General features: G+C 31.2%; 2 protein-coding genes across 2 annotated transcripts in view; both read right to left on the bottom strand.

The window, feature by feature from the left end:
* LOC132936320 (proton-coupled amino acid transporter-like protein CG1139) overlaps positions 1–13291 on the bottom strand; it is a 16014-nt gene extending 2723 nt beyond the window's left edge. The window contains exons 1-6 of the mRNA XM_061003022.1: positions 12505–13291; positions 10989–11139; positions 8551–8789; positions 6656–6740; positions 5298–5621; positions 847–1028 (exon numbers count right to left, since the gene is read on the bottom strand). Coding sequence (XP_060859005.1) covers positions 847–1028; positions 5298–5621; positions 6656–6740; positions 8551–8789; positions 10989–11139; positions 12505–12707 — 1184 coding nt within the window. The 5' untranslated portion in view covers positions 12708–13291. The remainder of the gene's footprint in view (positions 1–846; positions 1029–5297; positions 5622–6655; positions 6741–8550; positions 8790–10988; positions 11140–12504) is intronic.
* A 15939-nt stretch (positions 13292–29230) lies between these two features.
* On the bottom strand, positions 29231–71593 carry LOC132933965 (proton-coupled amino acid transporter-like protein pathetic). Its single transcript, XM_061000239.1, has 10 exons — positions 70990–71593; positions 48992–49814; positions 45779–45994; positions 45069–45219; positions 43012–43133; positions 35361–35445; positions 34506–34832; positions 33627–33808; positions 31800–32140; positions 29231–30805 (listed from the first exon to the last, which is right to left on the bottom strand). Exons 2-10 carry the CDS (start codon positions 49309–49311, stop codon positions 30279–30281), a joined length of 2271 nt encoding a protein of 756 aa, XP_060856222.1. The 5' UTR covers positions 49312–49814; positions 70990–71593; the 3' UTR covers positions 29231–30278.
* Positions 71594–72089: the final 496 nt, after the last annotated feature.

Genomic DNA, 72089 nt, shown 5'->3' with positions numbered 1-72089 from the left:
CACTTATAAATGAACATATTATTAACTATAAAAAAGATATTTAGTTCAACATGCAAAATATATTCTCACTTATAAGTTATAAGTAATAAAAATATTATTTTTTTTTTTTATATAAGTTTTATTAATATGTTCGAGTTATTTATTTTATAAAGTATAAATGTCAAATAATAGGTACAGTGAAACGTAAGTAGAGTTACACTCCAATATAAATCTAAATGATCCCCGAGTCTGAAATATGAATAATAGAGTTCTGTAGCACAGGTTTTAAAATTCATACATAACATTTTATGCATCATCATTCATTAGACAGGTATGTATATTAAATACTGAAAAATTAATATTAATTAAAAAGTAGTAAAAAATCGATTTTTTGCGTTAATTAGCCTAACGTTTTTTAATAAAGAAAAAAATATTCTACAGAAATTGATTAAGAAATAACCAATAAGTGTAGCCAGTTAAATAGATGACCCTGTATAACCTACCTAACCAGCTATAACTGCGTAGATGCCTAAGACCATGAGTAGGTGCAGCTCACCAGGTAGCCCAAATGCAGGAAATATAATACGACTGCATGTTCACATTCTTCTATCACGTGGCAACCACACGGGGAACAATTTCGTATATAGTTTTGGAAAGTTATTTTTTAAGAAATGTCGTCGTAGAGAAACGCGTTTCTTATCGGACCATTATAATATATTATTATGTCTTAGATTAGTATTAGGTTTTTAATTTATTATTATTATTATTTATTTTTTTTTTTTAATGCACCTTGTGTAATAGCACACGACGCACATATTTTATTATTCCTACCAAAAAAGTAAAACGCATAATATCATAGGTACTAACATGTTGTGCTGTGGCAGGTTGAGCGATATGCTGCCCGCGCACCGGTCGCCGTATCTCAGATATCCAAACAGGCCCAGCACGCTGTTCATCACGACGATGACCACCATGGACCGGTGCAGCGTGTAAGCAGGTGGTCCAGCGAGTTCCAGCGGTCTGCTCATAGCATTCTCAATATGCAACAGCTTTTTGTGGATTTGACCGGACGATGACACGGGCACATGCAAATAACACATTACAGGTTACACTATATCAAAATATGTTATAGGCTTACAAAAATTATGTAAACGCATAATGTGCCGCGTATAATATTAAACGTTTCAATATTATATTATTATGTTCCATATTAACTGCACACAGCTGGGCAAACTATTGATTTTTTTTTTTATAAATCGGTTAGGTGAAGATAATAATATTATAAATTGATCAGGAAAAGTCAAAAGTAAAAAAAAATCTGTATTTACTTCTAACGTAACTAAAAACTATAAATAAACATTTTTTTAAACTTTTTGTTAGGTAAGTAAAAAAAAATAATGTTTTTCTTTTTGTTTATAACACTAGCTTAGGTACATTATTGTTTACGTTTTAAACGGAATAAAGGTATTGTTATCTTATGGTATTACATAATATGTTTGATTATCGAAAGCGTTTAATGATAAACGTCTGGTTCGAAATCATAGTAGGTTATTGCCTATTGGTATAGGTTAAGTATATTTTTCATTGCACTGAACATGGTCGTACAAGTACATAGTAGATATATAATGCAGGGACTGGAACCAAACCGAAAAAAACCAGTTGTAGAACCGAAATCTTTAAAATATTAAGAACCAGAACTAGAACCGAAACCTTTATTATAATAAATAAAGTATCAAAACCGAACCGGAATTTATTTAAATAGGTTCAAAAATAAAATTATTTTATTTATCATAATTTAACGATAGATATTACTGTTTTGTGTATAAACTGTATGATCATAATAATATATGAGCTTTCGAATATTTCTTATAGGTACTAAATTAAACCTGCATTCCGGATAGGTATTTTGTATTTAAAATGATTATACTTTTCGGTACCTAAATTATCTGGAACCGGTACCGAAATTATATGGAACCGATACCTTTTTGTATATATTCCGAACATTACCTAGTTCAAGTATTTTTTTTATACCTGCTAGTATAAATGTAATTAATGTTTAAGTGTTTAATTATATTTTAAATACATAAATCCAAATGAAATGTGTCAACAATTTTACGATGCATTAAAATATGATTTATTAAAAATAAACTTGAGGATAATAAATCATTTAGAAGAAATCAAAAGAAGTGAACTTAGTTAAGGAAAACTTTAGGAAGAAAATGGAGTAGAAAAGTGCAAAGGATTATAATATATGTGTACAGACGCATCCATAAATAAAAGCACTAAAACTCAATAGGAAAGAATGACTCATTAAATCTATAAGCAACAATTTAGAAAGTGTACATTAGTACTATGCATTAAATGATTTGTATCAAACGAGCGCATGGTTCATGAATTAAAGACAAATTTATTATTGTAATATTACCAAGGAAACTATTATAATCTATTTAAGTCTAATTATTATCTTTAGGCACTGTGAAAAAAAATCATTAAATCTAAACCAATATCTCATAATGCATTCAACACACGAGGCCAATTTGACCTTATTGATATGCTAAGTCCAAGTTTTAATGAATTTAAATTTATTATAAATTATCAGGACCATTAAACTTGTACTACTCAGACCATTAAAATCAAAACGTGCTGAAGAAATAGGATTTAATTTGTGTGCTTATTTTCATGAAGGGTAAAGACACAGCCATAACCTAGGGTCGGTAGAACGAGCGAATGACAATGTCAAAGATATTTTGGCAACATGGATGGCTGAAAAATATTCTAATGAAAGGCCATCTGGAATAAAATGTGTTAAATTTAGAAAAAATCGGGCTTTTTATTAAGGTTTGGGAAGTAGATTTTTTAAAAATGTAAGCTTAATGTTACACGAAAATAATTGAGAATTACGAAAGTTGCGGGTATTAATTATTTTTTAAAAAATTGATAGTATTTCATTGACTAAATTTCCATTGATCACGCATAGTCTTAATCAATAACGACAATCACTGACCAATCATAAAAACTATGTATTAATATTAAACTGTTTCTACCATTACCTGTCTTAGTTAGGTTTTAAAATTACTAGGTAGCCAATAATATCAATGTCTATGAACAGTCAGATTCAACATAGACTAGCCGTTTTTAATAATGCCTAATTATCATAATATATATTTATACATGTGTAGGTATATTATTATAGCCGCGATGTGTAGTATTCCATCATAGTCAAGGCTTTTAAGAACTATGAATCAATTATTATCATGATATAGTAAAAAATATTTTATATAATATATCAATTATCGCAGTATATATATAAGTTATAAACCACTATAAACCAATCACAGTCCAGTATCGGAAAAATACTACCAACCACGGCTATAGAAATTAACTCATTCAATTTACAACTACATATTAACTTTATAATGGGCAAGAAAATCGATAAAGCCATAAAAATAGATAGGTAGGTAATAGATATATTTTATAATTGTATTTACTATTTTATATTGATATAATGTTATTCAATCACGTTTATAGCTCAGTTGAAAAAGTATTTAATTAGAGATTAAACTAGTGTAGTATATTACTACTGCAAATAAGATTTATCGTTAAGACTTTTATGGAGACAAAACATAATTCTTTAATTTGTCTATTTCGCAAGGAAAAACATTATATAGGTATGCCTGTATAATATTGAATATTAGGTACCATCTAATATTTAACGTGATATTTTATACTTTTTCATAATACTAATACGTGATAATTAATCCTCAACACATCAACTATAGGGTCGTAAAACATATATTTAAAATATTGGAGTCCGTTATTAAACAAATTAATCTATATAACCAAAATAAATAAAATGACAATGACGTCAATATATTTAAAATTAAAAATTAATTGTATGTGTTTAAGAAATATATTTAGATATTATTAATGCATGTCATGTTTATTTCTATTAGATTTTTCAAAACATTTGTATATTATCACTAATACTAAATTGGTAAATTGGTGGTCTGTAATAAATTGAATAACTTAATCTATTTATATCCACAGTTGCATTAAAATTTGTATTTGGTAGGTGAAGTATAGTATTATTCTTAATTAATATAATAATAAATGTTGTAGGTACTGACTGACCTATTAAAATAATTATAATTATACAACATAGGTACAAACGTAGAAAAGGATTATCCGTTTGTCCACGATCGACGATCTCAATAATAAGGGGTGCATACAAATTGCATACCAAAACAGGTAAACGAACCTTTTTTAAGTCCGACCCGGACGCAAATTCATGTTGTTCTTTCACATACATATTTTTGTAGTGGTTCCCAGTGATTTCAAAATTTATTTTTAATTTATTATTTTTAACAAAAATAATAATTATAAATTAAAAGTTTATCAATAACATAATAATATTAAAAACTTTTTTTTAGTGGTTTGTAGATATTTTAAATAAAAATACCGTGGACTTTCCAATCGATAAGTAGCTATAAATTACAGGTGAGACATTATATTAGAAAAAATTGTATAGAGAAGGATGTAATCATGTTAACATCGTAATGATTAGGTGAGTAGGTGACCGATTATTATAGATAATTCACTTTTCAGACATAACCAATAAAATTAGTGAAAACTGGAATTTTCCATCTTTCGGTACCTACGAGTACTTCAGATACTTGTGATCTGGTCATATTTACTATTTAATATTCTACTATTAAAGTAATTTAGTTGATACATATATAGATGAAAAATAAATATTTCCTCTACAGTTATGGACAACAAAAAGTTCAAGCTCACGAGGAATCACTGACTCTTGCGAATCTTTTCATTCGAAATCTTATAGTTTTTTAATTCTTCACGCCAAACATATACAAATGTTTAGGAGCTTTTAAAAATATGGAAATTTATAAATATGTGATTATGATTTATCAGTTGTATAACGATATTATATTTTGCCTGACCTATTTATGGCAATATCACAATAAAAACTTATAATAATTAACTGTACGTGAAAAAGTATCATGAATTGCGTCCGGGACATATTAATAAGGTATGTTACTTTCAAATATGTATTGTATGTTGTTAAACAAAGCGTATATTTTTAAACGGTGATATTATTATTTTATAATGCTCCGCCCCTCATTATTTTTTTTCAATAATTAATGTGTAAATATTTTCATCAATTATTTATAAAAACACTGAAACTAAATTTATGAAAATAATATTTAGTTTTTTGAACGTTTTGATCGTATTCTTATAGTATACCTCCCACTATAATTTAACTAATATATAATATGTGTGATATAGCTTTTAATAATTACCATTCCTACGCCTTCTAACGAGCAAAGGGCGCTGCCAGCGAACAGGGTCCATCGGGTGGCAGGCCACACCACCCACTTGGCTTGTTCCTCGGGTGTGATTGGGTTCTTGCTGTCGTCGCCAAATAAAATGAAGTAGAACACGGCCGCGGTACCTCCAAGCATGCACGCGTTGGCGGCCACCGAGAACGGGACTAAATACTTAATCAGCCGTATCATCCCCATAGGGACAATCAGCACTGAGCACATGATCGGGTACCACCGAATGGACAGTCCGTGGAACAAATGAGTCCATGAGTTCACGTCGTTGCTAAACTGGTCGATAACCTGAAACAGGATCGAGCGTGGGGTGCCCATGGTGTAAATTTTGTTTTAACAATACCATTATAGGTATTGAAGTATTGTACGTTATCATAAGTGTAGAGGTTCAAAGTATGTTAGTGAATTGGCATTTAATGTTAATAGTAACGAGTAACCTTGTAACACTGGTCCCTAATTCAATATTGAATAGTGTGAATATTTTAGTACAGTTTTATTCAATGTTATCAATTTCATAGCATTTCGTATTTTCAATGATACAAGAAATTGTTTACAATTTATTAGAAAGCTAGATAGTGTATATCCAAAGACAAATACACTAATATTTTATATTTGTTCTTATGATTTATCTAAAAAGTCCGGTATGAACATTGAACTTATTATCATATCCATAACACCCGTTAATTTAAATTACATTTAAATTGAATAGCAGTCAAAATCAAACTAAGTCTTATCTGAGAAAATTTTAAATACATCATATTTAAATTATAATTAGCAATATACATAGGCACCTAAATAATAATACTAATAAAAATATCAATTATACTCTGTGAGCGTCAATAATACCTATCATAGTTTTAACGTTCTAACGATACATAATGTAAGAACCTAAATGTGTTTAAATATTAACTTCATTTGACATAAAATTCAATTCTAATTTTGTTTCTTTATTAAAATGAAATGTACTATTTGGGAGTACGTATAAATTGCACCAACTAATAAAATTTAAAATATTTAAAGAATTAAAAATATAAGAAAAACGACAAATTTTAAAATTTGGTTTGTTTATTATAAATTATTTTCATTAATTCAAAACGTAATAAATTTAAAAATTATTTTTTTTCAATATTATCAAGAGTTACTGTATTAAATAGCTTTTCTCGAATGTAAATTAGTATCAATTTTAGATATACATTACATTAAAAAATATAGCACTAAAATATTCGCACTACATCTTGAACTAAGTATATTCAGACTTTTCCAATTAAAACATAATGTATACATCCGGTAACCCGAATAAGGTCGTGAACCTTGGTACCTACCTGCTTCAACGTACTAGCTATTATACACACGTATATTATGTTCACTCCATAATAGGTGGCAACTAGCGAGGCACTTGTAAAGTTTCTGTTATCAATGGTATCATAGTTGTTGTTGCGACGTGGTTGGGATTGACGAAACATAAAAACAAATATTTTACCATTAATATATTGGTGTTCATATATTTTATTGATTTTTCTCACATAGCATATACTATTAAACTTAAATAATAATAATAATAATAATAATAACAACTGTTTATTAACACCACTATAGCAGTATCACATGGGTTAACACAATGTGTCATAAATATAATTACTTTCCTGAGTTGCCATAATGAATAAATACACGAAAGCAATATGAATTTCAATGAATTAAAGTAATAAACCTTGCAGAGTATCCTATCTAACTCACACATTTAGGTACCTACTAAAAACAATTTTTTTTTATTTTTTTTTTATTTTTTTTTGGGGGGGGGGGGGGTTTGAGGCTTTAGCTACTGAAGTTATTAGCCTATGAAACCATGGTTTTGTGTGAACACGTGTGTGGTTGGTTTGACAGATTTTTTAGTGGGCACCCTTAGATATCTGCCATGCCCGAGTGGGGGATGGCGGCACTTCTCTCCGGATACCTTGACTTGCCCGATGAAAAATGCCGATCGCGGCCGGGTTTGAACCGGCGTCGGTGTAAGTCACAACCGACGCCTTAAACCGCTCGGCCACCACTTCCCCTAATTTATTATTATTATAGTCATTTTATACACATTGATGTTTTTTTCAATGTTTTAATTATTTTTTGTATTTATTTATAAGTTTTTGTTGACGTTTCTAGTAATATATTAACCAATTTATTTATTATTGTGATATGGTATATTGTGTACTGGGGGGGGGGGGGGGGGGGTGCGGCCTCTCTCTCCGGACACTACCTGAAGAAAAATTCCACCAGTGGCCGGAATCAAACCGGCGTCGGTGCGTGTCGTAACCGACACCTTAGTCCGCTCGGTTACTCCGTCTCCCATTTTACTCTTTTATTTTTAAAATTATAGTGAATTAATCTGAAAAGGTAAGATTATAATGTAGTATATATTGGAAGCTTTTATTGATATTTTAATTTTGAAGAAAGGTATGGACAATTATTTACAAAAACGTACAGTTTTAAGATACTCATAATTTGCATTTATAATTAAAAACACAACAAAAGTCTCTAAGATACCTTTGAAAATAATCTTACTTTCAAATTTTCTCTCTAAATTCAATAATAACAGAAATTTGATTATTATGTAAAATACGTAAAATTTGGTATGTTATACGTCTGTGAGTATGTGAGAACACATGTGGGTGTATCATTTTAATTTTAAACATAATTTCGCAAAATATTAAAGTAAACAAATAATATGGTAATTGGCAAAACTTTTAAAAGTGTATTAGGTTAATTGTATCAAATTCAAATTCATGAGTAAATTAAATGGTATTCATAACGTGGGTCTTTTGCTTAAAATAGTGATAGAAATTAATGTAGCAAATACATTTGGAGGCGATCACGCGTATCGCTCTAAACAGTATATGGCGTACACCCTACATCAATGTCGTGTATAGGGTTGTGAAAAATGGACGGTCACGTGATTCATTAAGCATAATAGCTATGTAAAATAATATTTTAAAAAACATAAATACTTTTTGAGATAATGAGTGTTTTACGCTTAATGACTCACCCTGTATAGAGAACCACCATACATTTTCATTCAAACGCTAAATTTGTTACTTTGTTATAATACCCTATACGACGACGTAAGGTTTCCGGGATGTTGGCATAGATAAGAACCCCATTACTAAACCCTTATCACAGCACCGTGGACGGTGCAGATTATAATTAATTATTTATTGAACGATCCACTTACCTGGCAAATGGTGCGAATCTGGCAAACCGGCCATTGGCGCGATACTTAAAGACAGCGGCCACGGTGTCAGGGTAGTCCATTGGTGGCAGCACCAACTCATTGCTGTGCCGCGGTTTCGATGGCTGTTTACTGTCATCGTTACCATCACCTTCTCCATTGGCCACGGGTTTATTACCGTTTTGTTCAGCCAAGATTATGTCAACGTATTTGCCAGACCGCAGTATCTGCGAGAACCGGACCTAAATTATAAAATCACGCGTCAAAACAAATTATATTATAAAAATAATATAATATTTGTTTAATATAATAATATATTGTCCATATAGTATAGGAGGTACAATCTTAGGCTAAAACCCCCTTAATTGACCAATTTTTCCGTTATAAAGAAGTTTTCATTTTTATTTACTAATTTAAATATATTTCCATATTATAAGTGGTCCGTTGTAAGGAGGTTTTACTGTACTTTTATAACTTAAACTTAAAATTGTGATCATTGTTTTTTCACAAAATGCTATGGTGTTTGTATAGTGTCAAAATATAATTTAATAATATTATAAATATAATCTACAAAATGTAATTTCATATAGTTATTAGTTATATTGTAGGACCGGATGATCAAAGTGCAATTTTAAACAAATAGTGTTATTAAGTGTGACTGTTCCAATAACGTATTAAAAAAAATAAACAACAGAACTTGCATTACTATATGGATAATATTATAATATAGTAGGTATCTGAATTGATATTTAAATAAAAGATAACGGTTTTAGTGATTTTATTGTAATTAAAAATTATATTTGTAGAGGGACTACTAAAATATTGAATATGATTTTAACACATTCTTTACATTGGCAAGGTCAATAACAATAGGTACTACAGCTAATATACAGTAGGCAGTGTTTCCCGAATTCTTAAATTTATTCAGGTGTGGCATTTTTGTTTAGGTACAAATTCTTGACTAATGTAAAGACATTACCTTACATTTAATTTCCTAATGGTTTTTTAAGTTTATCTTTATTTTTCTGTCTATGGTATTTTGGCCATTAGTAAAACAATAATAAATAATTATCAGTGAACATACCTATCTATTTACATCAATTAAAAGTATGTTACTTATTAACACAAAATTGAAAACAGAATAAAAATTACTGACTCACATTTTGAAAATATAATGCCCTTATTATGTAATAAAAACTATTAAAAAAAATCTGTGGTCGCTCTGCTGATGTAAAACAGGTCGTAGGTGTTGTGTGTACCTACTGTAATAGATGTATTACTCATTGCACACGAAAAAAACCTCAGCGGAGACGTTCTGTTGGCATATATTACTAAGTATACTTTATTATATTATATTGATACTGAAATATTAGTTATTTACTTTACTATTAGTAATATGGTAGATTGAATTAATTTTTGCAAAAAAACTGCATATTTTATTATAGTGTTAATTATTATAATAGTACTTACTGTATTTAAATTAAATAAATTTTTTATTTTTTATTAACATTCGAGCCAATACCAACTTATTATAATAAGATGTGAGTAATGGGCGTTTTATAGTATAATAGACAATGCCTTAAAATTAGTCTAAATATTTTAAAAACGTAGGAGTAGTAGAATAAATAATATAGCCATATAGGTACGCAAAAGTTTCAAATAATATTTTTGATGGATAAAAAAAATACCCAAAACTGTTATTCTTCGTTTAAATATAAAATCTCGTAAACATCTTAAATGTTTATTAAAAAAAAAATGTGCTTGAATATTTTTTAGACTTTTTCAAGAATCAGATTTAAAAATTGATAATTTTTAATGAACATATAGTACAAAGTTTCTCATAAGTTATTATAAGTATATTGTAAAATATACTTATTAATTAGTATTAAACAAAGTTCACTCGGAATCATTATTTGTAATTGAATTCAAACTCAACACATCCGCGGTTTTAGCGACCTACTCAATGACGATGTACACTAAAAACGAAAGCAGCGAGCAAGTTCTCTAGTGTTTTAACATGCGTTTAAAAAGCTAGGGGTAGAGTTGTCCCCTTCTACCCCTCGTTACAAGTTCATTTGACAGATTTATTATAATATAATATTCAGAATGTTCAGAATGTGCCAACAGGTCAAATTCCTTGGTAGGGAGGCTGCAAACTTAAAACTTAAACTTAAAAAACGACTGCGTTCTCTCCTCAACCGTACACACTGCCACTCAGTCCCAAAAGGGAGAATATCGAGGTTAATATTATGATAAGATCGCAGTGGCTCACTAATACGCGTCCGGCAGTCTGGGCACGTGAGTCACGGGTTCAAATCCAGTATTTTTTTCATTTAACCCTCGATATATCTCCCAAGACCGGTCACAGTATTTAAAACCGACTTCTATACTTATTCTGGTTGGGTTTTATCGGCCCAAATACGTTCCCCGCGTATACTCACTATGCACGACATCATGTTCAACACGGAAAGGCCTAGAATTGCAGTGCCCACGATGCCCATCACTATACCGATGTTGTGAAAGGCCTCAGGCATGGCCAGAAAACCTCCGCCGATGGTGGCTTTTACCATGTGCATAAGTGCTGCGTTGTTGCTGTGTGGAGATACAGAGAAAAAAAAACACGATGAAATTAGATTTTTGTACTGCAAATATTTTGCGTTACATTTTCATTTTCATTTCATTTTTTCGCGTTACAATAAACACTGACCGATACGGTAGTGCTTTGTGCAGTAATCTTTGGAGCGATATCTTTACTTGGAGCACTGTTTTCCATTCAGTTTGCGTAGAGTGCTGTTCCCGGCAGGGCTGTAGGCCAAGAGAAGGTTAATGAAGACATTTCCTCCTCTAGACCCAATAATTGCCCCCCCCCCCCCACCCCAGGTACCTAATGATACAGGTTCCTGTATATGGCTACATTAAAATATAACCACCTTAAAATGGCGATTTTCAACCCTGGCAATGCGGTCGGTTCCCTTTTTCGCCAAAATCGTACCTTTCCCTTTTCCACAAAAAAAAAATTAATCTAGTATTTGAAAAATATTTTAATATTTTATATGCATGTCAGTCATATCATAATTTACATATAAAATTAAAATTATTTTGTAAATAAAATACATAATTCATAATAATAGTTTTTCTTACCACTATTAAAAAGTGTTATACCAACTATTTATAAATCAAATTAAAATTATATTTTTACTTTTATTTCACATACATGTCAGTCATATTATATAATTTACGTATACAATTTTAATTATTTTGTAAATTAAATACATGATTCATAATAATAGTTTTTCTTACCACTAGGCACTATTAAAAAGTGCTATACCAACTATTTATAAATCAAATTAAAATTATATTTTTATTTGAAATTATTTTGTAAATTATGTCACACTACCTGTGAAGATCTCCATTTATACTCAGTTATAAACTGTTCATTTCGATTTTGTCTGTCTCGAACTTTAATCATATATATTATTACATTTACATTTGACGAATTTCGTACTTACAACTTTTTTCATTCGGCGGAAAAGTGAATTGAGGGAAAAGGAAAAGGTACACTTTTGGCGGAACGGATAACTCCCTGTGGTCTGGCTACGGCCCTGCAGGTGTACGCTGAAAAAGCCTAAAAACTGACGTTGTACCCGCATGTTTTGTCTACGCCTCAATACCAACGCATAACACAATACATTTTACGCTCAGAGTAATTCGTTTTCCTCTTTAATGTTTAATATTTATATAGAATTGACCTATTTTTGACTGAACTATTCTCAGATTTTAAGGAGATAATTATTAATAATCCTGCAGGGACCGTCTCGTCGGATATTTTTGATATTTAATTTTGTACCAAGTTATGATCATTATAAAATTCTGAATTTAATAACGTTCTTTCAACACGCGAAATATTAAAACCCATTACGCTTTACAGCATTATTATGATATAGGTAGCATACTCACGATATCTTATGTTTTTCGGAGGCCGGGATGCCGGCGGCTGCGGCCGACACCACTGACGAGGCATTTGACATGAGACGAGAGCGCCGTCGCCGGCGACGCGTCATCTCCGACGCCGTGGGTGACCCGATGGCCATTGGCACTTCCGTGCACCTCCTAATGACCATTGGCTTGGGACTCCCGGTCTGCGACTGTACTTCCACCATGGTTCAGCGATTTATCGTCGTCACGGTCGTAAGACGTATAATATCCACCAATCGTTACCACCAAACCGATGAGACTCAGGTCACGAACCTTTGGGTGCGCTGACGGAAACGATTGTCGTATACACTATAGTAATAACAATATTATCGCGGGCAGTGCAGGTGATGATGCTGGTGAGACGAAACTGCCACCGGTTACGCAGACAGTGGCCTGATTGAAACTCGCGATCGACAATGAAAATGTTTCGAAAATGTCACGATAACGTATAGTTATGTATTGTTACGACTCGGTTGGTACAACGGTTACCGGCTGGTACTAACAATGTGTTCTATACATGATATTATATGTACACACCGTATGGACGCCACGAGAAAACAACACCATAAATTATATTATAATTTCGATGAAAATAAAAATGATAGTTCAGTCGGCCCGGCCGTGAAAACCTAGGTGGATCCTGCCGTGTATAGTGCGTAGGGTCGAATGCGATGTGAGAACAGCAGTCGCGGTCGATATAATATGCGCGTGTATTATCGCTGATCCGAAAAGGTTATCGCCAAAAATCCCGGCCGACAGGTTTATTGTACTGCAGGTTTTATCACATAGGTACGATGAACATTGGTTTGTTTGTTTGTTTGTTTAATACGGTGATAGGATTTACGGCGGCGTCGTCGGTGGAGGTACGAGCGGGGAGATAAAAAATGAAAAAAACAAAAACCAACGAATCGATCGTATCCGGGAGACTTACCGGTTAATCGTTTTATCTCGGAGATTAACAGTAACAATATCAAACGTCGCCACTGTTAACCACGCCGAGTATGCCATAAATAATAATCCCGTGAAGGCAAATGTGATTTATTCTAATGCTGCTATGATGTTATGAAACACAGTTATTCGCTATATTTTAATATCAGCAGTGACCAAACTTAATTTGATTAAGATCCACTGAGAATATTATATTAAATATTTTTCCTTTAAAGATCAATGTTTATTATTATAAAGAAAAATTAAAAAATAAGAAAACATTTTTTTTTTACATGAGTTGATCTTTAAAGGAAAAATATTTAATATAATATTCTCAGTGGATCTTAATCAAATTAAGTTTGGTCACTGCTGATATTAAAATATATATATTATATATATTAAAATGTAAAATTATAAAAAATTAGTGTTTAATATTGTATTGCAGTTGACGTAAAAAAGCGTCATCGCATATCATCGGCCTGCAGTTGATTGTAATCTGAGGAATAGTTACTGGCCGCTAAACCAAGATGCTACTCTAAATTATCATTAAAATGTTTAGCTCGGTATTCAAATTTCATCATTTTCGTGTGAAAAAAATCCATTTTACAAGTTTAATCTAAAATATTGATGTACCTAACTTATCTACTACCCCAAAAAAAGAATTTATAAGTTTTAACAATAGGACTTGGAGATTGCCAAAGATCGATTGTTTGGCCTGCACCTCTGCTATACCTATACATATACATAGTATACGTCTTATTCGATGATATCATATTATAATGTACTTCAACGATCGACGGTAAGCCTACACGCGTGTCTGGCTGCAATGACGAATGCGTCTAACTTACTATACCATTAGGTGCAGACGTTACCGGCCGACACCGTACAATCAGTGACCACGAGGGCGTCTCGTTTTTTATTTAAGCCCCGAAATTCTCATCCGGAATGTCCTGCCACGTAGTCTACAGATAGTCAGCGTTACGTAATGGCTACAGTTGTTCGTCGGCGTAATAATAATGATAGGTATATATTATACCTGGTAACTAACACGCGGACTAACGTGTTTTTTACGACGCTCGAGTACCTCTACTATCGACAGAGGCGACGGCGGCAGTGACCGTCGAGTGCGTGTTCCTACGATATATTTTTGAGCCACATTCCTCCCAATAATAATAAATTATACATTTTTTATAACATATTTTAAGTGCATACTTGTTGTTTGTTTAGTGCATATGAATGCATATACATATTTTCGGGTTAATAAATATTAGAAGTCCTAATAATAATGATATAAAAATCGAGTGTCCGTTTGCTTTACTCTTATGGAGTGATTTTACTCTAATATTACACAAAAACAAAAAAATAAAACATTTTGCGTGAATGTGTTTCGTCCAGAGCTTACATTTGAAAATAAATTTGTATTGTTATTTACAATTAAAACGTTACACAATTTTTGCGTTTATCGTTATTTAGAAGTGAAACAATGTACAAGTTTTGCGTTTATCGTTATTCAAAATTGAAACGTTATTTTAATAACAATTAATAGGTACCTATTAAATTTAAAAATAATAACTAATGCTGGGAATAGCCCGGATACCGAATATAATATTATAATAAATCACATGAAATAAATATTTCTACGACACCAATATTATAACTTATAAATTATTTCGTTTTGCATTATTTTTAGTTTGATGATATTCTATAAATTACGTTTTGTATTATACTTTGTTTTGTGGTATTTCACTATTTTTATTTATCGTATTCCGTTATAGTTACGTTTACAAATTTCAACCGTTTTTTGTCAAATATAACGTTATAATCAGATAATCTTCTTGTTTTTTAAGTTTGATAATTTCACTTTTAATGTTGAACTGGGTAGCAATACAAAGTGTGTTCGGTTGAAAGCAAGTTTTTCATTATGTTGTACGTTTGAAAGACAATCTATCACAATTGGTGCAGTGCCATAATCCTCTTACATAATTATCTTAAGTTTTATAGAAAGAAAAATAAATCGATCGACCGGTCCCAAGGTTTTTTGTGTGTGTTATATATTTTATGAATACACTTATCTCAAAATATTCGAATACTTACAAAGTAAAAGTTCATACATATTCTTAGTTGGTACTATTTTAATGCATCGGTTCGGTTGGTACTTATCCATGTAGTTGGTTTTATTCCTTTAACATTTTAATATACATATATTATATTTAAAAAAAAAACTTGCAAAATACTACAATAGCTACGTAAGTCTGATGAAATTAATTACCGTATTTCATTAGTTGTTAATCAAAGATTGTACGTAGGTCAATATACAGTATTGTTTTTTTTTCCATACGTCTGAAATTTTATCTCTATTCTGTCGAAGGATTAGGTACTTGTATGTACATTTGATTTTATTTGTAATCGAATAATGAATGGTTTTTATTTCCTAAAAACACTGATAAAGTTATTTTCTTTCTAAATCGAAAATATATAAGTATTGATCTAAATGTTTTGACGAAATACGAAAACATGTTTTTGAACACATTTCTTGATGATGCGACAGTCATAAGTAGTATAGTACGTACAATATACTGCTATTATATAAAACAGAGCCACTTGTAAATTTGTATACAAAAGTATTCATACATCTTTTAATTCTTCTTTTTTATTTATCTAAATATTTCGTAAACATTTTGCAAACTTAACCTCAAACAGTACTTAAAAACAAAAAACCGTTCATATAATATTACACCATCTTAATAATCTTATTTTCGAACAATCGTATGGTAAACTAAGAAGTTGTACCTACATATTATTACGTTATATACATTTATAATAGATAAATGTAAACTACTAACGCTTTACAATTCTGGTGAAAAACACCCGACAATTTTTTCGGACACTGACGAGCGTACCTATGTAATAATATAATATTGTGAAACAACAGTCAGTTATAATGACGTCTCGAAACGGATACCCAATATAGGTAACCACGCTTGGAATTGCATAGCTTCAAGTCGAATCTTAAAATCTACAAAAGCGGTTGCGCTCGCCTAATGGGTAAATTGGAAAAGTGAAACTTTGGGCCCCCTAATAATGCAAGTGGCTGCTCGGGGGAGTGTGGACAAACAATAAAAAATGGTTTTTTGTTTATTTTCAAATTTTCAAATTATTATTAAAATGTACCTATATTTTATTATAAGCATTACGTATAGGAGTATAGCTATTAAAATGAGATAGTTATACTATAATTATACTGTTACTGTTAATATAAAGTATATTACACCACGATTATAAGGCTGTTGAAAGCAAACCATAAGGGGTCGGATTTAGGCAATATCCTAGGTGTAGTTAATTTACATCAAAATTGACCCTAAATATACATACAACATAAAAAATGTGCACCTAAATTCTTATCGATTATTCTTTCGATAGTACCTACATACAAGTGTTGATAGTATAGTATGATATATTGAAATAAGAGAAGCTAAAGACAGAGTATTCCGTTTAGAGATTCCTAGTCGTTATTTCACTAAGGTACCAAATTGAGTATCATCGTTCTTCAAAAATTCAAAAACCATTAAGACACTTAATCTTTTGACAACATAATATAGCATACTTAAAAAAAAATAATAACAACAATTTATCTGTCATTATTACACTAAGGATAATATTATAACTATATAAAGAAAAATTATATATTTAACTAATATAAAAATGTATGAAAGTAATGAAGTAAATCAATCAAATAATGTAGACTTAATGTAGACTTAGTGTTTTGTAATGAAAATTACAAAACACTATTTTCAACCTATGGTAATGCAAATTACAGGCCCTTATTTTGATTCAAGCTACAAACACTGTTTTTGGCTTTCCGCAGTGGTTCAAATTACCCATCTTTAGTTTGGTGCAAATTACAAACTACCAATATTCTACATCCATCGTCATTCATTTGAGCGAATGACCCAGATTTTACCTAAGTAGAGCATAGTATAATCTGGGTGAGATATTAAGCGATCATTTGGGTGAATATATATTTATGTTTGTTGTATATAGTGTATATAGGTACCTATATTAGCATGTCTTGAGCTTAGTAATTAAGTAGGTACTTACTGTATAGGTATACAATATACAAAGTAGTATATTATAATTATAATATGTAAGAAAGTATAATATACTCGTATTATACAGATATAACAACTTTTATAATAATCACAAGGTACATTATAGTTTCCGCCGATAATCATTAATTTAAAGTGCTCAAAACTGAGACGTGTGTGAAGTTGGCCCACCCACATAATAGGATTTACTTCATAGTAGCAACAATATTTTGCAAGTAATTTGCAAGAATTTGCAAGCACATTTTTGAGTCTCTAAAAATGGAAAAGAAAATGTATTGAACATATATTATTAGGTGTCCATGTACGTTTTTCCTAAACTATATACAGGGTGTAACAGTAATAACTGACTAAGGCAATAACTTTTGTTATAATTTTTAGACCTTATACTACATTATTACTAGACAAGAACTTTGTATATAACAACTGTATTACGAGCGGCGTAACAACGTTTCACAGTGATTTTGTCTTGACGACAAAATACAATAATCTATATATATCCAGTAAATACCACTTAATGTGATCACATTGGTTCTGGTCATTTTGATTCTATTAACCAGTTGATTCCATAAAGCATCTTTTTTTCAATATAATATTTGGTTTGGGATTTTCATTTTTGATTCCAATAAACGGTTGATTCTATAAAGCAGTGATCACATTATACGGAATTCACTGTATTATATTACCCTACTATCCCGCACTACCATCATATTGAGTAATCGAGTAATCAAAAATCGCCCTCTATGTTGTTACAAGTTCCATACACGCAATGTTTGCCTAGTAGTATAAGGTATATGGTTAAAATCAATATTTTAAAATTGTTTTCATTTTTATTTGTTGTAACTGAAAGTTAAAATTAAAATTTATCAAAATAGCCAATTTGTTAATGTGATTATAAGAAAAATGTTCACTGTTAAAATATTTATCCAAAATAAGTAGTTTATTTTTTAGAATTTTTTAATTTATTTAAATCGTAATAAATTTTTTCAATATATTATTTTTGGAGATTTCCTGACATAAGTATATTTCTTAAATTAATTATTATCCATATCATTTTCACAATTTTTGTCATACGTTTAACTAGCATTAATTATTTTTTCGTTAGATCATCTGCTATATCCTGTATATAAGATCGCCCAAACGATGTAACTATTAGATATATTAGAGGCCCAAGTAAATTTCGTCCAAATAATATGTATCAATATTCGCCCAAACAATATAACATTTTGAGTTATTCGCCCAAATGAAAGCCACCCATCGTGAGTGATGTTTAGTCTGTGTGTGTAGTGACTGACATTAGTGTGCGTGAGTTACCCGAACGTTTTATGTAATTAAAGATTTTTGGAAATCGGTAACGTACATACACGCAGTCACAAGTCACTATATTTTGAGATCAAAAAAGTTTCAACATAAGTGTCCCAAAAATCGGATAAAAATTCAAACAGTATCGAAAACCCGGTTTTAATTTTGAAAACATTTTAATTCCTTATTTTTTTTCTAGGTTATCTAGGAAATGGATTTTTTTTAATGTTTAATTACCTATAGAATAGTACCAAATTAATTTTCTTTGTTGTTTTCAAAATTCACCTTTAGTTTAGTATTATAGTATTATAGTTATTACAAAAATAAAACAGAAAACCAATTTTCTAACCTAGAAAAACGAATAAGGAATTTGAATATTTTTTACAAAATTAAAATCAGGCTTTCGGAAGTGGGTTTATTTTTTTCTTCCACTTATATTGGTCTAAATGCACGAAAAACGACCAGCTTTTAACAGCATGGAAATGATTTTGATTACCCTATGGGAAGCGAGGAAGCGGTGTACAGAGTAGGTACTTTGGATTGTATAAGACTGTAAGATTATTTACAGTTTTGGGTAGGGGTCCTATTTTATATTTGACTTTTGGGCCTGTAAGTGTCTAGTGCGCCACTGGTTTTGCTGGTAGCTAGTTGTATAGGACAACTAGTATAGAAGCTGTTATTTTAGTATCCCGGGTGAACGGCCACACAACGAGTAAGTATGACTAAATATAAATTCATAAAAGTCCACGTGCCGACTACCAAGGTATAATAACACACGTGCAGGAGGTATACGTGCAGGAGGCATCGTTGATGGGTGCGGTTTCCACCACCGACCTTTACCTCAACCCGCGAGTCTATTTTGACCGTGACCCCGGGTCAGCTATTAATTATTATAGTTATAGGCAGAGGAGGCGTCCGCGTATACTACTTTATCATTATTATTTTTGCGTTGTTTTCATGATCTATTGAAATATATTATAATGATTCAAAATCACGGGGACTAAAATAATATGTTATATAGTTTAATCAATGATGTTTTTTAACATGTATTGTTGCAGTAATGTGGGTATCGTGGTTGTTGAAAGTGACTTTCAACTTGAAACTAGTATTAACAGAGTGATTCACGACTCCGATGGACTAAAATCTTCGATGAAGAGTAAATTTAAAATTACTATATAACAGTTGAAATGTAAATAAAAATAATAATTGTAATAATATTTATCCAGAGCATACTTATGATTATTGGTATTACAATATATGCGGTGATTCATTGTTTGTCCGTCTATATAACACATAGTAAATTAATAAATAACAATTAATTGGCGGGACGTAACGTATAGATCGTATTTTTCCCATTCATATCATACATTACATGATCTGTAAACTTCAACGTGTGCTCGAACTTAACACGGTACCTACATTTTGTTCAAATACATTTTACATTAGTAAAATCGTAATAGTATTATTTCACACAAACATCTGAGTATCTATAAAATAAATAAAATAATAATGTGTCCGTGTAATAACGATTCTGGTTTTTGGAATTTTTAAGTATATGTACCATTTAATAAGGACCATTTTTTCAAATACTTAGATTTTATATGACATTTCAGGAGTGAATCTATGGTAGGTAGTACAATCGGTGCTAGTACAATCTGGCACGAGGACGGTGGCGTGAAGAAATAAAACCAGATGAGGTTCTCCATATTTCGATATCATTAACACATATATTATGAGCAAACGAACAACAATTGTGATAAAACATTTGAAACATATATTACGTTAATAGTTGTTTAAATCTAAATATTCTGCTAGAGACTTTTTATAACAAAAAGTACCTAAATATTTATTAATTAATATTAAAAACCTGAAACGCACGCCGCAATTAGTAAGTTAACGGGCTACACCACTGATGATCCCCATACACCACCGCTGTGCCGATTGTACCTACAAACTTATTTTTTTTAGATGAAAACCAACTTTATATAGGTTAGGTACCGTAATTTGTCATTTAAAATTTAATATTAGAAAATATGGTCCTTAACCTTATATATCGTTAAAAATACCAAAAATCAGAATTTGGATAAATTCATTAATACATTTAAGAATGGTGGCGAGCTTGCTAGTTGAACCGCTCTGTATATTATTCGAAATTCATCTCCATCAGTTAATTTAATAATGTAATATTAAATAATATAGTTTAATCGGTTAATAACCTCGTATTTGAAGCCGTTAATATTTAAGAAAAATATATAACAAATAACCTTTAAATTTTCTCTGAGGTCATTAGTACAAAATTTATGTTTTAAAAAGTACATTTCACAAATTAAAACACAGTAAGTTGAGGTAAAGTAAATGTATGGTACACTAAGATAATTATTAAATACAATTATTTATTTTAAATTATAGCAATTTTGATATTTTCTGAAACGACCAAAAAAAGAACTTTGATTTACCTTTCAATTATTATATGAACTATAATTATATATATGTAGTTAAAAGTATTGTTTCGTAAAATATTAACACGATTGTTTAAAATTAGTTTAAGTGGTAAAACGAAATAATCATTTTAAATAAGTAGAAATTAATTTGTGAAAGCAATACTGCAGCAAACTATAATTTTAACTTTTTGACTCAATAACGAACATTATATTAAATAATGATTAAAATTACGTATATTAAAAGTGATGGTTATAAATAAATAAAGTTTAGTTACTAGTGAAGTCAGAAAAATAAAAATGATTTTCGAGTACCTACATATTAACAACAGACTAATATCTATTGTTATCTTTGAATTTGGAATTGACACACTATTTTATTCATTTGGGTCAAATAATAATAATGCAACATAGTGTGCGTTTATAGTAATATTAAATAATTCAAGGATGGCAGAGATTATTATTTTTACTAGAAATATAATTAATACATTATTTGCTTTTAATTTATTTGATACCGTTCATGGTTTATTTGTTAACTTGTCATTATAATTTCGTGTCGGAAAAGTAAATAGTCGCCAATTTTATTTGTCTATACTACAATAATATAAATACTATATTATATTATATACATTTGATATTTAATATGATTAATAAATAATATATGAATATTAAAAAGCGTTGCATTTCGTAAAAAAAAATAAAAACTTAACTAAAGAACAAACATTTTTTAAAAAACGCGTGTTCTATATTTTTTTTTTTTTTTTTTGGCAAATCAATGTAGTTATGTTTGATTTTTATTTTAATAAAATATAGGAATGGCTTATGCATATTTATATTATTATAAATCATAACATAAAATACCAATGGTGATATAATTACAATCATGTGACTTTATAGAAGCACATTTAAATCATGCAATACGTAATGTTAATTAATAATTGCATATAATTATACTTAGGTAATATAATATTATGGTTATTACTTATATTGACTTGGGCAATCATTTATCATCTTGACACATTTTCAGTGTGTATTTAATTGTATTAGTTATTTTGATGAAATTCCCAGCATCTCAAACTAATATAATGTTATTTTAAAATGCATTCAGCGTGAAGGAGTCTCTTTAGTGCTTAGATATAATGCTGCGGGTGATTGACTTAAAAATTGTTGTAACGTAGAGACCTTAAACCTTGTTTATTATAATACCAATGGCTTTTATCCATGTAGGCACGTCTTGCGTCATAATTCATAAGTTTTTTTTTTTATACGATAGGTAGGTACTAGATTTATTTTTTGTATTTCCAATTAATATATTTTGACAGGAAGTACCAGTTGGCTTTCATCATCTATTTTTTTTAAATTATCTTATCTATATGTGTAAAAGTAATGGAAAAAACAGATAATTTTTTTCTATATTAAATATATCAATATACTTTTATTATATAACTAATTAGGTACTACAATGATTTTGTTCTTAATAATTCCAATATCATATTAATTATAATGAATAACAGTTAAAATCATTAAACTGACGTAAGTAGGTATCTATCTAGTGTAAATATTACTTTGTCCAATTTAAAATAGTATAATGCATTTATTTTACTTACAAATTAATTAAAGAATTAATTATAACATTAAAAATTGTTTTTAAATTAAAAAGTACCAACTGTAATTATTTAAACAAATATAATTAATAAATTGTTCATAGTCATTGACTCGTTATTCATTAACATACCTAAACAATCAACACATATTATACCATTGTACCATTTATGAATTGTACTTATTTAGTGCACATTAATTTTTCAATTCAAATACATTAGAAAAAATTACTTTATCTAAACGCACATACAAATTAAATATATTTTGTTAATTTACCAATACTTAACTTCACTTCCATTCACCAGCATTGTAATATTATTATACGATTCCTAAATAAATATTGGAATACATTTATATGATCACTTAACATTAACGACCGTCATACAATACGATGTAGGTAAATGGCACAAATGAAAAATATAAAGCCTTTAGAGGTATTGCTATTTTTTTTTTAAACGTTTGAACAACGATTACACAAAAATACAATGCTATCTGCAGTTTAATGCACTGACGCCAATTATTTATGTGCAACAATATTCAATTATTTCTTACTGTCATCAGTTTACCGACCCACATAGCATAATATCAACCCATATTTCATGAGCCCACCATTTGATATTCACAGTAGTACCTTGTCCCTCGTCAGTCCGATAATGTGGCCCACTCAACACACTTCACCTCCTTTAGAGATGTAACTTTATTAAGTTCCATCGCCTATAACTAAGGATTATCTAGAAGTTTCTGATCTCACAGCAGAAACAAATAAGAACCATCGATTATTAGGAAGCTAGCCTGCTCATCATACTTGTTAACAAGCTAGCGACATGCTCTGCCCGTACATATATTATGTCGTTTTGACACACATCCTGCGCATGATAACGGCATAATTAAATGTCATAAACTATGAATTAATAACATTAATAGGAATATCAAAAAACATGTATAATATGCCCAATAAAACAGAAATATGCATAAATATGCCAAATTGGCAAAAAACCTCTAAATATGCAATAATATGCAAAGTAAGACTTCACATATTTTTCACCGTGGTACGTTTAAATGGATTTCTATGTCATCTAGCATTAAATACAATTTAGCAAGATTTATATGCGAATGCATGAACTCACGAGCCCTGGTCATAATTAATTTTAACAGAACTTAAGCTGTGGTGCGTGGATTATTAAATTCAACTAATGAGTTACAATTTTACCAATCAACACATGACTAATTAATTACGGAGAATAACAATCTTATAATGTATTATATGGTTCATGAAAAGTGGTAATTATGAGCGATAACAGTTATACAGATTACAGGGTGGAAAAAAACAGTCTCATACTCGCATCGAGTACTCAGTATAGGTATTATTATAAATTAGTAGCTCGTTTAAAAAAGGATATTAATTTTTTTTCTTCAAAATTTACGATTTTTGATTTTATTGACCATCTAACTAAAGTCTAAACACTTTTTGTTAGTGGGCAGACATCAATGCGATTATGTCTTAAAATTATATACACAATTTTAAAATATATTATATACACGCACTGACTTTGTTTTATACATACTTGAAGTTCGAATTTTAACAAAATAGGATAAAACGAAAAATAACGATTTAATGTAGACTTGAAACGTATACGTATTTTATTATATTTTACTATACGCAATGGCATTTTTGAAACATATAAATTAATTTCAATCTATTGCCTATTTATACTATGAACCTATTTACATCGTTCTGTACACAACTTAGTACGAAGTACACTCAACACCTACTATACAGCATAGCGAGTTCATCGATTTTTTTAAATTAATTTGGGTGTGAACTTTTTGGCTACAAATTCCTGAACAATTTAAAAACATTAAACTTATATTTAAATTCCAATTACTTTTGGAAATTACGTTTATCATTACTTTTGCTTCTACGATTTGGACATTATAGCTTAACATGTTAAGTATAGTTAATATTTTAATTCAAAGCTAATACCGAGCTAGTGAGCTAATCATTTGCACCGATTAAATGTATGTTCGTTGTGGAAGATGTTATACATTAACAATAAACTAAGAACAGAATACAAATTCACTGAATCTCACTTTGAATTAAAATGATCTTAAAATGTTATAAAATTATTTTTACAACCGAGAATATCAGTCTGCTGATGTATAGGTGTGAATTTCCAAATACCAGCTCTTCATTGAGTATTAAATCGGTTATGGATTTGTTAGATTTGATAATTATAGCCTATAGGTCATTGCATGCGATAAACGATTCTGAGCGGAAATGGTCTGTTAGTCTATATCACTAATATAATATATTAGTAATAGAGGCTAACAGATATAATATATTTTATAGGTATGTATATTACTAAATATTATTTAGTAATATATAATATAATATTGTTACATATTATATAATATTATATTATTACATATTATATAATATTATATATTATTACATATTATACAGCCATATAGGTGTTTATATGTATATATTTTATACCGCTGTAATAGTAATTTATTTTGTCGTTAATAACACCGTAGATTGAATTAATTTTTGTAAAAACATCGCATTTTTTATATTATTGTGATTAATACTTTTGAGTCAATACCAACTTACCGTAAAATTATGTGAATAAGACATAATAAGTGGTATATTTAGGCAATACCTTAAAATGAATCTAAATATATTGGAAATGTTATTGTGTATACAATATAATAATATACGTAACAGTTTCAAGTCTCCACTACTAACATTTTTTAACCACAACAAAAGAACTAAAATGTCATCCATCGTTTATAGATATAGGTACAATTTCGTCAAAATAAAATTAATTTCAAAAGTCTATAAAGAAAAAACTGTGCTTATTTTATTTTTAGATATCAGTAAGAGCTACTAATGAGGAAACTTTTATAAAACTGTCAAGTCCTAGCTATAAAAATTAATTGCAGTAAAATAGATCATATCCATAACCACGACCCACTCCACACCTACTGTATACCTACAGCAGAGCGTATCCACTTGCCTACCTTTTGTTCTTAATTATTTTCAAAAATATAGCGAATTTCTTACTTTTGAATTGTTGATCTCCACCCCTCAAAAAATACTTGATCCAATTTCCCACCAGCGCCCACCTTAAAAGTTGAAAATTGAAGCAATTCAAGGTATCATTAAAAAGTTTTGGCAATAAAAATAAAAGCATCGTTGCAAAACCAACACCTACACAAAAATAACTTTTCACATTTTTTTTTTTTGGTTATTTTTGAACTAGGTAAACACATTACACAAGTATACAGCGATTTAAACACTTTCTAGCTCGCTATTCGATTGGTTATTCTAAAGACTTTTTAAAAGCATTTTTTTTTTTTTTTTTTCAAGACTATATTATTATAGCTAATGCCCGACAATATAATGCGTACATCGAAGACCGAACAAATCGACAAACTAATAATATAGAGAATACTACGCAACCAATCGGACTGTTGATGTGTGGGTCACCCCGTCAATATATTATGTCCGAAATAAACCGTATATAGGCAAGTGAGGTAGGTAAACGTTTGAAACGATCGAAATCGGAAATCCGGCACGTCGTACATACTACCCAAATCACACCGATCTGTCGGACAAAGTCGCGGTGGGTACATAATATAATATAGACATATAATAGAAGGCATTACTGTTACTGCGTGCGTCAGTGGTTCTTTGCGGAAATTGCCGAACATCGGTGGACACGGCGCTGACCTGACCGACCAAATGTATTAGGTACTATTTACTTTTGTATAGCTTATTGTCCTTAGTTTTGCGGCGCGTGCATCGGGACGGCGCAATGTTTCAGTATATTATTAATGTGGGATAAAATCGACGTTAGGTTACCGATCGATCTCTGACTAGTCCGTATAGTAGGCACCATAATGAAACAACCAGCTCCTTATTATAATATTATTATTATTATTATTATTATACAATGGCTGTTTTTGCGTGGTAATTATTTTACTAGCGGGCGAAAATCAAAACAATAACATGATCGATGTAATATTGTTCGCGAGCAGTAATAATATTAAAATAATTATTGGGTCTAGGATTTTGTAGAAAATTAAATCGTCAAACGAGTATTTAAATTTGCCAGTAAAAATAAACATTAATTCAATTTAAGTTCAAAATTAACATAATACTATAACATTGTTGCCGTAGCAAAGACAGCCGATAGGTACAAAACAAATAATGTATTTTTTTTCTACATCAACTGGTGCCACGCGAGGGGACATTTTCGCGTAAATATTACATTGGTTTGGTTTTTTAAAAAATGTATTTTTTTTTCTCTTGATTTAAAGTATAAACAATTCAGAACTCAGCTCATCCGCATACAAGTGAATAGTATAAGCATTACTATTGCTGAATAACAAGATCGCGACTGTTTTATTTAAATATTGTTTTTTTTCCTTTGCAATTAACTATTATGATAAAATAATTGTTATTAATTGAAAGAATTTTCATTGAATTTAAATTATATTATAGTTCCTTCAAAAGCTATTTGTACTGTGCACTTATCAGGTCGATTCTAATGTTTGTTGTTGCTATCCTGGTTCCATGCATGCAGAGACCAATAGAAACCATATTGAAAGGGTTTAAGCTTTGCTGCTTATTTGTTGAAAATTGATCACAAGATTGATCAATACCATACTTATATGAATATGTGGTATTGGATATACAAGGTTTTGTAAACCTTAGCCGATAGTCAAGTAATTTCGAACCAGTTGTTCCTGCGGAAGCTTATCGATGTACCTGTCGACTGTTCTGTGGTACTTAGCCAAGTTAGTTTTAAAATCCCTTATTTCCATTCCCTATCTTTTCTACTTATATTGAACATTTAAACACCGCACCACTAACTATTCGCCAAACGAAGATCTGTAATTTTCATTTAATTACTAAGTATTTTGTGTACCTACGTATATTTAAACTTGCGTATATTTTGTTAATTGTATATTATATTTAATTTGGAAGTTATCTGTACATAGGCCGCGGTCTGTTTCGAAATTGAAATAAATCATCTAAACTGCACTGTTCTATATTATCCGTTTGATGCATGAATGCTATTAATGTGTTTTGAAGTATACTCCCATTCATATTCTTTGAAAAAAGATAATTTAGTAACTGATTGTCACGAATAGGTATTATGCAAAAATGAGCTAAAAGGACATTATGGGAAAAAAAGAAATATTCACGTTCAATGGAAAAAATCAAAATAAAGTTAATTTCGTTGAGATCTGAACGATGACACGCGTGAAACGCATTTAACATGTTTAATAATCTTCTCGGCAGGCGAAAGAGCACATTATTTTGCTCCAAAATCAGAGCCCCATAATAATAATACCTATTGTATTATATGCATATTATTAATTATTGATACTATTATAATATTAACACGTCAGCACACGATGAGGATAAACTTGGGCGGCGACGTTTCCGCGTTTACACTACAGCTATAGCGACAATGTACTACCTATACATAATATTATGATAATTGCCATTAATATTATTATTACACTGTGTCACTATTCCGTGCGCGTTTATGCAACACGCGAGGCATGTTACAGGTTGTAACCAAATAAATTATGTTGAAACGATATCATAATAATAATAATATATATATAATACAACAACGTCTGCTGCAACTGTAGCTGTTTGTTGTTGTTGTTATAAATATTATTATAATATATTTAAATAAATTAATACAGAATATTATGCGTTTACCGCATACACGACGGCTTGCTAATGTGTGTGTGCGTGTACGCAATTCTATGTTGTTGTGAAATATGCGTATTTACGCATATACCAGATACCAATATACCTAATATAGGAATAAGATACCTAACTATAAACAGTCATCGACAAAGACGTCGTCGTCGTTACATCGCAGAACAGAACACGCGCGTCTGTGCGAGATAACGATACAGCACATTATTGCTACCTCAGAACTATTACTTTTACAATAATTTATAATATTTATTTGATATTATACTGTACACTGCAATAACTACAAATGGGCATATTATTATGATTTACTGCTTCTCGCGCGACGTTTGGACGCGATGACCGTAACGGCGAGGACGGCCGACGAGGCGATGTATTATTATATACATAAATATTATATAAAGATTATATATATATATATATGGATGTACAATGTACTTAACCACACAATTATGTATATAATAACCGTGCGATGACTGTATATTATTATATTATTTATATAATTGTATAATAATGGTGAGATTACGGTAGTGAGAAAACGTGTAATGATAATAATTAGTACAAGAATAAGAATATATTATACGCAACGATCAATGTGATAATAAATGATATAATAATAATAAACCGATTTTTTTTTAATTGACAGTTATAAATTTATAATATATGATTCGTATAGTATATAGTATTATGAGTACCTTACAAAATGTATTTTATGATTTTCTGTTGAATACTTGCGTTCTTAAGAATCAACAGTGAAATAAATAATAAATTATAATGTGCGAATAGCAAAAGTAGTATAATATTTTGAATTTTAATGATAATTATAATAATAATGTATACTAATGTAATTTATTTATTTCATATTACAAAATAATAATATGTTCTCGTGAACTTGCACGCGTATGTTATATTAAGCCCGACAACGTTAAAAAAAATCAATAATATTAAAACTAAAGATAAATAATAATGAAATTGTCATGATTTTAATGTAAATAATAATAATATAATATAGAGAGAAGCTTAAAAGCGGAAAACAATGTGGAAAAAAATGTTTGCGCTCGCGTAAGACTACACACTAGCTTATCAACTAACAATAATAATAATTAATAATAATAATAATAATAAACTGGAATTATAATATATATAATATCTTACACACGATTAGTTAATAAATAAAAGAAAAAAAAAATGTAAAAAACAAAAGGCAATACAGCAATAATAAGATAATATACATGGGCAGCGGTGTCGATATTGTTATTGCCAAATAATTACATCGACAGTTTAAAAAAATACATCAAAAATGTAGGGACGTCTATAAGTATAAGTATACATGGGGAGGGAGTGGGGGAGGGGGAGAGGGGCAGAAATGTTTTCGAGAATGAATATTAATCGTCGTTGTGACTCGGACAAAAATGCGCACAGGTGATTGAAAAATAAGACAGGAAAGGTGCGTATTACAACAGTGATGAAAAATATAAAGGTATATATAGGTAACCATTATAGCCATGCCGGGCTGTCTGGCTGGCGGGCGGGGGCGGGCGACGACGACTTCAGGTGCAGTGGTCGGTGTATATTATAATATTATTATCTTATTGTATATCGTTTTGTTTTCCCGTCCTCCGAATTCTGTCCGCCGCTCTATAATTGTGGTACCACGTTCGCCGCTACCAGGAACGCTGATTCCGGGCCCGGGCCGATGGTGGTGGTGCCGACAGTGACGGCGGTGCCGTTGCCTTTGGCCGCGTGATGGCCGCCCTCGCCGCTGGCCCCGTAGAACGCCACGATGTCCACGAGCGACGCGTACGTGCCGGACACCAGAGCGATTAGCGCGATCAACACGATGGCCACGTCCTTGGCCACGGTCCAACGGCTCATGCCCTTACGACGGCGCCGCGTGGACCGGCCGCTGCTTCTCCTCCGCTGTGGCTGTCGCTGCACCGCCTCCAGGTCAGTGTCGTCGTCCACCGCGTAGTAGTCGCCGTCAAAGTCCAAGTCGTCCTCCGAGTCGGTCGCGTCGTCCGTGTCCTCTCCGTCCTCGTCGCCGTGGTTCCAGAACGCGGCCAGGTGGATGACGGCCGGACACATCAGGCCCAGTATTGAGAAGAACACCGCGCCGATGAGCGAAATGAACGGCGCCAGGTCGGGCACCAGGGCGGCGATGAACACTGCGAACATAATAATATTATATTGTTAAATGTAAAATGTATTTGCATGCAAAATGTAAAACTGCAGTTGCAGGTTGCACGCATAACGTCATTAGTTCGTGAGTATAATATTATGTAATAATATTCGATTGATACGCGAGTATCAGTTGTATCAGAAATACAATTTTTCGGCAGATACAAGACAAAAATGTCATTGAATATTATTTTTTTTAATTTTGTCGAACTATTATAATATTACTTTCTTTGTGGACCTCGGAAAAATGAATATGATTAATAATTTATTAGATAGAATAGTTTTTGATTGATTAGGAAGTTGCATTTTGTATACGACCATGCAAAAAAAATTATAGCAAGCCTACAGGCTATATTACACAAACATTTTATCTATTTGGGCTACACATGTAGGTAACCACGATGTGTTATGCCAACATATCATTATGTAGAGTCAATTAAACTATTTTTTAATAAAATTATGAAAGAAAACGTATGACATTACTTTACAGAAACAGGTTTTCTTGTTACTTGTGGGCATACAAAAAAATTTGTGAAAATATCAAGTTTTTAGTTTTGGTATTTGATAAGACACAGGTACGCAGCCTATTGCATATTTTGCATAATTTCGTGTCTTCGTACGATATGGGTCGTATATTATATTTCGTCACATGAATCGAATAATAAATAAAATAATATACACTCGAATACTTTATGCGGATGTCAGCGATAACAACTATGTCTACTAATTGGCATATCGAACAGCATACAGTGATACTACAATACGATATAATATAACATAGATAATAATAATTATTAATTATTATTGTCAGGTGATGTTGTATCCTGGAGCTTTTGACAATCGGTCGTTCGAGTATAATCGTAATCGTATAAAATCCGTCGAATCGTCCAGAGTCACATAACCACGTTGGAAAATACATTTAATAACACCTACGCCTACAACTGATATCGCAATAAAATTATGTTTATAACATTATCTCACCGGTTCCCAGGATCATGCAGGCCCTCATCACGTAGTACGCCCCTTCCATGGGCTTGTCCTGCAGGTTGGATTCGAATTCGAGCTGCTTTTTCTCGTCCACGGACGTGGCGCTGGTCGTGGTAACCGCTGTGGCCGTAGACATGGTGCTACCGGCGATGGTGTTGACGGGCGCGCCGCAGGACGTCGCCGTCTTGCTGTCCGCGGAATACTTGCCGTTTTGCCGACGCTTGCGCAGCCACGGCTCCAGGCGGGTCCACACTATCTCGCTGGGCACGCAGAACTGCAGACCGTACGAGAACAGTATGGACAGCGCCACCATGATTTTCACCGACTCGGCGAACCTGCAGCATGATAATATTGATTATGTCGTTTGTTGAGTGGAATATTGTACGCGTTTTAGGTTCGCGCCAAGTCTCTATACTACATTGGTACCTACCTCGTATATTTTATATTAACTATAATATTATATAGATGTGTCCTTCCTAATTATCACTGAACACACGCTTTTTGGTCATAATATATTATTATTATAATTGAGAGTAAACGATGATGATTTTTTGTCGCACAGAAGCTTTTCTGAGCCAGCGATAAAGAAACTAACGACAAAACGATAGTGAAAAGAGGTACAATCATGTTAACGTTAACAATGATGGTGTCAGCAATGGGCTAACAAATTTTTATACGAATCGCACATACGCACCCATAATAGTTTAACACCAACGACTGTTATACTGTATTACGTCACTTATTTTTACAGACAAATATTTATTAACATTATTTTTTGGATTTTAGAAAATTTGAAATTAAAACTTTAAACTAGTTTCCTCAAAAGTTGAAATAAATTATATATGATATCAATACTGATGCCATACTGAGTTGTTTAAATCATTTTTACAAAAGAAAAAATATATTTTGAAAATTGAATTTTTATTTATTTGCACAAGATGTATAATTTCTATTTTCGTTTCTGTCAGCTTTTACTAACACAATTTATACATTCAAGGATGTAGTTTCTAGTAAAATCCCGATTATTATTAAGTTTTTCAACTTTTACAGAGTAACTTACTCCTAGTAAATGAACTAGTAAAATCTAGCTTTACTTAGTGATCGAGCATTGATGGTAACATAAATAACATGCATATAATATATAGGTAGTAATGAAATATACACCTCGTAATATATTATATTACGTACGCGAATCAGACTGAAAATTATGTATTGGCCAAATGCAACAGTAAAACGGATGTAAAAAATAAAATAAAACCACCACTCTCAGAGATTTTAAAAACATAAAAAAATATTTATTGAGCTCTTAAAAACACTAGCTACACTAATATCCTATATATTTTCAAGATACGTCAATGGCCAAGTGTTGATTTTTCATTATTGAAAAATATTCGTTAAAAAATTTTAATTTTCTTTGGTTATATCATAGAAAATGTCGTCGTGAAAATCTATGACTTTTGACGTTAAGTCTGCAAATGCTTTATCAACTGTGACGAGTGACTAGGTAAAGTTTATCATTAAAGTTAATTTCGCAGCATAAATATTTCTTTAGAAACACCATTTTCTTTTTTATAACATATATATTTATTTACAGCTTTGATATTTTAGTATTTTACGCATACTATTTATTACCTTCAAGCCATATAGATACAAAGTCGACTGTATTTAATTAATGTTGTAAAATGTAGATTAGCAATTTTGCATAATTTGAACGTTTTAGTACCTATAATATCTACATATTTCCCTTTTTTTTTTCCTACATAAGTGCATGCATTTATAGATATTATGGTATTTTGGCGCTGCAATTCCATTTATACGTACAGATCGTTGGGTAGATTGAGCGTGATCGAGCCGTCAGTGGCGTCACCGAAACGCAAATATCCAAGAAATCCGGCGACCGAATATAAGCACACGACCAGCACCATGGCGGCGTTCAGAACTCCACAAGGACGAGCCTTGAGGAATCGCTGTGGATGGCGCATCGAGTTCTCGATCGGGAGTACCTGAAAAAAGTCGTGTTGTGTGTCAGCTATTTTAAAAGTTATACGGTTGTGGTTTCACGCGATGATTGGAATGCATTTCACCGTAAGATGCGGTTCTATTAATGTTCTAATACAGTTGGTTTCGTGAATTTGATTTCTCATCATTATATATTATATATAACCATAAAGGTATTTTTTTACGAAATCGGAATAAAAAAGTATTGAATTTGAATATTTTGATTCGCAGTACAGCACGCGCGAGTTCTATAAGCTGTACCTACCTACGAAACACTACAGAATTTCCCTCTACCATGTACATAAAGAGGGTGCTGAAAATGAATCTTACATAATATGAAACTATATAGTCATTATAATAGTCTACTTATAATATTCGTCTGGTCGTTATAAGTGTGTAGTTTGATACTTTGATAGTATTCACAGCTAGGTACGTCGTGTGCAGTATTGTGCGAGGGCTTAGTTATAATGTTTACAACTACTGGTAACCAATATGGTTTAAAAGTTGAGCTGTATTCAATTCTAGTATACTCGGTTGCAAATGGGTTAATACTTGTTACATGATTCCAAAAAAATAACGTCCAATCAGAATATGATTTGATCGACACGACACACGACGTAGTGCTGTGAATCCGGCTTTAATATCATAGGTATTAATCTATATATAATATGTACCCGAACCGGGGTAGATGTAGGTACTCACGGTGCCAATGCCCTCCATGGCGAACAGGACGGTGGCGAAGAACAGAGGCATGTGGCCTACGGGGGCGATCCACGGACGGGATCCTATGTCCGGCAGTGGTACGGCCGCCGTCAGGGCACTCTCGTCGGCGAACAGGCTGACGCCGGTCACCACCCACGACATGGTACATCCCAAGCCGACCAGTATGAACGCGGTGGCTATGGCTGAGAACGGGACCAGCAGTCGGAGCGAACGGACGATGCCGAGTGGCACCAGTGGAATGGCCAGGCCGAGGATCCAGGCGCGGACGGGCATGTGCCATTCCGGCGGAGTGTGCGTGTCAGCCACCTGTGTGTGGACAAAAAAAAAATTAAAAATTACATTTTTTTCTAACATAATATTTTCCGCGTGTGTACAGAATGTACAAGTAGAAAAAGTCAGAGGTTAAATCGTATATATGTCGTGTGCTGTGAGGCTGTATGCATTTGCGCGCGCGCATGAGTATTTAATATATAACCTATATGTAAGTGGGTAGTATAATGTCATAACCATGGTCCTCAATCGTGGTCCTGGGGAGGAAAGCATCGAAACAATAATACAGACTATTATAATAAGAGCTGCAATATTGTTTTCAAGAAATATTCACAGCAGGCTTATAGTATTAGCCAATGAAAATTAAGAAGACGGCACTACAGGAGAAAATATTATGATAAGTGACGGTTAGAAAAAAATTCGTTGGGATAATAGGTGAGACAGCTTCGACTCAAGACGTGATGATTTGGCGAATTTAACACTCCCAAAAATAAATGTCTTACAATTTTCTATAGGACCTTTTGTGCGTGTGTTAGACGTGTAGTTGTTGCCCTATAATATTACCTGCTTGAAGGAAGCGGCGACGAGCACTACGTATACGGTGTTACCAAAATAATATGTGCAGAACAAGGCGGCGTTGACAAACTCTCTGCGTGTGGTGGTGAATTCAGTTCAAAAATATAGTTTGCAATTCGTTGTGTTGAACGGGGTGCATCAAAATGTAAACAAAAAGGAAAAAACACATTAGAAAATTAGTTTTATTTGGTGCCTGCACTATATGATATATGATATTTTCTTAAGCCACCGCAATGTTGAAAACCATTCGTGCTATCCTACATTATGCTGTAATCGCATTTATTGAGGTAAAAACAAAATTTATTGGTAGATAATTGATAATAAATTACCAACTAATATTATACTCGGAATGAGAAAAACGAGTTAAACAAGTCTTAATATTAAAATCAAACATTTAACTGTCAGTGAATAATGACTCTCTCTCTCTCTCTCTCTCTCACTATATTATACTAATATACTATATTGGCAAAAAACGTCTTTAAACGTATTAGATATATAGTATATTCATTCTGGAAGTTTGGACAAATATACAAGTCCATATTAAATAGTCCCATGTCGTTACATTCTGCCACCATGTGTACATTTCGCGAGTGTGCAATATGAGTGTATAATGTATAGTAATATATTATATACTATATATATATGTACGGTAATACCTATGTATATTACTATATTAGGTACCTATAACATATATTTTACGAGAAAACAGTGTTTGGAATTTGCAAACATATGAATATTACTTGGTATAAAAATATTATGTTCAAAGCTACAGCGATTGAATGTTGTTTACATACATTTTTATTTTATTTCAGTTAATGCTAAAGTTGCAATAAAGTATTTATAAAATATCAACTTACGTTCAAATTAAGAATATACTTATTATTTATTTTAATATTTACTTAACTAATTATAATTCGGCATTAATTGTACCTACATATTATTATGGTACAGACATTTCGTCAAACTCGACTTTCTTTTAAAATACCTACTTATTCCTCTGCGGTTTATCAAGGCGGCACCTCTGCCAAGACCAGATTTCCTAATGACAATATTATTATTGTATCTGGCAGGCGGCAATATACAATAAACTATTACTATACCAATTATAGAATATATACAATCTATGTAATATGTATACATTGACTATAACGTGACTTATATCGTTGCACAACATGGTAGGAAATTGTATATTTGATCGTTCGTAAAAGGTCATGCTTCATGATATTTTGGATATAGTTATATCTTCATAAAAGGTTATGACATTTTGTTATTGACTGATGTTGTTTAAAAAATAAAATGTTTACAGATTAATAATATTAATCAGTAATCACCAAATAGTATGTGCAAACATAATGGACAATCCATAATATCATTCCAATCACTGAATTACATATTATAACATATTATTATTATACTATCCGTACTTTGACACGTATTTCGAGAGGGTAATAAACTAATGGGACTCAACTAACTTATTACAATAAGTATTGAATAAAGAATTAAAATATATTTGTAAATAATATTAAGTTTAGCTTAATGAAACTCTATAGTAGGTATTGATAAACGTGCCTATATCGAGGTTTGTATTTTATCATACTGCAAATTCATATATATATATATTACCATTTACCATTGATTATAATTACTAGTATTTATGATCAATGATATTACCTACCTATACGAAGGAAAATAATAAACAAAATATATTTTTAATAGATTAAGAAAAATACTGTTTTTTAAAATAATATTTTAATATATTAATGTACCTCATCAGTTAGCGTCAGTCGTAACTATATCTATTTTTTTTTTAAATCATTAAATTCAATTAAATGTTTAATAAATATTTGCAATAAGTGAAATATTACTATTATTATATACATATGAGTATATAGTGTGAGAAACTTATAGTTCTCACGTTTTTGGAAATCATTAAATCATATATTTAGTTGCCTATATCTACCTATGTTTGAGGTGATTTAATAGTAATTAGAATAAAGTATAATAGTATTAATAGCCCTAAGTATGTTTATTACCCTTTAATATATTGCCCTAATACAAATTCACAAGTACTAGCATAATTAATATTAAAATGGAAAACTTGATAAGGCAATTAGTTAGAGATAAAAGTAAAAAACATTTTGTATTAAGCTTGAAAATTGTCAAAATGTTTCACAATGTCGTTTCTATGTTAATTTAATAATAAAATACTATTCTATAAATGCAATAAACCAATACGATTATAATTTTTTGAACTACCTACGGGTGTGATTTAAATTTTAAAATTTTTCACGGTTTTTAAACAATGTTTTGAAAAATTATGGATAACTATTTAAAATTTTAAGAATGACCTCTAAATAATCAATTATAGGTATTCAATTTAAAATGTATAGATATGACTACATCTTCATTAAGAGGAGTTATATGAGATTTTATCAATTTCTAACATTTCTAAATGGATAGGCATGGGTATACATATAAGTTATAACTAGAACTATAAGAAAAACACTTATTTAAAATTTGTAATTTGTATAGATTCTGAGCGAGACATTGAACAAATTCATGACATTGATTTAAAAAATTATTATTTCATTGTCATACATTAAAGCAATCATTTTTAAATTAAATGTTTGATACTTAGTAAATATTATTGATATTATAACATGTTTTCATTTAAATCTCACATTCATTAATTCTTATAAGGTCGCTAAACAAAATTCCGTATGTGTCTTAATCTTGTTGATAACTACTATATTAATAAACAAATTAAAATGTATTGAAATAATTCAGTGACGTCTGACAATTTTAATAAATTAACATTATATAATATTGTATGCATTTTGCATAATATAGGTACTGCCAACGTATTAGCATACAGCTTTTAATTATAGATTAAAATGTTAAAAACCTGTAATAAATTAATTTTTATTTTAAGATTTACTTGTAAATTATAATTACAAACTTTGCATGTTCTTACATAAGTATGTACGATGAATTCATCCGTATGATTGTGTTTATATATGAGTTCGTATATTTATTTATTTAAGTAGGTGTAGGTGTATCGTTTGCATAAATATATGATTATATAATTATAATTAATTATGGAAACTATTAGAATAATAGAGTTACCAATACTCTATTGATAATTTATTATAATTGTTTACCTACAAGTTTATTATAATAATCAAATAATAGAGAGTTATTGAATATATTTTAATAATTTATTTCATTATAAAAATCATACTTATACATTGCAAATAAATAATTAATATAATGTATCTGAAATAGTATAGGTACCTATATTGTGTTATGAAAGTTAAAATTTAACTTTCCTTCAACTCATTTTGGTATTTTTTTTTATTTAAACAATACAGACATATTATACATAGCTACAGCGATGTAAATATTATATTTTTCTAATGTATTGGTAGAGTTGTATATATTTACTAAGGATAAGTATTAACATAATATCTTTAGTTTTTAATTTCCGGAGGTTTAATACTCTCGCTTCATATATTATTTAACTGTAATAAAAAATTCAGTAAGGTACTATATGAATGTTCCACAAATTTAAAATTTAAATAATGTGCCTAATTTAAAAATAAGTAGACACATAATAATGTAATATCATTACATTCAACAGCAAAATAAGAATGAAGATTTTAAATGTAGGTATGTAATTATAGCTTGCTGTTATATATATTATATTTAAAAAAATTAATTATAAAAACGTGAACTTGAATACCTTTTAGAACTCGTAAAAAATAATAGTCTTCGATAAAAACTATTAAAATCTAGAATGGAATAATTAGAAAAACTAACTGTAGTAATTGTACACTGTACAGCTATATTAAAATACGAATAAAAAAATGTCTACAGACGATTTTTCTCAGTCTTCATCTTTATTTTCTCAAAAAATAATTGTTTGGGTGTAGGTATTATTTTATTATACTTTAAATTAAATTAAATATATCGTAATTTAACCTATGTATATAATTCTCACTATAAATACTGTAATCGCTAATGTTGGTACAATTATTTATATACCTACGTATTTAGCATATTTAAATTATTTATTTAGAATCGTTATATTCGTTAACATTAAATTATAAACTAGTATGTACTTAATGTTCTTATCATGAAATTTCAGTCGTTTACTACACAAAAATGAAAATTATTCATTATACAAATATCTTAACACAAAGCGAAATACATTTTAAAAAATATTGCTCAAACTCTCAAAGCCACTAAAACTTGACACGGGCAATAAATATAAGTCAACAATTAGATAATTCAATATAACATTATTTCATTCAAAAGAATGTGAACAAATTGTTTGTAGGTATACTTCCATAATCATAAATATACCTAGCTCATCGTAATTACATGTATAGAAATTGTATTAAATACATAATACATATTAAGATTAATTTTATTTTGTTCCTTTTGATTAATGTACATACTTGTTATTAATGCACAGATAAAAATATATTGGACAATTTTTGTTTTGTATTAAAATAAATTAGTAAGTTAAGTATTATTATAACTTATCAAATCAAAGAAAATACGGTTACAGCAATAATACCTACAGACTATACAGAGTATGACGTATGGTAGCAAAACAATCGAGTCAGTGTTCTATAACTCGTACCAAAATTTTAAATCAATTTGATTTATCTATAAGTATGATATTAATGTTATAACTGTATTATTCAATTATTATTTAATATATCTGGAAAAAAATAAGTTTTTAACAAAAATAACTAAGTTAAAATAAAAGAGCTGTCAAGCAGTCAAAATTTAAGAAATAATATGTTTTTGAAATTTTTTGAAACCTTTTACGAATACTATCGTCATTAAAATATTTTTTAAAGGTTTCTGAAATACATCATGATAATTGATAATATTATAATGTTGTAACTTAAATGTGTGATGTGTGTGCATGTTATTTTTTTTCTACATATAGGACCTCGTAATTTTTACATAGATTTGGAGTATCGCATTTAAAAATTTTATCGACATTTATCGAAAAAAACTTAAAATTGATAAAATGTTTATAAATACTTCAAAAAGAGTTAAAATATTTTAAAAATTATACTATATGTATGGAAAATGATAAAATAATCATTTGGTGAACATTTCGGGTACCTATACGGTTAAGCATTTTTAAATAAGAACAAATTAAAAAAGTCGTTCCATGAGAAATCAGGTGCATAATATTATCCAATGTCGAAACAATTTGAACTAAAAACGCTTATATAAAATTGATTTTACTTGCCGGTAAAATTATATTCTTTTGTTATAAAGGTGTAAAAACGATGGGAAATCTTGTATTCAATTTTCAAAACTTAGATATAAAAATAATAATTTTTAAGAATTTCTAACTCGTAATAATTTGAATTATTAGTGAAAATAATATACCAGCCGCTATGGCTTTTTCAGCGTAATTCAAATAATCAACTTCTATACCGAAAGATAGACAATTCTTTTCTTGATGTTCGTGGACTTTGATTTAATTAATATGAACAGAAAAAAAGTTGGTAGTTATTTTAAAGACACTTGTAAACAGAAATGTATGATAGGCTTCGCAATTAATTTTGTCCCGACTCCTGGGCCTCACAAACCCTTGAAACTAGCCCTGTTACTATGCAAATATAATCTATTAGGATATTTTATTTATATATTATTTCCACAAATGTGTAAATTTTTTAATATCAAATAGTTATACTTATTGCTTATACACAATTTGACATGTTCAAAAAAATTGTGCCAATCGATTTACTTGCAAACTAGTTCATGTATTTTGTCATTAGACATTGGTAATCATGATTCATTACTCGCTATTGTATTATAACGTTTGGATAAGAGTATACGATATAATTATACAATTTTATACATAATAATATGATTTTGATATTTTGAAAGGACTGAAGGACAGCGGTGATTTTGATAAGATTTAATTTATGTAATATTGTTAAAACGAGAGTGTGTTTAACAAAACTTACCAGCTTATTTTGTTAGTGTTTGTTGTCAGTTGTTGATGGTTGTATGAATTAAACTACTATTCTGCCATTGCGAGCAATTATGATTCTGATCTGCTGGTCGATCACACAAAGATGTTTACCCAAAATAACAACTAACTATAGTGTGTAACTACGCTAACAACTACGCTGTGAAATATATAACAACATTTTGAATCACCGAAATCTATGTTATTAAATTTTGCTCTACTCAAATAATTATAACCGATGAAAGTACATTCATCAGCTTCTGTCAACCAAACCAAAAACAACCTTCACACTTCACACACGAAATATCCAGAATATGCCTGGAAAAAAATCCGAAAACCTACTACACAGTACACATCACGACAACACGCTATGGTCCGGAAGTCGTTAGCGTATCGCTATTGTTCATTTTGACTTTTTTTCATCATATATTTTTGCTTATCATTTTATTTTTCATTCATATTATAAGACGAATACCTTGATTACAATTTATTGAAACCAAACGCGCAAAGCCTTTACGGTAAATGTATTTTTAATTGAATTCAAAAACCTTGACGCTATGATTTGAATGTGCTCAAAAAGTAAACTTTTATGCCTCAATAAAAACAATTAAAATATTAATGCGATACTCAATCCATTTTTGATTTTTATACATATAATTTTTAAGACCAATGAACAACAAATAATTATTGAAATTAACATAATATAGTTAATAGTTCATAATATAAGTTTCTAAACATACGTACTTAAAAAAGCACAAAAAAAATATTCTAAAAATCCATATTTAAATTTATAATTTTTGAAATTTTTAAATATACTTACTCAAAGAAAATTTTTTCATGTAAACATTTTCAGAAAAATGATCGGCTAAATAATATTTAGTAGAAAATTATGGTTCTCATTTAAAAAACAGAAGTTTGTCTCCACAAGACAGTCTTAATAGTAGTACAAAAAATCTCAAGAATTTTAAAATATGGTTATCAGTATATTATTTAAAATTCAAAAATCAGATTTTGAGTAACTAAATTATTGAAGAAAAAAAAGCGGGTGAGCATGCTTGGCAAATCATTCTGTATGCCTGGATCCCTACGTTTTAAAAAATCACTTAAAAAATGTATTTTAAAATCTCCTGTATTTACGATATCAAAAAAAAAAAATGCGATTGTACCAACAAAAAAAGGTTAGGTACTAAAAAAAGATACCGCTATTATATGTAAGTTACCTATAATAACAATATTACAAAAGCATCGTCGACTACTACTGTGTACCTATTGTAGCTGTCATCGCGACTCGCCTGTAATAATAAATTATAATATCGTTGCGGTGCGGCGACCGTAGCGATCGGTCACTATACATATGCACTTATATAGTTTATTATTATTACTATACTATAACGTTTGCCGCCCACCTGCCAAAAAGAGCATGTGGGGACGTCAATAAAATTAAATCGCTGGTTTTCAGTCTCGCGGGCGGCGACCACAGTTGTAATGATAGATTATTATACAAATATACCATTATAGGTATGCTGCTTATCTATTACGAGTATAAATCCGATTTCGAGGGTCACAAAAATGAAAACAAATAAAATAATTAAGCCGGAAACCGCTAAATAAAATATGTAAACATAACATTACCTGGCGAACGGGGCCCAGGCACGGAATCGGCGCGGACCAGTGCTGAACGCGGCTGCGGCGGTGTCGGCAAAGCCGAGGGCCGGGCGGCGAGTGCGGCGGGCTAGCGCTTGCGAACACAGCACCTGAAAAACAATATCAGTGTCAAGAAGTTAGTTTAGTTAGGCATGTGATTGCGAGACGTTAACGTAATAATCATAATATTACTAAACCGCAAAAGAACCATAATATATATTATAATATTACATTGCACTATGCTGGTATTATTTAGGACATATATAGGTACATGAAATAATATTGTCGGATAATTGTAATTATAATACGCAGCGGGAAAAAATTACCAGATAGGTGTATCATTATCATTAAAATATATTGGATGAACAGACTCAAGGTTGTGATTTTTTTTACAAAACTTTTTACAAAATATTTCCGGACTATATTTTTATTTTTTATTTTTTATCTACCTATCTCTATTTCCATTATTTATATTCTATATATTATTTTAACAGAACATTAAAATATATTATACTCACACATTTACGTTTCACACGCATGTTCAACATAATATTATATTAGATTTACGTTCGCATTTCCGTTACGGTTAGTATAGTTGCCTTATTCTAAGTAGAGAAAATGTACCAATTGCCAAACATATAAAGATGATAACATATACATTATGTCGATGGTTTTTTTCTAAATGTTAAGCGTATTATAAGTATAGATAAAATATAAAAATTTAAATATACTGTTTTTTATGTTTTTAAATTAAATTTAAATATGATGCGAGGTAAATTTACTCTAATATCAAAAACAACAAAACTGCATTGTTGGAGGAACGTAAGAACGTGCGAGAAAACGAATGCATTCTCAATCTCTACAGTGAAATATTTGAATCGTCATTTAATATTTGCCTTAGCTATAAATTATATTTTATATAAAATTAATTTGTATTTCAATGATTGGTGTATATACGCATATAGATACTTGAAATGTTCTATTTTTAAAAAATATATTTTTGGTTTATGACGATGAATTAAAAAATGTTTATTTTTTAGTCAAAAGCTTTAAATGTCAATACAAATAAGTTTTTCTAAAACAATTAAGAAATATAAAAAATACATAGTCGCATTTTTTTATTAGCGTTCGAAGTTAAAATGTTGATTAAAATTCGTCAAAATCACGAACATTGTTTTTTTGTTTGTTATTGTGATTCGAAAAAAATTAACTGTAAAAAATTGAAAAATTCCATTATTGCCTAACTACTTAAATAATATTACATTTTCTCTACCAAAACCATGTATATATTAAAATTTTTTTACGAACCTATTCCACACCGTTCTCCGGTAGGTTGTTAGTACGTCGATATTGGTTTTTAAAAATAATTTATAATAATAAAATAGGTATGCTATGGTTTTGGTAAAAATGTATTCAACCTACCGCATATTACAAACTTCCTACTTTCCTAATAATAATATAGGTACAAATGTAAATAAATTATAAAATATCATTAAAAATAGAGGCTGACACACACACACCGTTCAGAAATGTTTATCGTTAGCAATGTTTAACGTTGGATTCAAATCCATCACATTCATTAAATAGTGACCTACACGACGATGAAATACACTTGAAAGTCAAAATCTTCTGCGCTACAGCAGTGCAACTTCTCAGGTTTATTTTTAATATTAATTTAGCTACTTTAATTAATAGTTTAAACATTTTCTTTTTTTAACTGCTATTTTCCCAAATAACAATTTAGTTTAATATTGTATATAGCTGCACTAACAAGGGCTTGGAAAAAAATGAAATAGAAACACGATTTGAAGAAAGAATATTATCGATTAATTTATATTCCGAAAAATTATGAGTGATGACTCGGGCGACTTAATTGGAACCTAACCTGTAGTACATATAGGTAATATAGGTATATTCCTCATATACCCTGAGCGTTGATATAAAAATTAAGTTTACCAGAAGTCGGGGTGATGATTTTGAAAAAAAATATAATAACAATGTGATTTTTAATACATGAAACAAAATAATTTTGTCGTACGACTCACCAGAAGGTATATGCAATGCGTGCAAAGCGCTCCGATTGCTGCCGTGCCGACAAGTCCGAAGATGAGCCCACCGTTTTTGAACGCGTTTGGCATGGCAAGGATACCACTTCCGAGGCTGCTCTTGATTAGATGTAATAAGGCGCCGCTGTCACTATATTATATAAATCGTGTATTACAATGATGTTTAGGAAAGGATGAAAAAAACAAACAAACCTAATATTAAATATTTATTACACGGGAAAATAAAAATGTGATGAATTATGTTAAAAAGTAATTTAAAAAAGGTCTGCGAGGCCTTTGCGGGTCGCCACTGCAGCCGTTAGTGCTATATATTATGCCATACATATTATATAATATATAATATACGTACATAGCGTACAAGAGCACCAACTTACAATAAGACCCCTATTTGCTCACAAACTACATAATAATATAGACCCTGCGAGTGGCCTTTCCTTTCGACCACTTGCATGAAAAAATAATTAATTAAAATGATTCAATAAAATGTAATTGACCACTAAATCATGTGTAAGAGACCATTAGCTCATACTATTGACTCAATAAATGTTTAGTTCATGCAACCCGATAATACCTATAGTATCACATAATATTAAATCGTCAAGTTATCGTGAGTAGGTACCGCAATAGTTCAGGTACAATAATAATATTATATACGCGATGTCTTTTCTTATATATTTTATTATACTTACGTGGTCGCCTTAGACTTGTCCCGCATCTGGAACGGGTCGTAACGGGGCTGCTTCTTTCCGCCTTTGCGGCGTCGTCCACCGACCATTCCGTTGCCATCGGCCTTTTCGCCGTTTCCACCGGATATGATGTACGATGTGGCCGTCGCGGTTCCGTCGCCGACGCTTCCACTATTGCTGCTGTTGCTTCCGCTGCTCGAGTACTCGGTCAGCTTCATACTGTTGTTGTTGTCAGCGGTAGTGTGTTCGTTGACGGTGTTGTTGTTGTTGTTGTTGTTGTTTGCAGCGGTGACGGCGATACAACGCGACGATACGCATTGGCACACACGGAGACGGAACACGTCGTTTTTATTCGGTACGTGTAAGCACAATGAACGTCGGCCGAACAATGAATGACCGCACGCCGCACAAAGACGATGGTATAGTTTGGACGATGGTTGGCGTCGTACCGAGAGAGATGGATGTGGCCCCGGAGAACGTGAAAAAAAAAACCCAATTCGATTACAATAATGTAATTTTATTATTATTATTATTACTATTATTATTATTCTATTTCATCACGTACGCCCTCACGCGGCATGTGCATACATCACATCATCCGCAAATTCGTTGTCGTATACCTTAGTTTTATGCGCTAATAATATATATTAACAAAATGTATATAATTGTATATATTATAATGTATAATATAATGACAGGTACTGCACGCCGATGGTAATTATAACCGCAAGTACCTACGGGCTACGGGTATACCTAACCTCCCATCATGTGATAATATGTAGGTATATACCTACGTGTCATGTCGCATACGATTATCGGTGTTTACGATGCATAAAAAAAATCCGCAAACGTTTCCTGCATATTCTGACACCCAGGTATCGAGATACCTGGGTGTCAGAATATGTCTCGCCCGCGCGATATCGAGAAAATATCCCGGGAAAACGCCGCGATTTTCCGCGAGTATAAAGGTCTAATTTAACGCGCTTTGAGTGCGGAAAATCGTATGATGGGGACACGATGGACGCGATGAGCACGAATGTACGCGAACCGTCGAGTCAAGACGACGGCAGCTGATGCAGCGCAGAACGAACGAACAATATATTATACGAAACTATTCTCGACAAGCGTACTATACACAATACAAGTAAGAGTACGTGTAGCGTATAGGCACGCGCATAGTTTTGTAACCATATACATAGTTACTGGTTGGGTTTAGGTGTATATTATACTACGTGGGCATATTATATGCAATGCATTAGTGCGAGTTGTGTGAAAAACGCGCACGGGAGCGCGAAAGAATGTCACGTGTCTCCGCGAGAAACATAATACCTATGTCGCATGTTTCCGCAGTTGTCGGGAGGTACCTACCTAAAATGGGTAATTTTACTACAATCGAAATCGCTTTAACGTCGTGTAGGTACGCGCGTTTTATGGTATATGCCCACAAAACACACACGTAGCCGTGGTACCCGCGAATTGTAAGGTTCCAATAATGTGTAGGTACACGGCGGTAATAATATTATTATTATTATTATTATTGTGCACGACATAACATATAGCATAATATACCTACATATTATTATAATAATTATGTGTTAACGAGATTATAACGCGGGGCATACACTCCTCTCACACCGGCGCAAGTTACATAATAAATTAACACTGTCTCGTTCGTATATCATTATCAGCTGCAGCAGTGTAACGCGGACGGAGAGAGAGATACGATGACTGCGCGTACGTAGGTACTGCGAGAGGAGATAATAATAATTATAATAATATTATAATTTTGTATACCTACCTATTAGAAAGTACGCGAGAGAATTCATTCACGATTAATCTCGTCGTCGCATTGCCCGAGTGATTCGCGTGATGATTTCGCGGCCCGAAGAAATGTCGAAGATTAAACGGTAGGCACGCGGCCGGTGTGTACGTGTGCTTGCAAAGTTGCTCATATTATATTATTATGTGCATTTTTTGAATAATCGGAATGCGCTTAAATGCAGTCCGCCGCGGTGGCCGGTTTATTGACGAATCGAACGAGCTCACACCTATACGCCGCGACCTGTTATAATTTTTGCTACGCACTTTATTTCGGACGTGTTCATCACAAGATTTTGGTCGATTTAATCACCCGTCATTCGAACTAGGACACGATAACGTAGGTATTACGACTCGCGAGGGACAAGTTTTTCGGTACCAATGGTGTATGAAATTCATGACTGGCCAGTGGCAATGCATGCAGATAATAATATAACACTATACTCTCATACTTTTGTGCCAAAAAAATGGGGGAGAGGGCATAAAAAAAAAGTTGAGCTTCAGTAGCAGTCGTACAATATTGAACGCATGGCGTGGTGCCTGCACAACGTGGACGGTCCATGGGACATGTAGTGGTGGTGTGGTGGGGGTCGAACCCGCCGCACGACTGATCGCAACCCCGAAATCGTTTTCGCCCGAAAAGCGTCAAAATAGGGACAGAACTTGGATAGACAACTGAATGTGGTCTTGGTCACGGTGCACAATCAACAAAAAATATATGCAAATGTTATACACTGCAATATTAAAATAAACGACCGTGAAATAGATATTTTTGTGATGAAATATCATAATAATAATACGATTGCTGTGACAAATGAAAAACGCATGCCGTAACCCAACGTATTATAACATTGGATACTTAGAATACGTAAAGAGTAGAGTACTTGAGTTGTCGTTGAACAAGATTTCCGAACGATGATATATTGATATCGATCGGTTGAATACGTTATCGATAACCCACTCGAGTTGGAATCGCTAATTTTATTGACACTTTAATACATTATTTACTAACATTTTCTATAAAAACCAGAAACTTTATTTCTTGAAGATTAAATATAACGTATTTCAACTATTTGGTTAATAGTACACTTTTTATCCCTCCAAATTGTACCTATTTACTAGTTTATTAGACAGTTGCAGATGATATTGTGTAATCGTGCAAATACTGTTAAAAGTATACAATACATTTTACACATATTACATATTATATGCATTGTATATGTAATCATATATAACGTACGTTTATTCCACGTCAAATGCTTATCAATCAAACATTTTTATTGTTCTACACCAAGTTCAAAACTAAGCTGCAATCACGTATACGTACCACCTTATGATAGTACTTTATATTGTATGCTAAATGTATAAGTTACTTAAATGCAGCTATAATATACTCACGTAGACGATGTAGTTGATCCTCCGTTGGCGGCAGGGTTGGTGTTCGTCACCATCAGTCCAAGGGTTGCTGGAATGTCTATTGAATAAGTGGACGCATTGCGCTTGTACTGTTGTTGTGGTGTTGGTTGTTGACATTGTTGTTTCTGATGGGATGTTGGTGATTGTGTCTGTGATGAATTATTGGAGATATTGGTACTGTATATGCCATCAGAACCCCCGCTTAACCGGAGCTGTGTCTGGGGTTGATTGCTGCCCGTCGATGGCGCCCGTGGACTCCAATCCTCCACGTCATCTGACAACACTGCTGCCGGGTTATCCATTTTGATTTATCCGTGGCTGGGTTATCCAGCGACGAAACTTTAGTAGTTGGTTTGGTTAGCCTTGGTGATTAGAGTGGTCTGCTGATATGTTATGGTGGTATGTTATGGTGATTGGCTCAAAATTGATTAAGAATCGTTCAAGTTGATTCTCAATTTTTCACACTGTTGAGTTATTTGATTAAATTGTGATTCGATTAAACGTCTATGATTACTGATGATCGTACGAGTGATATCAAATGAAACTTTCAAATCGTTCATAAGATTATCGAAACTGATATCTGGTCAATAGAGATTTTACTCCTTTTGTAAGATTTTATTTTGCAGACAGGAATTGTCTCACTTCTTTTCCTGGATTGACGTTGGGAATTTTGGTTGGTGGTAGTGCTGTTTATGGTCGGCGACAACTGATGTGGTGAGTTCAGTGATGTGCTGGGTTCACGGTGACTGGGGCTACTCAGTAGTATGCTGTTGCGGTCACTACCTTTAGGTATACCTCTGGTACGCTGAAACAATGGATTATCAAATGTATAATAGACGACTACACTGTAATTGCATTTAAATAAATGTCATCGCTTAATATAGACTAATTGACTAATATAAAAGGAATCTACAACTATGAAAATGGGAGTCAAAATTATCGCGTTTCCAAGTGTAGAAGATAAAGACAATGTTTTTAAACATGACAGATTGGGTTCTGGGAGTGCTTGTGGGATAATATAAGACACGCTTGCATGCAATTTGGGTGGTTCAACAGGTTATGTGGTCATTTGAGACTGCGCGCATACCAAAACGCGCGGTGATGATACCTTCAGAGACTTATCCAATGACAAAACCCGTGATGACGTTGGGGACGGAATCAAAGAATCACATTGCCTTGGCGTGTTTCCCGAAGCCAGTGTTATTTTCGAATATTGGGATATGATTGATGATTGTGAAGTCGATTTTGTCGGTGACATCTGTTAAACGGATGATAATGATATGGTGGCTGGTCGGTCGGCGATTCTGGCGTGAATGTCAAAAAATGTGGATTTCGGTTTGGTGATTAAGGTAGGGACTAATTATCCATGCGGTGATAACAATCGGGACCACGTTAAAGATTGGTTAATACCACGTCGAAATCACGGAGAGATACAACTTGACGGCACAAAAAACTGAGGACACTTTTAATTTAAAAGTCGGAGTAAATAGTAAGAAAAAAGTATTTGATCGATGACCGACTTATCTCACTGATGCGCAATCAAACACTGGCTGTGTGTGACATAATAATATAACGTAGGCCGGTCATACTACCTGAGTGTATACAATACAAGCATGACGATGGCAGCCGACGGACAGTCGAGGTATGTATGTAAGGATGTCAGTGGAGGGTGAGTGCGGGGATCGGACCGCACTAATAAATTCGGATGTTTATAGCAGAGGTGTTACTCTGGTGGGGATAGGCGCCTTGTCCATGGGCGGGTGTAGCGGGGATCGGACCGAAGACATTTATCGATGGGTCTTATCGGTGTTTTACAGGTCCGAGAGAGAGTGCGGTGCGCAGTATTTTAACGAACAACAATACTCGTGTTTGCGTAGTTTCGTGGGCATTTTTATACAATATCCGTACGCATTCGAGAGGTTATTATAAAAAAAAAAGTAATAGTATATTGTACAAATCTTCTACGCTCGAATTGTAACTGTGACCCAGCAGGGGACTATAGGTACTATACTACAATAACTATTGGCTGTTATTGAAGTTAAAAACATTTTTAAAAACACTTGCTCAAAATAGCGTACCTACATCAAACAATTAAATTTAAAAAAATAAATTAAAACTCTTCTCATATGTAATACTAACTATAAACTATTTCTAAAATGTGGCTCTGTATTTCGTGTTTAGGTCCAAAAAAATACTGTATTATTAACGTTATATTATATTATATTCAAATTTTATTTTTTTATTTCATTCTAAATGGATACTTTCCATAGAGAGCATATATATACCTGGATGCATATTCACTTGGGTGTAGCCGTTTACAATCTTAAACTTGGCATGGCTAAATTAAAACCCTCTATGAAGGATCAAAACATGTTTTGGGGTTTTCAAACAATTATATATAATACTAAATACAGCAGATAGTGTACTGTGTACATGCATAGATACAATATATTATAGGTTCAGCGTATATACATGTTATAATTATATTTGTACATAATATACATCAGGAATTTAGGAAAGCAAAACGGCAGACTTTTTAAATACCATTCTTGTATGTATGAAAAATGACAGCTGCCAGGACTCACAATAACGATATGCTTATATTATTATGTTTTATAATTTATTTATGCTGAAAATTGTTTTATAAATTTCAATCTAATAAATGGTTTCTTATTAGAAAATGTAACACATCAATAATTATAAGATAAGAATTCATCAATATTATCATGTAAAATATGATTTTAATTAGAAATAAAAACATATCAGTAGGTACCGGAAAACATTAAGTAGAATGATTATAGTGGATCCTATTAAATATGATTTTATCAGAAAACAAGAATCATTAAAAAAAAAAACATACACTTAACATTATTTATATTATTTTAAAACAAATATAATTTATCATAGTCCTAGCCTTATATAAAAACCGTTACATAAACCTAATTAAAAAGAAAACGTTATTTAAAAATTAATACTGATCAAAATAAATGATTGCATCACTGGATTCACGTGGAAATAATTACCGGCATTTGGTACGTGTTTTTTTCGATATAATATTTAAATAAATTGATAAAGTAAGACGTATTTATATGATAAATGCTTATAGCTTATTAAAAATAAAATCAATTTTTATTTTATTTAGGTATGATAAATTCAATCGATTTGAATGTTATATCTACCTTCAAATGTAGAGTTACCACAAGTATATTTCAAGCACAGAACAATAAATTAAACACCCCCAAAGAAATTATGAAACAAATACCTCGGGTATTAAATAGATGTACTACATTTTAGTTCATCCGGAAAAATAGGTTGTTAGTTTGTTAAACTTATGACCGATGTTCTAATATATAATATTAGATTAGAACAGAGGGACTTATTTGAGGTTTACTCCTAGACGCAGATTGTTATGTAACGAATAAATCTATAGCTGCTGTAGGTATGGTATACCATATGAGTAGAATATATATTTTATATAACCACATTATAATTTTTCAATAACAAAATAGATAGAGAAAATAAATCACAGTAATATAATTTTAAGTTCCTATGGACTATAATATAATTATAGTATTTGTAAATTAATAATAATAAAATAAATCTGAATAAATATAACCAAATCAAATATAGGTGAAAACTGTAATATTTGCATCCTGTGGTAAAAATATACCAAACTAAATATAGGAAATAATTTAATTGTATAAGAAGTACACTGAAACCTCCGTGTTAACAATGCGATACCTCCATGAATGTGCTTTAGCTCCTTAATCCTTAGTTGTTATACAGTCCATAATTTCTGTATAATATTTCTATAAGCTATACTGTTCAAAAAACCAAACTATATTGATTTACAAAGGCTTTTAAATGTTAGTTTCAGTACAGAAACTACGATTTAATCTCCCACAGTTCATTGAATGGTTATAGCATGTGTTACGAGTTTACAGTCCCATTCTATAGGTAAGTATAATAGTTTTTGAAAAATCATGTCCCGTTGGTATATTATGTAGGTAGGTAGTAGGTAGGTATGTAGAAGAAACTCTATAGGAATGATGTGCGACGTTGGAAATTCTGTTGAATTAAATGACAATATGGGTATTTCACTTAACAATATAGAGGTTTTTCGCCCCCTCGACCACCTCCCTCTCACTCATTGGCCACTCAAAACCATAACTACAATGGCACAATGCCACCCTTGGCCACGACTCGAATGTATGGCGAGTTTTGTGCACACAATACGGCGCATATCATACCACACATTCTATTCTATTATAATATGATTAAATATACACACACGTGAAACGCATTGGTAATATAAATGAATGTGTGTGGTTAGTAGGTATCAAACATACAGGTTCCCAATACAATTTAATTTCTAACCTCAGTTTATATCCGACTAGAATTTGTATAGATGGTATATTAGGTATATAGATTATAAATGTATAGTAGATACAGCCCGGGGCGCATTAACGAAAATGTCATGGTTTACTACTAGATACAATATAATATTATATTAGGTATGACTACAACACTGGAACTAAAATGAAAAAGAATCATTAAAGTATTGTAATCTGTTTATACATTTTATTTATATCTAAAGTATACAAGTAATATCGCATGTAGATATTACAAACACAGTGTATACATTATATTACCTACATTCATTCACCTCTTACAATATTTATAACGATTAAATCACAATTTATTATTATTTTATTCGCCATTATATTTCATTACAAAACTATTATACCTATACTATACCTGCCATTTTATTACTATAGGTACATATTACATATATAATACATATTATATTTGTATTTATATTTATATATTTATATGTATATATAAATATATATAATTTTTTAGTGGGTTTTACAACGGATCATAAATAAATTACAAGTTACAACACATCACGTAATAAAGAAATTATCATTCATTTATTACATACCTAGGTTAAAAATTATAGGTAGGTATAAGTTTTTAATTTAAATATGAAATATATTTTCAATACCTTAACCTACTATAGTATATTATCGCCGTTCTAAAAATGACAGCTCATTGACTTACCCATCTATTCAAACACGAGTATATATACCTAATATTATAATATATAATTAATAATTATAATTGTAATTTGTAACTAAAAATTACATTATACTTTATAGAGCAATAATATTAATTTTTTTCGTTCAAAATAGAAAAATATAAATATGTTGAATCGAGATATAAATTGTCAATAATTGAACATATTATAAAGTTTATTAATTTATTGAATGACACATGACTAATACAAAATAGCGTTAAAAAAATTGTTTTGCTACATGATACGATCATTTTCGAGTTATTATTATAAATTCTACAGTCATAATTTAATATTGAATTAAAAAATGTTTATTTTATGTAATGTAGCCCTACTTTATCAGTTTTTTACATCCTAAATGATTGTGATAATATATTGATAAGTGGAATATTAAATTTTCAATATAGGTAGGTAATACTGATGTAAATATAATGTTAACCTAAATACTTATCAAATTTAATGAATATGAAAATAAATATTAAATATAGGTAATTGAAGCCTATATAATTAATATTTTGTTGTACTTAACAATTTCCGGTTTGTATAGGTAATCATAACTAATTGTTATAATATTACGTTCGACCAAAGATAAATCCGTTTTAACAACCTATATATAATTTTAATCGTATCCTGATTATATTTGTAATAGTAATTAGGTACGCCATCTACATAAAAACTCAAAAAAATTTTAAAAAAGTGGACAAGTATACCTATAAGATAACTGCTCAGCTCTACTATAGGAAGTATTGAGTGCACCTTATCATTAATTATGTCACTGTAGTGGATTTGTTAAATTTCAATTCAATGACTTACATTTAATTCACATACACCAAAAGGCAAAAACGATTCTGAGCGGAGATGGTATAACTTTGGTGAACCATGATTACCAAACCATTAATTTAATAATAATAATACAATTCTAACATCTTTTCGTATTTTTTTTTTTATTATTTTAAAATGTACCTACTGTGTAATTTTTACTTTTAACCAACCAAAGTACAAACTAGACACAATTTACTACCATAAAGCTCACTCGAAATTGATGATTAGAGCATTTTTACTACTATAAGAAGTATCTATCAGAAACTATCAGATACAAAAATAAAAATAAAAACACGAATCATTATAAAATCAATTCATCGCTCCATTCAGAATCTAAAATAAACTATAATATATAGCCACTTAGGTTTCCATGTATTTTTACTTTTTTTGTATGTATGTATTAGATAGGTAATATGTAGGTATGCATTATCCTCGTATAGGTATAATAGTATATTGAACGTTTTATTAATTATATATTATTACCTATACGCATCAACATTAAAACTAATAGGAGATTTTAATTTGCAATTGTTAAGTTTACTACACTTTTATTTACATACTTTTATGAGCACAGTAATCATATGCTAGTAAAGTAGGTAATAAATAATAGATATTTAAGTTTTTAAATTACTCACACTAATAAAATCTATACGTTCTTTTTCTGGTACAGGTACATATGGTTGACAAATTTTAATAGCACGTTGAAGTATAAATGAATAAAAGTACATCAAATTAATAAGAGTGATGGAACGGTTACAATATGCATAAATAATATAACGCTATTTAAATTGTCCATGTGTAATATAAATTATCGAGACCATGAAAAATACATTTTGGTTTAACCTAGAATTTTCAATGACTTGAAAGATAAAATGTGCATACAAATCGGCTTCCCGGTTATAACAAGTTAATTAATCAATTATAATTCATCAAAAACTTAATAATAACAAGTCTCAGTTTTAAATTTATATAATATTTTCTCGAATAGCAATAAAAAAAAAAAAAAAACTATCAACGAACCTTCGGCCGCGTTATATTAGTTTGGATTGAGGAAGTACCTATACCTATAGGCTATAATATCAAAGTCGGATGGATTGAATACATAACACTTATAAGTTATAGTGCTATGTAGTATTTGCATAATACATCATAAACGTGGTCTGCGGTCAGTTGCGGTAACTAAAATCTAACCACAAATTGCATACACTCGAGTATTATAGGTAGGTATACTAAGGTACGTGATGACCGCTGCATGATATAGCGCATGTAAGCGTATTATAATATATACAATATGTAACCAAAATCGAGGATGAACGATCCAACTTTATAAATGTAATATATTCACGTCACCGTTAATACGAAAGTCATCATACTTGACAAATTATTATCATCATAGAGTTCGCGGTCAAGGCGGGTTTAATCTATTGTAGGTGATTGCATAATGATTCGACTTTTTTCATACAAGTTCCAAAATACTGTCACTTTCTATAAACTTTTACAATTCAGACGTCCTACTGGATAATACTACAACACTCTTTTCAAGAGTACCAAATATTGACTTCAAAAGAAATGTTGATACCTCGCTTGTGCAGCGGAAATCGTTAACCACACCTTATAGCGTGCATTGCAGATTTCTGCCGATTGCAGCGTACATAGCCGGCCAGCCGGGTGAATGGGAGAAACATCAACTGATAGGGCCAGTGATTGCCGTGCAGTTATAAGTACATATACTATTTAGGTGCAATGTATAATTATTATTACAAGGTGTGTATACTTGCAAGTATAATGTGTCAGTGATATTTAATTGTTCACCAGTGCGGGCGACCGGACTTGGTAGCTCCGCCTAAATATATTATTTAGATATAGGTAATGCCTGTGTGTAATACGCAACAGTCAGCTGTACAATACATAATATATAACATGTACAATACATTATAATAAACCGTATAATAATAATATTATTATAATAATAACCACCCTTCGACGCTGACGACTGGTCAGGTTAGCCCGTCGCCGTCCGTCAGCCCGCCCGCTCGTAGAGATTTCGCGGCGTATCGGTTCGTAACGCACGCCCACGCACCGATGCATTATCATTATATTATTATATATTATTTATTTTGTATTTCACAACGCGCGCGCAGCCGTCGACGTGTAAAGGCGTTATGCATCGGGTATACGTAGCTGGCCATTCATCGTCGTCATAATGTATAGTATTATTATTTATTAGTTATTAAAAACGTGTCATTATCGCGCAGATGAATACAATACCCATGATGATGGTTATAATAATGTAATATGCATAACGATGGTGTTCACGCCCGACGAGCGAAAAAAAAACTGCAAAATACACATGGTCACTTATTATTATCCGTGTTACACGAAAGTGATGGTACATTATTAAACTGTGATAAATAATAACATTCATAAAGTATAGTCGCGCATTTAAAACGATTTCGCAGATCTGACGAAGAGTAATTTTACGGAAAGTGCAACGAAATCGGAATTCTCACATAAAAAATTCAAAAAATTAGTTTTGATTCACTTTCAATCTATATTATATTAAGCATAGGCGCATAGGTATCTATATAGTGCCGCCGTGCCGGAGTGACCAGACACGTACTACGTAGTATAAAACTATAAACACGCTTATGGGTTATGATAATAATATCGTATTATATATTTATATGATTTCGCGGATCTGGCCAAGGGTAATTTTAAGGAAAGTTCGATGAAATCGGAAATTCCCACATAAAATTCAAAAACTATGTTTTGAGTCACTTTCAATCTGTATAATATAGCGCCAGAGTTGTCAGATACTTCGTACGAACACGCTCAAATAATCACTTTATGATAATTATATTAATGTGTTATCCTTACGATCGCCGCCGCCGCGAAGTATCTATTAATTGTATTTCGTATAATGTTATAATAGTACCTTATTTATTGTTACTCATTACCTATAACATTTTAATAGCATATAGGCCTATATATTCCTACTCCACATTATTGTACGTAAATATCATAATATTATTATTGTATACGTATCGTACTCGCGGCTTATTGAATTAACGGCGGCGGCGGTGCTTAAATGCTTATTGAATATTAACGGCGGCATTGACGTGACCTTAACACACATACATACGATTTCGCGCCGGTTGTCCGACGACCGCACGACGACGGGCACAGTATGGAGGTATTTATGAAGTTATACGCGTTGTTTAACGACGCGCACACACGTATTTAATATACACCTATTATATTATACCGCGGCTACTTAACTGCATCGGCGGCGTCTCATTAATAATTAATAATAATAGTACACATAATAATATAATATACCCATACGGGCAGAGGTATCATGTACAATATAATAGACTCGCGATTATTTTTTTATATTATACATAATATGACTGCTGCACCGGAACTACTTATACGTTGGACTGCACGTCGAATTGTAGAAGTATCGTCGGTGCTATTCTATAGTAATATGACGTGTAAACATGTACCTCTACACATTATAATATATTTTAGTGCCCATGCCGCGGCCGTCGCGGTAATTTATTGTTTATAATACTGAAATTATAATAATTATTATGCTCGTGCATAATCCATGAACAGTATCAGCTATTCAGTTGTGCCTACCTATACAGAGAATATCTACGTCATAAATTATGATATTAAAATATGTTACCTAATGAATATCGTTCAATTTTAATTTACCTTTATAAGCACCTATCTACTGTAGTACTGCCGAGCAACAGGTTTAACTGTCTCGTGTAAATTTGAACATTGTACGTTATAAAAAAGCGAGTGTGTGTGTGTGTGTGTGTATGTAGGTTTACTGTCACCGTTTAGATACTTTTCTGAGTTAATTTGTAAGGTGCCTATAATAATAATAATTGTATAACATACCTAGGTATTATCTATTACCTATATAATATTATGTTGGTAATAACTAATAAGTAATAACCGGGGAAATAATAGCCGAATTAACGACGACAACGGCGATAATTGGAAAATTATATACGCGGGCGCGAAATGACACGGCTTTTACAACCATTATCGTCATTATTATGTTATTATAGTTATTACAACAATAATAATATTGTTCAAAATAAATCGGCTTATTGTCCTCAACTATTGTCTCCGTAGTGTAAAAACAATCAGTTACGACGACGACGACGCCAACGACAATGTCGACTTATCTAGTCATAAATAAATTATACTGGCTATGATATAATATTTACAGCGAATAACAGATGCGTGGGGCTTGGATCCCCATTTTGTCGGTTGCCCTTCGTAGCTACACAAATACATCTCATAACCCCACGAAAAATTAAAACACGGAAAATGAAATTATAAAACACATTATTAACATTCATTTAATAATATACATATATTGTGGGTAGGTATACTCAATATACTTATTCTATAATAATTATTAATATGCATTTGAAATAGGTTATACACAGATTTGGACAAATTTAAGATCAATTAATAACTGCGACGAGACAACCATCTTTATTGTTCTCGATAATAAAAAAAAAAAATAATAATACAATTGGATGTATGATTAATGATTATGTACACGTGAATAAAAAAATTTAAAAATACAGGGAAGTCGCTCTGCTGTATATTAGTAGGTTTCGAGTGTACCAACCTACCTATCGACATTGATGAGTAGGTCATAGTAATGTACGTGTTGAATTAGAATTCAATGATAAATCATTGCATACGAAAATTGATTCTGAGAGGAGATGGTGTGTCAGCCACTATATCTGAGGATATTTTATAATTTATTAATATTACTATATAGTAATTTATTTGCCGTGGTAATACGATAATAATAAAACATGTAAAATGTTAAACTAATCATTGCTAAAAACATCCGATGTGTTGTATAATAATTATTATATTATTATGTTATCATATTATATTATTGTTATTAATTAGGTAGGTAATAAATCGATACGCATTACCGATATGGTACCTTAGAGAGGTGTGATGTGGTATAAAAAGTTTAAAATTATTTATTTGTCCAAATATTTTCAAAATTTCATTGTTTCCCACACAGCATTTTATTGTGCTAACAAAATATTGTACTATATAATTGCATTTAAATATTGACTTAATAATTTTATAAAGTTTCCAAAAAATTTTTTTGAAAATATATGATTAAAATATTTTGTAAATGTTTTTTATAAAATATTTTCAAAAATATGAGTTTTAATCTCCTAATTATTTACGCAACTTATTAAAAATTTTAAACTTTTTACAACTATATTATTTTCCTGAAAATATTTTTACCATAGTTAGGAAATATTGTTATGCTGTGTGGGGTATACAAAATTATAATTTAATTAATATAGTTATGTTACATGTTCTAAGGTTAATATTTTTTAAATTATAAAAAACAAATCATGACCAAAATTTTCGTTGTATAAATATTCCTGTTTTTCTGTATTTTTTTTTTAGTTATAACCAAATATTTGGAAAAATACATACTGGGAATTTCCCACTTATGACCCCCCTAAAGTATCAACTAAATAGATATAATTCACTATATTAGAAATCAACCTCAAGAAGGTTCAGCTGTTGATCAAATCGTATAATTTAATGTTAACTATATTCATTATTGGTTTATTTATGTATATCGTTTATTCGACAGACAGTAGGTAGATATTTAATTACATTTTTTATTCGAAAGTATACAGGGGCAGTATAGGCAGGAATTGCTGCACCAGAACATTTTTTTTGATGGATGATTAACCGTCGATTAACTTGACCGTGGAAAACTTTAAAGGACACTTCATTTATATAGCTATTGTTTTTTCCCTAAGTACATTTTCACAAACAATGGTCATTACTTTTTGCGTGTGTTACTGAAATTATAATAATAGAAAAAAGGGAATACTATTTCATCAATTTATCCACAGGAAATAAAATATTATTGTACTGTAATTAATATAATTACGACATATATTTATATTAGTTTTTGTAAAAATGTGTGTATTTTCATTTGTTAATTATTTTTGATTAATAAAATAATAAAATGCATAATATATAATATATATTAAACTTAAAACCATTGTATAGCCGTTTATTTTTAAAGAGATAATTATTTATATTGTGTAAGAATGAGATTTAATTATGAAACCTGAAATATAGTAAAAGAGTGGTTTTATTTTAGACTGACTTTTACAAAAAAAAAACAACATATAAAATGAACCATATTACATCATGCTGCACCTTGAATCTCTGCAAACTGCGCACGCCCATGATTGCCAGTTAAATGTTTAAAAATGTGTAACTTTATTGTATTCTCAATTTAAAAGTCAGTAGGTATAGCTAAGTCATTAAAAATTATAGAACTAATAGACAAATCTTTGAAAGAAAGCTTTGTGATTCGTTTAATATTGTACATACAAATTAGTAACTAGGTAATTATTTTAAATATACATAATATTATTACCTATATAGTATATACCAATAACCTATAATAGTCAATACTTAATATATATGTATAAATATTACCTATATTTAAAATTTACCTCGTAACATGTAGCTATAAGTTTAAATAACTTTACAGAATATAAAGGTAAATTATGTTTGGTTGTCTTAAGAGTTGGTTTACTAAAAATATATTTAAGAAAAAAAATGAAAAATGTTAAATTTGATATTTAAAATTTGTTTTTGGAATTTTTAGCATTATTTTTTTTTTACTTAGTACGTTTTTAACAATTTTATCGGAAACGACCATCCCTAGTATTTTTTTTTCTATCACATGGCATACGAACTTAATCATGGTATAAATATCAATAAAATTTATCACAATAGAAATTATTGGGAATTCGTAAGCATTTACCATAATATTACCTATAAAACAATAAATAATAATAATAATTATGAAGTAAATAAACAAAATATACAATAATGCTATACAGTAGCATAAACAGGCATTTAATAATTGACATTCATTGGTATTTTATTTGTTTTATTACGTTGCATTTTTAAAATTTTATATTAAATTGCTTTTATCAAATTTGAAAATATAATTTATAATTACATATTTACATGACGTCGGACCCGTGTATTCATGGTCTTTGTAAGGTGTAATGAATGCGGATGCAGATGCTCTAGGTAATATATTGACGGCTAAATAAAATCCGTGCAACTCGTATAATGTCGCCTGATGGAATTTGCATATTGTTATACTCCACGGCCGTCAATAACAATTGCTTTTTATTCATTATACTACAATATTTTTCAATACCAATTATGTGTGTAGGTATAGGGCTTGGATTTGAATGCAAATTGCATTTATTACTGAGAATCTGCTTCGATGTTTTTTAATAATATGTTTCAAAAAAAAAAAAACGGAAATTTATGCAGTCTTCAATATTTGTTATATTTTACAACATTAAATAACTACTATTACTATTTACAATATAACTATATAATATTATATTTTTTTTATCTTTATCTATAGTCTGGTAACCATAATATATTATATAATATGTATAGTATACCTGCTGTGTTTTTAGAACATAAAAATGTAATGATATCTTAACCCTTATATGGTATATAATTATACAAACTCAACTTTCAAAAATAAAAAATAATTTTTAAATTTTCTTATAAGCCATCTTTTAAATCAATTTAAATAAAAATTATAGTAAAACTAAGCTCACATTTTTTTTTCGAATTCACTTTTACAGTGTACATTTTTAAGAATTTCTATTGTCCTTATATTATACTTTAATTTATTGTCTCAAATTTAATAACATAACTCAACTCTAACGTACCTATACAATTATATTATGTTATCATAATATCACCTTATCGGTAACGCACTATAGAATGTAGGCCATTTATAAAATATATAAGAGTTCTTGCACCTACATGTAGACATACAGATGAAAAGTTAGGCTTAGAAATTATAAAAAAACATTTAAAAATAAATGTAAAAAACTGTAATACACGATTTAACACAAATCAAAAAGTGTAAATTTATATTATGCAATTATTACTTATTAGGCCCTAAAAGGATAAAAATTAAAAACGTCTGTTTGTATTTCTATAAAATATTGCATGCCTATATTGCATTGCGCTAGTACTTACAGAACTGTATTATACTTTTAGCCTATAGGTAGGTCCTGTAGATTAGGTGAAAACGACACGAACAAATAGAAGAAGAGAAAACGAAACTGTCTATATGGATACATTATTATACACATAAATATAATACACCAGCGTTTCACCGAAACGATAATCACATATTATTATAAAACAACCAAATACACAATGCAGCGGCGCCGATCGTCAAATGGCAATCGGATACCAACAATATTACAATAATTTTTACAATCGCATATATAATATCATATTATTATTATTAATGTGTTAAGCCGTGATAGGTGCAAGTTTGTGTGCGTATTCGTGTGCGCGCGTACGAGGAGAAATTTGTCAAATCGGCTTCCCGCAGACGTGCCGCCGCCGGTGCTTCCAAACTTCATTATTATTACCTGGCGACGACTTCAGAGTTCTACGTTTACACCGAGCGCTACATCATATTATAGAGTTACTAGTTGAGAAACAAAAGTATTTGTTCATTATATTTGTGAGCCACACAATTTTATTTGTATATATTTGCGCCACTGCGTAACCCAATAATACGCTGCAGGTTAGGGTTAGGTCGGTACATACTGTTAAACGTATAAGTGGTTAATTATTATAATAACAATGTATATGTGACATATTATATAGGAGACGTTTGTTAAGTGAATACATAGAGAAATCGAAATTTTATAAAATTGATTTTCCTACTTGATAACAAAAATATTGCTGTTTGTCTGGAAAACCATCATAGTTTGGACATGAAAATATTTTGTGGTTAAAAAAAAACCGATCTCATACTATACGAAAACAATATCCTTCTCTCCTTCCACCTCGCGTACACATTTCCTATTATTGTATTTATACTGTTTACCAATATATTATTATAATAATGCAAACACGTCATAACAATATTTCAAAAAATAATAATGTTTTACATAATTTATTATTTTATTATGTAGGTATTATAAGAGACAAATTGATAAATAAACAAGTGCCGCTTATATTATATTGTTATATTTTCATAATAATAATAAACGTCCGCGCATTGTATGCGATCGTCGTTCGCCCTCGCTACGGTGCGTTTATTTGTTGTTTGTATTATTATTATTATTATTATATTGAGTAGGTTATAATAATATTATGGCCGTAGATTTTGTTTACACGCAGAATATCACTCAATACACGATGACGTTTTTGTTTTTTTTCATTATTTCATGCTTACCATTATTATTTACGTTTTACTTTTAAAATTCGTTTTTTTATGTTATTATAATAAACGCGGCGGCGGCAACAATCACTTGTTTGGGCTCGAGCGAGGGCACGAGCGCGCTCGCGATCGCGATCGTTCGACCGCAGCGGCGGCGCGTCGTTATACCTACATGCGACCGCGACCACGTCTTGCCAACGACGGCATATGTTACCTATATTATAGTCGACTCGGTTTCACCTTGGCCCGTCGGCGAGGACACCGCAGCCGGTCCCCGCCGCAGCAGCCACGGCCAAGAAGTCGTACGCCGGCGTATAGTAATAATAATAATAATAATATAATATATACATCATTATATATTATTATTATTTAATATTACAAGCCGCGCGCGTGTGTGTGTGTGTGTGCTTTTATTATATTATATTATTATAGTTGTGCGTGTACCTACCTATTACGCGGCCATTATATTGTACTTGTTATTATTATTACGATTAAAACCATTACGGCGACGATTATTATTACTATTATTATTATATTCTCGTTATCGGCGGCGACGACGACGACGACGATGGTCGCCCTTCGACCGCGGCTGATGAAAAACCGCGAAATCTCGGCAATAATTATACGACGATGGTCGTAATAATTCGTAATAATGGCACTCGGTGGTGCGGATATAATAATAATAATATCATGTAACGATTGTAACGTAGATATTGGGCGCGCCTATATATAATAGAGTCGTGTGAATAGTATTTTTCATACTTTCGCGCGTATACGCTTATCGGCCGCGGTTTTCTTTCCACACGTTAATTATTATCATTACCTATACTATCTACAATAATAGTCTACACTATATACTCTCGCGTACATATAGGAGTGTAGGACGAAGGTACATTTTAGGTGCACGAGTGTGTGTGTGCGTTTGCACGCGAAAGAGTAAAATCGCAGCCTATAGGGAAGTATATGCCATAAGTTATAATAACTGTATAATATTATGCTATATTGAATACGATATAGACACACTATAGTGTGTATGGTGGTAATAATCTCTCATAACTCAAACGTATATAGGCGTGTGTCGAAAATAATAATTGACAGTAAGAAACTGGTTCGCGCTCTCATTATATTATATTTAGGTACCACTGTGTATTTCACATACAGGCGCACGATTGACATCGAATTCGGTCGGCGGTCTATTTTTCATTAATGATAGGTGTAGGTATATAATATAGGTATATGCACTAACACACATAATATGTGCAATAATGATAATTAATAGGTATAGGTACGCGAGTATATTATGTTGTTGGAGTGTATCAATCAACCACAGCGCATGGGTACGCGGGTGCGTTTGTGTGCAACAGGTATGCTGTAGCCTGTATAATATTATGTATAATTGAGTACATAATATACACCAGAAATACGCGAATTTCAATGTTGTAAAGACGCGTGTTCGATGGCTCGCGATACCTACTATTACTTTCGTAATATTTTATTGTTATGAATATATTATATTTATTTTAAACCGATGCTTGCAAACGTTATAATAACGTTATATTTGACAAAAAAAAAACGATTGAAATTTATAAACGTAATTATAACGGAAAGCGATAATCAAAAATAATTAAATACCGCAAAACAAAACATAACGCCAAACGTAATTTATAGAATATCATTAAATGAAAAATAACGCAAAACGTAATTTATAGAATTGCATTCAACGAAAAATAACGCAAAACAAAATAATTTAAAATCCATTTATTTAAAAGTTATATTGGTTTCGTAGAAATATTTATTTCATGCATACGGATATTAGAATTGATTATATTATATTCCGTATCCGGACCATTACCTACCCACATTAGTTATTATTAGCAAATTTAATAGGTATTGACACTATTTTAAATAACGATAAACCCAAAACTTGTATAACGTTTTAATTCTAAATAACGATAAACTCAAAACTTGGAGAACGTATTAATTCTAAATAACGATAAACACAAAAATTGTGCAACGTTTTTATAATTGTAAATAACATAAAACGGAATTTGTTTTCAAATGCAAGCCCTGTTTTAAACTAAGATAATAATAATATTATGCATTTATGCCTATACATAATATAAATATATTATGATTTTGTTTTCACGGAATTAATATAAAATTAAATTTCGAAAATTTCGAAACTCACGGCCGACAAAGATACCACATAAATATATAATATATTAGATATATTGCGTATATAGACGGGTCATCAAAATTCGGCGTGTACGCATATACATAAAAGACAATCACTAAACAGCCTCAACTTAATAGCAGTTTTCTCCACACGTTATAATCCTGTCGTTGTCGCCATCTCTATTACATCTAGACATTAAAACAGGCTATGGTGATGGCGTCCAAGTGGTACCAAGTGGCGATGAGTACGAAACGAGCAAAAACGCTGTAGTAGGTATAGAGGCATATAAAATAGTTTTTTTTGTCAAATTTGAATATTCAAATGCATAATATTTTATGACATTGCAGTCGACGCTATATATGTCTAATGCATCAAATCGGACACCCGTATAATGATTCCGGATTTTGAATAGTGGTATTTCTGGATTTCGTAGCGGTAAACTGATTATGAAATTCAAAAAATAATATTATGAGCGTCGCACCAACACGCGCCTACCCGTTACACGCAGCCGCGGTTGTACGAAACTATACGAAATGTTTACAAAAGTTACACAATGCACACGATTGTATATAGGCGTAGTGCGTACTATATTATAATATTTTAATAACGCGTGTGCGCGCCTATAATTTATTGTCGGTATAAAAAAATAACGATAGTAAAAAAATTAAAAAGAAATACAGGTCGAAGAACGTCGAAAATGGCCTAGTATTTACAATTTACATCACACACGGCCACGCGTGATTTATACACAACGAACATGTCTGAAACAACAACTTTGACGAAAACTGCCTATCGATTTACATCACACTCACATAATAATGGTAATGTACAGTGTACGATTATGGTGGTGACCGGACAACAACACACAATTTCCAACGAAAATGGACAGTTCATTTACATCATACGCGTGCAAGTAAAGGCTATTCGATACGAAATCTGTACGATTAATGGACAATACACGTCGCGCGTAAACATCACCATTAAATCATCACGACGATGAAGATGATGATGATGATGATGATGATTATGATTACGGGTGCAGAGAAAATATCATCTACCATATTATGATATTGGCTGTAGCACATCATGATATAATATTATGACTAACTTTCGTAATACTTTTCAGGTCTTCTCAGATCGTACACAATTCGTCAATTCGTGTGTTTAAAATACGTATAATGTAGTTGATAGTATACATATATCTATCTATGTAAATTATGTCGACAAAATATTATTTAAATATGAAATGTCACGAATAATGTATATTATTAACAGCCCGCTTATATTGTGTTTCAGTCGCATTACAATATTCACTTTCATGCCCACGTTATCTTTAAACCCGACACAATAATATTCTAACGCGTGCTAATCGAAAAATTTCACGTTGCTATAAAACGTTTTTGTAAATATTAACACCGTGGTTTTTTACGTAAATCCTCTCGATAAATAGTCGGTTGGTATTTAAAATCCAGAGATTGCAGCAGGAACCTGCGGGGCCGTCATTACATGTGATATTATATTTGTGATGGGACGTGGGGTCGTGGTTAGAGTAATCGAAGACTTAAAATAATAAATGCAAACTGAAGAAAATATTGTGAGAACAATGCTCGAAATATTATATAAGTATTGTAATTATTTTCACAATAATTCCATACAAAGAAGGTACTATCTCAATAATTGATCCTAAAATGATTTAAAAATTTACATACACACCGTACCAAATAGTATAATGGTTATTATACTACTAACTAGTTAGATAAAAAAAAAGAAGATTTAAGTATTGGATCATTTAATTCTTTAATAGATATTATATTTTTATCTATCCAAGCTTAAGCTTAATGTTACTATTTTATTAAGTGTCTTGATGATATTAAAATAATTATAATAAAATCAATCAATTACTTTATTAATTTGAATAAATACCTACTATACATTAAAAATATATTTCATGTAATAAGAATTTAATTTTCAGAATAAAAATTTATTTAGCTCACGTGTTAAAATTTTTTTTTGTTGAATAAGTCATCAGGGTAATAATGAGCTTATACATGGATTTTTTAATTAGAAAGTTTCTCATTTCACCTTGGTTCAAATATATTACTTAAAGAATTAGGTACCTATACCAATAAGCTTTCCATGCCCCATGATTCAACTACTTAAGTATATTTTAATAAATCATTATTCATACTTTAAAAGTATTTTTTATTTATTTATGATATGTATTACTATTTATTTAATCGTTTCATAGTCACGGGTATCATACGAGTATTTTCATACGCACGCAAAACATTGTTTACATTTATACGTGCCACTCCGACGATAAAAATGCTAAAATTTTTATGTTTGTATTGTATATTTGTATTATACATGTATTATACATTAATATGATATTATAATATGGTATAAAACCATGTAGTATCTTAAATTATCATCGATTGAATACAGGTCATATAACTAATGACCGGTTTCAAAATGTTTTAAGAATTTCGGAAAAAAATGTAAAAACAACGATCCAAGAATCCAAGAATTATTTATGAGTAAATTAATATTTAAAGTCGTGGTACCAATTTCGATACAACATAACTATAGTGAGAAGCAATAATTTTGATTTAAATGAATTTATAGTCACAATTCACAGTAAAATATATTCTTAAATACCCATCAAATTAATTTTCAAGTAATATTGACGGATAATATGTATTTATTTTTTTTTTTATACCGTATGTAGAAAATAATTTCATACCATGTGTATCTCTCGTATAATACAATTGTATATAGATGGTAATACCCACTCACACCTCAAAAACACGTGCGGATGAAACGCGTGACTGTAAAACAGGCCTTAATACCTGTAAACATTTTTTAATATCCACCTGAATAATAATAAGTAATTAAAAAAAAAACAAGATATCTTATTTAAAAATTGATAATATCCAAATAGAGCGAAAAGTTTTTAAACAAAATGAAACATTAAATTATTAGTTTTGTTATAACAAATTTTAAACACAATAATTAGGTAAATACCTTGTTACAATCATTGTAAACAACTATAAGAGCCATAAAAAGTCACAAAAATATCTATCATACTTTGAAGTGACCTCATCGTTTTATCCATAAAAAAAAATGTCTAACCCAATAGTTAGAGAATTACCTATATGAACAACGATGTAGATAAAACTGTGAGACTATTCACTTTCCATGGAAAGATACTGCAGTATGATAGTAATTTTTGAGACTTTTTATGACAGAACATTTTAATGTGGAACGTTACTCGATAGGTGTTTAGGTCCCGCTTTTAGAACGTCTATTTCATAGTTGTTCACGTATTTAATTTAATAATAATAATATCACTTATTAGTTCGCAATCGTCAGTTTATGTAAATGTGCCGACTATAAGAAGGCATTTTCAATGCGTTCCCCCCTCCAGTCATAACTCGAACAGAACCGAAAGTCGAAAGAATCGGTTTTATACCGGGACCGGGATCAATTATAATTTCTTTTAGGAACCGAAACCAATAACGATATTTTGATGTATACCTAACCTACCTAATGTTTTTTGGTTCTTTAAATACAGTTCTTTTAGGTTCCAGAACCCGATAGTAATTTTAACTACTTGAACTGAATAACAGTAATAACTATTAATAATAAAAAGTATACCTTTAAAAGTTTATCAATAATAAAAATATTAATATTATCATATGATAATGACGTGCCCTACAGACTTGTCATGAAAGAAATTTAAATTCAAAGTAATCGATGATAAACCCGGTATTATCGGGTCAAAATAAATGTGTATTGCAGATTCTATATCTGGTATGGAAATATTTATAATATTATATATTAATAATGTATTATTTCCAAAAGTAAAAACAATTCGTATGTTGATCGTTTCGGAGTTGTCACCTGTTATCTAATGTGCCAGTGTCCAGTGGTAATAACGACTAATTAATAATTACGTATAGTAAAATATACCCTATAACCTATATAATAATATATACGGTTGCCGTAATCTGAATATTATAACATCAAACATGGATCATCCAAATGGCGAGTGTATCTAAAATTCTAAAAGTTTAGGGTCGAATGGTACAGTGAAACTTACATAAATAGTAAAATCTGTACAACAATTACCTAAAGGTATTATTTTAAATTATAGAGATACCTAACCTAACCTTTACGTCTGAAAGACAGTATAAACTACAATAATTATAGTACCAAGTCATTAACATTCAAGTTCGTTCATTGACCATTACAATAAACCGATCTTTTATACGGTACCTATACCTAGGTAGTTATACTAGGTTAAAAAACAATTTAAAAAGTAACAGATATAGTTGTTATACCCTGAACCTTAAATCCGTGTTATCGAGAACCTGCAGCAACAAAAGCTAAACCAAATTTTTTTCAATCGAACCGTAACGAAAATCATAAATAACGGCTATTCTTACAATTATAGTCACAACACACATTATAATATAATAATAACATCATGCTGGTATAACGGCGATGACAGTTCGCGCGTAAATGCTAAAAAATTAGAATAAGGTAAAAAAAAAAATTTTTAAATCGTAGGTAGGTACCTTAAATAACGGTTGATGCCGCTGAATTTGCACCGGGGTCCGCGATTACTCGTCGCAAACGTCACTGCAGTCGGTAGTGCTGTCTCTCGTCTCACGCACGTCCTGATGCTTTCGCTGCGTACACGCCGTACCGCTCGAATGGTATTATAATATATATCTGTACAGCGGCTGCTGCTGCTGCTTCCGCAACGCGTGGACGCGCCGCCGTCGTTGCCTTCCGTTACGCTCGAACTAGTCGTGCGCAGCGCTATCGACCGTTCTTCGCGTGCAAAGCTTTGTATTGACGTGATAGAGCGGAGTGCGCCGGCCGTATATTTTGTACGGTGCCACAGCGGCCTGCAGGTGTGTGTATGCGCGTGCACAAAAGTGTCGACGATGCCGGAACATGCAGCGTGCAGATCGTATGCCAGCGACTTGACGCAGCAGCGATTGAGTATAGTGCGATGTGTCGCGCTGTAGTGCGAGCTGCATGTGGTTCTGGACGTTGGCGATGGTGTTGGCGCGATGACTGCTGCGGCTGCAATGCGGTCGCCACTATATACGTAGTGTGTGCGCGGCTGGATGAATGAATGATCGGCGAATACACAATAATATATAGAGCTAGATATGATCTATACGGCGTGCGGTGGCGGCGGCGTATCTCGGCGAGTCGGAAGGACTTTCGTCAGCCTATACGACTACTGTTATTACACGAGTTATTGGATGCGGTGGTGGTGGTCGTGGTGGCGGTCGTGCAGGTGGCTGTGGTGGAGGTGGCTGTCGCCGATGACCGTGGTGGCGGCCGGTCACTATATTAGTTTAATATCGCGTATGTATAATAATAACATAATAACACACACGTATACTATATATTTAGTCACCATATACACTGCAGCAGACAGGTATAGGTAGGCAGGTAAGTATGTTGCGTTATATTATATATATACTGCACGCTGCAGGTATCCACCGTATTATTATACCTACGCGATTACGAGAGCAAAATATAATATAACATACGCGTATAATGTTGCGCGTAGAATTGACGCCCGCGCGAATTATTATTTAATTTAAGGTACCTACCAATATATAGTAGCAGGCACTCGGCAACACTCGACCTATAA

This window comes from Metopolophium dirhodum, chromosome 1, assembly GCF_019925205.1.
Source record: "Metopolophium dirhodum isolate CAU chromosome 1, ASM1992520v1, whole genome shotgun sequence".
In the NCBI taxonomy this organism is placed as follows: domain Eukaryota; kingdom Metazoa; phylum Arthropoda; class Insecta; order Hemiptera; family Aphididae; genus Metopolophium; species Metopolophium dirhodum.
This window is presented reverse-complemented; position numbering and strand designations above follow the sequence as displayed.

What these genes read in the sequence shown, in the direction of transcription:
- LOC132933965 (XM_061000239.1), bottom strand. Translation starts at nt 49,311, where the DNA reads ATGGATAACCCGGCAGCAGTGTTGTCAGATGACGTGGAGGATTGGAGT. An exon ending in GGATCAACTACATCGTCTAC is followed by an intron (nt 45,995 to 48,991) that starts GTGAGTATATTA and finishes CAACAACAACAG; the next exon opens with TATGAAGCTGACCGAGTACT. An exon ending in GACAAGTCTAAGGCGACCAC is followed by an intron (nt 45,220 to 45,778) that starts GTAAGTATAATA and finishes TATATAATATAG; the next exon opens with TGACAGCGGCGCCTTATTAC.